Consider the following 72,089-nt stretch of genomic DNA (forward strand, 5'->3'; position numbering starts at 1 on the left):
ATTAATTTGCTTCCTTATGATTGACATGCATTACTGGCAACATAAACCAGCAGCTGGCTGTCAACTGGAGCTTGAAATCGGTTGGAAATTATGATAGCTGCTGTTATAAACTGGAAGGCCTGAGAGAGGAAATTCTGGTTTTGTTAACACGCAACAGCAGCACAGTCAATCCAAAAAGGGATTAGGAGCATGTCAAATCACTGGGGAGGGTTACGGTTTTTTTGAGAGATGGCAAAGAAGGAAAAGAGTTATGAGAATGCTGGGATACCCCATGAAAACCAACAGCCAAAACAAAAGATCCTCCCTCCAGCAGCAACAACCTCAAAGCTTCATATGTTCAGACTATATAGGTGGCAAGTTGGTAATTGAAACCCATGCCAAGTCCAGAGAACTTCCAGCCAAAACAGATGTGGGTTTATAGAGGCAAAGCAAGCCTTTAAAATGGGCCTAGGGAATTCCAGATTCAATAGTATGTCGATATAAACCCGAAGACATGAAAATGGGATCTGAGCTTTTAAAACGAAAGAACTAATGAAGTGGCGTTTTTATGCATCGGAGCCCACGTTTTGCTTTGCCAAAACACAGTGGTCCTCTCAAAACATTAACCCTGATTTTTTCACCTTTGCATCACAGGGATGTGGCCTGAGAAATCCCCGTGCAGAACAATTCGGCATTCTGACATCAGCAGCATCGTTACTATTCCCTCAAGGTATTCTTTTATGCTATAGTTGGACCACACAGGTTACACTTGCTTGTGAAAGCTGGGAATAGTATGTCAGGGACCAGATTTGCAGACTTTGGTATGTGCATGAAGTCAATGGAGCTAGGCCAGGCACACACAAAGCAAGATGAGACACACACGCGTGCAGACACCCACACTGCACATCTACACGCGCACACACCACATAGCTGTACACTCTCACAGCGGAATGGTTTGCCCAGTATAGCGGAGCTATCGGTTTGCCTACTGATGCTTAAACGTTTTCATCATTGTCCGCATGCCTCACCAAGAAAATCATGGTCTTTACAGCGTTTTGCACATCATAAAAATGTAATCCCTGCTACAAAGAGCCTACAGTCTGAGTGTAAAAACAAGGAGAATGCAGAGAGAACTCAGCGTTCATTTAAATTGGGAGAGAAAGATAGAAACCTTGTCCATCTTCCTTGCCTAGCGTTGATTCGTACACTATTTCAATACCTTAGTGAAGTACAGATTCACAGAACAGCCCAGGTTGGAAGGGACTTTGAAAGATCACCTGGCCCAGCCTTTTGTGGGAAAGGGAGCCTAGATGAGATTATCTAGGAACTTGCCCAATCGCATCTTGAAAACCTTCAGTGCTGGGGACTCTGCATTGTCTCTGGGGAGGCTGTTCCAGTAAATGATTGTTCTCGCTGTAAAAAGATTGTGAAAGTAAAAAGGTAGGTTCTGAAAGTCCACCACACCCATCCAGCTCTTCCTCAATGGCAATACCCATGCTCAGATGGTACGAAAAACCACTGTGAGAGACTTTCATCTAAGATCAGAGTTGTGGATTTGTTTGTGTTTGAGTAGAAATCAGAGTTTCTTTCCTCGTGAACCACCTCCATTTCCTTTCCCCTTCCTGTCCAGCTCTTGACTGTCTAGCCAGAAAGGATAAATATTCAATTTGCTGGCAAAAAGGGGCTGTGTTTATACTTCTGTGAAGCAACAGCCTCTACAGCAGCTTTCAGCATGGCCTGTCCCATACCTCACCTATCCACCATCCAAATGCTTCCCTCACAGCCTGCCCGGGAACAACTGGCTCTCGTAGGACACCAGGTAATACTGACAGCACGGTCCAGACATGCTTGGGCCTTCATTATGGAAATCTTGAAGTTGCCTCAGGACCACTCTTAATAGGTAGCATAGATCAGGTTAGGGTGTAAATGGTAGGACCAAGAGATGATCCTTCTCGTTGTTTAAATTCCAAGCAACAACAATACAATCTAAATCAAAAGATGATGTTTCCATGAAATAAGCAGAATTACTCTTGTTCTAATAATATTTAGTGACTTCAATCCATAAACAGTGTGTTCCAGAGGAGGTGACTAGCCACTCTTCCTCCTTTAGAGGTGGTAAATGGATGTGCAGAAAGGTAGACCACCAAAGATTATCCAAAAGGTTTGAGGCAGAGCTGTAAAAAGTCTACAACTCTCCTGAAACCTCAAGAAGTGCCTTGCTTGTTAGACTATGCTGCTGTTCACAATAAATACCACTGGCTGCATATTGGCAGTGACTGGGTAAATGTGGTATATGTAACGGCCTCGTGGTGGCTGCAGAACTTGCTCCACTGAGAGTAGACCCCAGAACAGAAGTAGAAGACCATAGCCCACTGGAAACCACGAGCAATCCTCAACAGATTTCCATAACAAGTCTGTAAACACTTCTCCAAATCACTGGAACAAGCCTGAGGCATGACACTGCAATGGAAACTAAATGAAAACTGCAGAAAACACTACATTTTGTTTTCTCATCCTTCCCTTCCAAGAATGAAACATTATAAAATACTATTAAGAACAACTTTTGAAATTAATTTTCACTCACAGATTATAAGACACCATCTCATTATCCCAAGAGTTGGTGTGTCTTGTGTAAAGATCTGCCAAAAAACCCCCTGTTCGAGTTCATTATTTACGCACTGGAGTCTTCATCAAACCCTGAATTATCTGATTAAATTTTTGGCAGCAGCAAGAACTTCTACAAAGTCATTGAGTTATCTGTCTGAAGGGTGTTCTGGGTTTAAACGTATCCCAAGACAGGCTGGGATGATAACTGCCTTGTCATCCCAAGCTGCAGAAATCGCACTTGGAAACCTCCAGAGCTAAAAGTGGTAGGTGCTATAGCAGCTGTTAAAAACCCCTGGTTCTGTTCACGAATGCAGGAACAGCTGTCCTGGGTCAGAGGAAAGGCCAGTTTAGCCCGGCATCCTGTCTATCAAAGTTGTAATGATCTTTTTCTTTTTTCTCAGCCTCTGGGAAAGGAGAATCTGTAATCTCAGTAGGTCAGGGGCGATGGAGACCAACACACATGAAGGTTGTGGTTAGTCCGTTGCCAATGATCGAGTCAGAAGACTCTGGGAAGTCTGAGAGGCTGCCACAAGGGATATATTCCCAGCACAGCGCAGATGCAATGTAAACCAAAGTAGTGCAAATCCTCTTCCTAGGTAGCTACCACTTCCCAGAGGATGAGGAGTGCTCACAGCTTCACAGAGAACACAACTTACCCCATCCCACCCTCAAACTGGTCAAGTTTATCAATCGTCTTCTGCTGCCCTGTGCAGCCTCTCAAAGCAGGGTACAAGTCACATCTTCCCCATTTTGTTGGTCTTTCTGCACAAGAGGGGACTTTATCAGTTTTCTTAGTCATTTGGAATGTGTATATTCTTTTTATCTGACAGCTGTAAAGGCTTTCTCATTGGAAAATGTGTACATAAAACAAATAACCAGCTCCTTCTTTAGATTTTAAATCCCGCTGACTTGGCAGGAGAGCACTTGAGATGATCCACTGAGCTAATAAAGTTTATGATTGTCCAATGAATGCCCTACTTTGCCAAGTTACGAGAAAGTATGTTCACAAACCTGTGATAGATTCTAAGCACAATTTTGATAGATCTGTTCATGTCCTGGGGGCTCTCCCATGAAGATCTTTAAAAACGGTCTACACATGCTTGCTGTGTCTGCCTGGCCTGCCCCAGCTCTGATCACAGAAAGGCAGATGCCGTGTCATTTGTTCACGCAGCACCAAGCACCACAACACCTCAGCACTGATGATCTATGAAGGACCCATTCCTGACTCCTCTGAGCCTCTGTGGAGGGAAAAGCAGGGCTTCAGTGGAGAAAGAAACAAATGAAAGCCTTTCAGCTTAAATTTGCTCTTCTTTGATCTTGCAGTCCTTATGGATTTTCCGCAGCCTCCAGCATAAACCAAAGTTGCTGGCGGGCTCTTCTGAAGTGTGGTGGTTGGATGCAAAACACCCCGAGCGGTTACTCCACTTTGGCGGGAACAGCGAAAGGGCAGCAGCGTTGAGGGCTGTGCAGAGACTCTCCGGCGCAGCTGAGCAGGCTGGAAGGGGATGATGGAGCAAATAGCATCCTGCATCACCCTGTGCAAGGCACGTGCAGCCACTCCTGTGCGTTTTTAAGCAAGCACCAAGAGTAAAGAAAAAAAAAGAATAGTCTACCAGCCTCGTGGCACGCACGCCATTTCCACACTCACAGCATTGCTTCCCCCATCCCTTCCCGTCCCTTTTCTCACCGCCCCCCCACCACCCCCCCCCACCCCGTTCTCACTTATAAATAGCCCTGGGCACGTCTGTGCTCCTGTTGGACTCCCAGCCGACATGCTGAAGTCAACACAGTGATTATGGGGGTCAGCTCTTTGCATAAACATTGCCTCCTCTTTGCAGGGCTGTTTCAGAGGCCTTTGCCCTGTCCCACCGTGAACTACAGCAGGAAATTCTCCTGAGCTATCTGAGGGCTAATTAAAGGAGCAGCCCAGAGACCCTATAACCTCCTGAGAGTCCCGCAGAACTGCTCTGGCCTCTGTCAGTGCACATGACAAGGTTACTGCTGGAGAAGGCGGTTGGGGCTTCTTCAGTCGGATACCACGGTTTTATAGAGCCTGGCCAAGATTCGTTAGCTGTAATAAATGTGCTTTTGTCATGACAAGCTAAAGCTCTCTCACTTAGGGGTCTCTGTGCTTCCTGGCAGCTCTTTCCTTAGGACTAATGACCACTTTCTGCTGTCACTTACATGCCCTGGGCAAAGCTGCTCTGGGGTTTGTGCAGTTTTAATTAAAAAAGAAGTGGTCTCGTCTCTTTGGTTTACATTAAGTGCCCTTTGCGTGGCTCTTCTCATTAAAGTAAGGGGTGCCTGCACTAAAGCCATGTGGAGGTTTTTTTCCTTTGGGTTTTTTGGTTGGGTTTTTTTTTTGTATGATGACGTGGCTGAAAGTGACAAGAAGCAATGCTGAGGTTTTAAATATTGGGAAACTATAAAGTAAAGGTGTTAACAATAGGCCCTCCAACTCCCTGCATTTTTAGGACAGGTTCAGGGCTGATGTGAATGAGAGGGGAGAACTATGGTGCTCGAGAGCTGCTTTCCTGTCACCTGATCAGTATTTGATGTAGCATGTAGGATTCTGTGAATGGTTACCATCCACTAGGAGCTTTCTTCTCATTTCCCTGCTAGATCTGCTTCTTGCTGCACTGCGATCGCCTCAGCAGTCTTTGCTCTAGATCATGAGGTCTAAGAACTTTCTTTTTTAAGGAAACAAAAATGAATTTCCCACTGTCATATGAATTCAAGGGCTGAACACCCGTTGAACTCATGAAAAATTGCAATTAAATCATAAAAATAAAACGCATGCAAAGATGTACCTCCAGAAACCAATGTATCTGCACACCATATAGAACAGTTGGCTGCAGGGCACCAAAGTAATCTCCCAGAATTTCTAGATGGTTTCAACTACTGGAGAGCATCCCTGGTCCTTCCTAGAGACATTGCAACAAAGCTAAGCCCTGAATCCAAGACTTCATAACTAATACCTGTCTCATCAGTTTTGCTAGATCTCTTCAGCAGTCAACTTACGTCCTTCCATAGATTAGATAGTAGGTCTGCAATTTCTACAATTTTTCTCACTCCAGAATGAACCCCCAGCAAAATGCAATCTGAAAAGAAAACCAAACCCCAACCCAACAGGTGAAACAAAACATCGTCTTGTCTCAGTTTACAGCTCTTCAACTTCATAAAAAATACCAGATGGGCATTTAGTGTTTCATTTGAACTGAAAATTCGCTTCTGGACGTGCAAAATTTTATTTTTGTACAGTCTGAGACATCTGACCTGCCTGTCATAGTCAAATGTGAATCATTCAGTTCTCTTTCACATCATCGGCTCCTTTATCGTTGCCTGGGAAGTAACATCTCCAGTTTTCCGGGCTACTTCCAGCTTTGCCCAGTAAGAGCTTGAGGTCATTCAGTCCAACACATCAGTCCATGCCTCTGCAGGGAGAGGAAGGCAGGGAGGGGGAAGACATGTAACATTCAGGAGTCCTTTATGGAAAAAATTGTGATAATTACCATTCTCGTAGAAAAGAGACAGTCTTAGGAATTGCAAAGCAGTGAGGAGGAAGACGAGGAAATCAGGCAGAAAAGAGTCTAAACTTACCTTGAAATTGCCATCGTAAACTCCAGAACATTGCTCCGTGTACTCATAAAAACATCTTGCAACAAACAGACCTGCTTTGCTGCGCTGCAAACAGTTTTGTCCTTTGCAATAGTTTTTTTTTTTAATCCCAGAGCAGTCTTGGATGGACGGTGCTAAGTTCTTCTTTTACTCAGCGTGCCATGTATTTTCAGTAATGCATTGTTGTTACATGCCTTTATTTGTCTTGTGAGTTCAAGTAGGCAGGGACAAAAAAATTGTTTCCCTTCCTAGCTAATGAAACCTGTCTGGCTAGGCAAAGTTTCATTATTAGAAGGTAAGTGAGTTCACTTCAGCAGTTAAATGTTAAGGCACGGGACTGATCTTATATCCCTGATACTGTGCTGAGATCCTAGATTTTTAAGTTTTCTGACAGACATTTTCTTTTTCGTGCTGGTGAATGCAGCTTTCTCCTTCTCCCAAAATTTTGCATTGGTGAGGAATTGTTTCCGAAAAAGTCCTGTAGATTGGTCATATTCTTTTTTTGGTGAAACATAACATGAGCAGGGACAAGCCACGCGTTTATTTAAGGCAACTGAATTGCACCTGTCAAACTAATCAGAAATTACAATAAACCCAAAGAGTAAATGTGAAATAGGAGTAAATAAGATCTCTTATTTCCACTTCTCTGTATGTAGATTAAAATATTTAATTTGGTGCTGATAAGTCATTAGAACACCACGGAAATGGATAGGTACCCGTGAAGCTCGTACTTTATTACCAAAATATTAAAAGCAAAGTGAAACAGCAAAATTTAATTTTCTTTCTACACGTTGGTGATCAGGCAGTGAACAGCTGTGGCACACATATACCCTAACTTTACATCCTTAAATGCCTACGTCCAAACTTAGTCGTCTTGGATTACTTTACAACAGTAGGAGAAATATACACCTTCCACAGGGATTTACCAGTACTCTCCAAGGCACCCGGAAATTCTGAGTCCAGGAGAGTCGTCATGTACTCCTAAGAGCTGAGGGAGGGACACCTAAAAAAGTTAATCACAGTGACTAACACTGAAGATTCTCTAGGGGTCCCCTCCACTAAAGGATGGGGCTAGGTTGGCTGAGAAGCTGGATTCCAGGAAAAGATCTCAGAGTTTCAACTGCCTCTGTCCACCAGCTCCCTCCCCACATTGGCCATTTGGATTATGAAGAAGTCCTTATGCAAGCATCACCTCGTTATCTGTCACGTGATACATGCCCCACAAGGGAGCTCTGCTGGAATTTCTTGTGAGCTGTAGTGACTCAGGAGCCACTATGTTGACACTTTCATTTATTGACTACTTCCAGTGAACAGTAACTAGCAAGATTTGTGTTTCTCCCTGCTGCAATAGAAAATGTATTTCACTTAATGAACAGTTCTTGGAAAGCTGACATGTATGTACCCAATAAAACTCTAGAAATTGTTTCTTTTTGATGGTGCAGATTTCCATGACATATGATTTTGTTCTTGGCCTACTGGTCAGAAAGTGAAGGCAGGGTATTAGTGAGTGAACATCTAGAGATCCAAATTCCAAATATTTTCACACCAGATTCAAAAAACATTCAAAAAAACAGTCGAGGCTTAAAAATAAAACACCCCACGAACAAACACATACATTTGATTTAGTCTATAGGAAAAGATACTGCAGGTTTCCAGTCCTTTCCTTTTTGTACTGAAGTGATCCCTTGGTCTTTGGCCAATCTACACCTTTTATGATGTCCGAGAACTGATTTGCTCAAAGTTCTGAATTTCCCTCATTAAACAGTACTAAAAAGGTGAGTCAAACCCACAAGACCACACACATTGGCATGCAGACATTAAATATACTGTGCACGGCTGGCATGATCACATAAATTAATGTCTGCTTCCATCTAGTGGGCGGAAGTAGAAATTGCATTTAGGTGGAATATTATGCAAATTTATTTTGCAGTGAGTTGTGGGTAATATAGAGAAATTTTTTCCCTTTTTTAAGCTGTCCGATTTTACACCTGATTTAGGCTTTTCACAACATATTCATTAAATATAGTGCAATGTTTTCATCTAGTCCACAAGCTACAACCTCGTCTCTGGGCCACTTTTGATTCACCATGGTTGTCACTCTTGGAAGAAGTCCAAACATGAAAGAAGGGTTGATTAACTTAATTATGTAACAGTTCTGTTACAGAGGGCTGCTATAGCAGATTACATGACTAAGCACACATACTAGCAGGAGGAATGCCTTCTGTGATGAAGGGGCCTTACGCAGATCTATGATCTTAGTGGAAGGGCAGTGTTATTTGACATTTGGACCACAAGAAGCAGAAGAATGAGATATGCCCTCTGTTTTGCTCTTGGATTTCCTGTTAGACTTCCCTGTGACACTGAGTAGTTTTAAATAGATCAGAAAATGGCGCTAAAGGAGTTCTCTGCATCTTCAAGAACAGTCTCCTTAGCCATAGAATAGAGAAGAGTCCTCAGTGGTCAAAAAGGCACCTGCTTCATACTATTCACTGATAACTGGCCACATGGCCCTATAATATTCTTTAGATGTAGGAGTGAACATCACAAACTCAAAGCAATAAGGTGCTTTGTGCAGAGAGGTGGGATGAGCAATGAGAACCAATTGTATTCCGAGTCTTAAAAGAATAACTTAAGCAGCATTCCTAGAGGATCCTGGGAAAGCTGCCATGACACACGAGGAAACATCTCTAGAAAAATGCAAAACGTGCTCAGACTTTGGAGGAAGGCCATGAAGATTGATTGATAAGCAGGCTGTGCGCTTGGGAACCAAAGAGTAGGTCAGAAGGAGCACCTGGATTGTCCTCTTCTGTGTACCCAGATATGAAGGTGATATTCAAACTATTCACTTTAGGTACCTGTCTGCATGGTAGCAGCCCTCAAATACAAGTACTTACCTCCCCAAACAAGGGTAGGAATGGGTATAAACCTCAGATAGTTATTTAGTGTGATCCAGCTCGTGAAAAAACAAACACCCACATTTCATGAGCTAAATTGTTCTTTCAACTTAGTTGATCCTACTGACTAGATCTGCAGCGATTATAATGCAGCCTGAGACTCCTTGCTTACATGAGCTGCTGTGATGCAATTTAGTTACCTAATCATGCATGTCTTACAACATTTGAGACACAAGGGGTTTTAAGAGGGCTACATGGGGCTTACAGATTGGACATAGGGCCTAGAAGAGATTTTGAACATTTAGGAGAATCAAATATAACACGTCAGGATGTGTCAAATGCCACTAAAAGCCTAGACAAGTGAATCTTCTCCCTACAAGCCAAACTTAGTTATTTTAAACTGCAAGTTAACTTCTATCTCAGGTTACAGATGAGTAATGTGGAACAGAGTCTTGGCCTGTCCCTCATCAGCCATGGCTTTGTCATGGCAACATCCATATGAATAAGGAGGCAACAAACATGAAAAATCCTTGAAGCTAAAAAAGGGAAGGCATCTGCTCCTGTCATAGCAGGGGTGCAGAATAAAAGAGACAGATTAAAATATTCCATTATTTGGGAAGAAACATCCTATGCCAAAGCAAAGAACAGAGAATAGATGTCGTGTTCTCAGAAATCAGGAAGATCTCATGCATTTTTCTTTTTTGAATGAAGTTGGATCTTTTTCCATTAAAAGAACAAAACCTTTTGAAGGGGAAATTTGCTACCATAAGCTACACATTTGATTCTTTCAGTTCCAGGTGGAGAAGGGTGATAAGAACTCAATAATCAAACCATTTGACATACAAAATGGAAACTGCCTTTCTGCATGAGTGTAGGTTTGCAGTACAGTACCTCTGCAATATAGTAGCTAATCCAAAGCACTGAACTGTGATTTAACAGATATGTAACATCATGACGTACCACAATTCTTAAGAAAAACTAAAGGAGGCAAAACAAACCAAAAAAACTTCGCAACTTACTCCTGCTTGATATGTTTTCAAACAACTTCAGAGCTGCAGAGATTGTCTATTTCATTTCTTGCTTGTTTTTTTTTTTTTTTTTTTTGTCAGGAGATATATTTAAATAACAATGATGTATTTTCTAAGCCAAATTCTGTGGAGAAGATCCTAACTAGTTCTTTAATGTGGTGAAAAGAAAGGCAAATTTATTGAAAGCTTTGAAGTGAGAGCTGGATTTATCCCTTGTAACTTTAACCACTAGAAATGTATGCCTGTGGTCCAAAGCAGTCATCTAGGTTTCCTTAATAGTCAATGAAGTGAGAGAGAAGCATCTCATTCCAGCTATTTTGGACACCTCTGCCAGGACAGGATGACTCATAACCTGGAAGTATCCCTCACTGTCTACTGATTGTAGAAGGAGACTTGATGATTTGCTCAGAGTAGATGCCTAACTCTGAGATGGTTAAAGTTAAGTGAGACGAAGTCCACCTCTTTTCTTCTCAGCCTTTTGGGGAGAACAGGAGTTTTGGGCATTATGCCACAGTCTTTTGCGGGAAGTCATGTGCTTTTTCTACCTGAAGTTCACACTGGAAAAGGGGCCAGCTCTCAAGTAAGTAGCACAAGATTGATATAAAGCCAAGTCCTTCTCACCAGGGGTTATTAACTTAAACACAACATCCTGGAAACCTCAGCAACATTGTTTTCAGATCAGAACGTAGATTTCTCCCAACTGCTTACAGAAGATATGGAGAGCTATGCTCCACTGTTGTTTGGCACCAATATCTGTAGGCTCCTTCTACAGTTGGAGACATTTGCTCCTCCTGAGGGTGACTTAGTGGGACTAATGTGCTAAGCATTAGTGCAGATCTTCATGTGAATTGTCATCTAGAACAATTTGTCTCACTGTTAACTTCAAAAATTCCGCAGTAACATTGCTTTCACTAGATTAAAATTAACTTCTATACCTTCCCATTATTAGCAAAGAAGGAGAAGATATAGTAGACTACAAAAGAAAATGGATAAGGTCAGATTTCAAAGCTCGTAATTTATTTTTTCGCATCATTTTGATTGTTTTTTGTTGGTTTTCTTGCTCAGCAACTGGAAACAGAAGACTTAAATGTTGGACCAAGAACAGTAATGGATCAAACTCATAATTCATGCCATTTTGATAGGTAGTCACTGGCAAATCTCATCAGCATGAAGTTAGATTTTGACCTTTTTTCTTCATTAATTTGTAATGCCTTTTTTCCTCTAGAAGCCAGAGAAAATGTTCTGCCCTGTAGTCCTAACGCATTGTAGCATCCTGAAACGAAGATTGCACAAGCATTGTGAAGGTGTTTGGGTTTCCTTTTCTTCCTTTCAATAAAGCATCAAACTTCACAAAGGCTAGAAGCAGACATAGCTTTGGCGTTGTATGCACTGGTGCTCACAGCCACACTGTTTACCTTGGTCTGGAAATTATTTTTCCCTTTGTCAGAATGATTTCAGCTTCCTCTCGTGTATGAGACATATTTTACCTGCTCGCATAACTGTGAATAATTTACATACTGGTTCCCTGTAACAGTCTGAACTTTCCTGTCCCTGCCGTGAAATGTGGCTCTGTTTGCTGAGCACTGAAAACTTTTAGTCCGACAAAACTCTATGGGCTTGTTAAAGGGTGACCAGGTGAAACCTGATGACCTGAGAGAGACAGAGTGATCTAATGCCACCTCTGGGACTTGAAATTAAGACCACCTACAGGTGTAAGCTGTTACAGCTTCCTCACATCCCAGGAATTTATTCACTCACTTGGAATTTGTTGATACTTGAATAACTGTTTTCTTGGGCCCTTTCCTGCAAAATCTTAATAAGTCTGCCTGTATTTCAGTCAGGTGAGCTTTTGCAGAGTTCCCTTAGTTAAAAGCCACTGTTCCCATCCCACAACTTCCTGTAATTGTAGAAAAATAATTAGAGGTGTCTAGTTTTATTTTAGCCAGTGTGGGGTATCTTGCCTGGTTTCCAGATGCCGCTCCAGAGAGGAGTGGGTCACATGTAGGTCGGGTGAATAGCTCTCCAGGCTCGATCACCTGCATCGGCTACAGATGTAATTTATTGCCTAAACACACATGCTTTATCTCATTTGAGGTAACCTGGCATATCCAAGGCATTTGCACAGCCCTGCCCCTAGTGCATGATTCACAGGAGACCCATGCCCTTATGAAGATGCAGCTGGTAGCCAGGAGGGTTATCTTAGAACATCTCAGATGGGATAAGGTGCAACTAACTCCCTAACCAATATAATCAGTGGAGTTTAGAAAGCATCTCTTCTCCCCTAAAGGAGAGTGATTTGGCCAGAACAATGACTTTTTGACTTTTTTACTCTAATCACTGTCTAGTGGTCTAACGCCTTATGAGAAACCTCAGAATATCACAGACTCCCACAAAAGTTGGCAGCTCTGACACAGGAAGTTCGGGATAGGAACGTCTTTCTCAAGGAGGAATCTAGACAGCAGGTAGAATACCTCACAGCACCTACAATTACATTAAATATCTCTGTGTAAGCAACTGTATCTTGCCAAAAATCTGCATTCACTATAGTGGGAATTTAGACCCACATATAGATACAGCTCACATAGAGACAGACATCTCAATGTGCCTTAATCTCAATTTGAATCACATGACAATGATGAAAAATTTACCCCCTCTTTCAGGGTTTTCTCTGTGGGCAAACCTCCCTTGAAAATGTGCAGTTTGTTTCCCGCTTGAACTTGTCTGGCTTCAGCTTCTACAAATGGTTTTCATTTTGTCTTTTTTCCATCTAGACTCTAGAACACATCATTAGCCAATACCATGTGCCTGAAAAGGTGCAGAGGAGTTATAATCAAGTCAGCTGTCAATCTCCTTTCATAGACTGAGTAGATTAGGCTCTAAGTGAATAAATTGTTTCCTGTAGTCCTCAGTTCTTTCTTCACAACTCTTGTAAAATGCAAGAACTGTAGGCAGGAATATAGTGCTTTGTTGAAATACAGGGCCTCTCCACTGTGTGATCAACAGAACAAACAGAGAGCTGAGCAGCAGAAGAAAACAAAAAAAGGCAAGAACTTATAGGAGAGAATCAGTTCAAGTACTGGAGCAGAAATCATCCAGAAGGATAAGGAAATCAATCATGGGTGAACAGGCAGATCATAAACAGGAATCCCAAGACAACTGCTACAATAGAGCCAAAATTCTCCCCTGTGTAATGTTTGGAAGAGAAGTGATTTCCATCCGTGGCCCAGGAAAAAAAAAAAACCTAAGATGTATAAAAAGTCTGATCTGTTCATCCTTCGTAACAAAAATGTCTGCAAATTTAGGAGCAAAGAAAAGATTGTTTTATTGTATGCCACTAATGCTCCTAAGAAGAATTTGCATCTGAGTTAGGGAAGTCTCAAGTGGTCTATATACCGGTTCTAAGAGTTTTGCTAGTTGTTCGTGTGCCAGAACTTATTAAAAACCCTTAGATGAAGCTTTTAGCACCAGACGTCCATAGGTCAGTCCTAGCTCTGCTGGCTGAGCTGTGGCTGTAATAACACCAGAGGCTTTATGCAGAGCATGCAGGAGCATCCCGTTGCAGAAGAACTGAGGTTGAGACTCTCTTTTTCTAGAAAGAAATAGTGAAAACACGCAGTGAAAGCCACTGTCACCTCCCATCATTCCGTTTTCTCTGCTTCTGCTTTGGATGACTGTACCCTGAAGGAGACAAAAAGGAAATCATCTTCCAAGAAGTGCGAGTGCAATGGCCAAGACAGACCCAGAAACTAAGAAAAATTATCTAAGGAAGGAGGCTGGGGCAGGAAGGAAAGCACAAGATGGGAATGATTATCCATGAGTCAAGAGAGACAACCAAAAAGCAAAAATATCTATTCAGAGCAGGAAGGGAAGGTTTTCAGATGTCCAGATAGTGGGTTTTTTTAAAAGAGCTCTAGTTTGAGGGAAGTTGGAGTGAGGAAGACAGCAGGAATGGAATGACGACACTCCACCACCAGCTCTGAGGAGCTCCACCTTGACATAATGTTTCATTGTTCTCTTTCAGTTGTTCTTAGAGCTTGGGTGAGGAGAATTTTGGTGCTATCTCCAAGCAGAATAGAGGGATACTCTACCTCTTAGAAGCTCTCCTGCCTCAAGGCATTTTTCTTCTTGCAGTTCTAACAAAGTCCTACCTGTTTACTGGCAGAAATGTCCGTTAATAAAAATACCTAAAGCACATGCTACACAATTAACAGAGACAAGTGGAATGCAAGATTCATCCTGAGAGCTAATCTAGGTATGGCTGACCATCCTTTCTTTTGTTCATTTTATTATCTGCTTTTTCCTCTCACTAACCTGAGCTGAAACACTTCAGCAGAAGCCTGGGAGCATGCTGGGCATCAGAGATAAAGCAATCAAAAATAGGTCTAGTTTATCCGTGTTTTAACTAAGATAGTAATAAGAACATTCAACTCTCTAGTTTCTTTTGTATAGAAATCTGCCAGGCCCACAAAAATAATCAACAGTGTTAAAAGAACAGATGGCAACCATAATCTATCCAGCAGCCCAGATGCAATGAATTCTGTAACATTCTTATTTCATTTTATAAGGCCACAAAAGCCCTCTATAAAATCAACCTTTATTTTTCCATGCTGAAGCCAAATAGTGTGTAAATAGCTTGAGATGTATCAAGAGACACGGGGAACACAGGGGTTTTTTTCTCTTTATGAAAAAAGTGCTGGTTTGTCCCATTATGGATGTTTAAATGGGTCCCAGTCAGAACCTGTGATAATGTCCTTCCATGACTCTGGGCTGGTTCTCACTGGCAGAAGTTTGCTGAATGTGGGAGTCGTGATATATCTTGTGGAGGCATCCAGGCACGGCATCCAGTAGAAACCGCACATGAATGGTTAGTCCTGATTAGATCATACTGCCCAGAAAGTCAATGGAGACAGGAACTTGGTTGCAGGTCACTGGGTCTTCTGCAGGTATAAATACCAGGTCATCATGATGGTTCCTGTCATGTCTCTGTTACTTTTATGCAAGCACACATGGGTAGGAAGCTTATTTACCTCTGGCATGGAAAAATACAAGCTGTTGAACATGAATATTAATGAGAAAACAAAATAGAAAGCTAAAATTAGAATAAAGTGTGTGCTAAAAAATCTAGAAAAAGGCATCCATATTATATAATGAAAAATAAGAATGGCCATTCTGAGTCTGACCAAATTCTTGTCATCTGTCATCCTGTTCCCATCAGTGACGTGCATCAAGTGGTTTAGGGATGGGTTTTGCTTCCATAAATATATCTGACAGAATTATATGATACTCTGCCCTGGTGAGGTCTCACTCACTGGAGTACTGTGTCCGGTTCTGGGCTCCCCCATTCAAGAAGGACAGGAGAGGGTACAGCAAGGAGCTCCAAAGAGGATTAGGGGACTAGAACATCTCTCTTACAAAGAAAGGCTGAGGGACTTGGGGGTTTTTTAACCTAGAGAAGAGAAGACTGAGGGGGGGATCTTACCAATGCTTGTAAATACTTAAAGGGTGGGTGTCAGGAGGATGGGGCCGGTCTTTTTTTCAGTGGTGACCAGTGACAGGACAAGAGGTGATGGGCACAAACTTAAATACAGAAGGTTCCATCTAAACATGAGGAGGAACATCTTTGCTTTGAGGGTGGCAGAGCATTGGAAGAGGCTGCCCAGAGAGGTTTGGAGTCTGGAGATATTCAAAACCCGCCTGGACACTGTCCTGTGCAACCTGCTCTAGTTAATCTCTGGCAGGGGGATGGACTAGATGATCTCCAGAGGTCCCTTCCAATCCCCACGATTCTGTGATTCTGTGGTTCTGTAATTTTGAATCCACAGATATTTTTGGATGTCGAAGTGTGTTGCAGCAATATACCCTTTTGTTTGTTTAAGGTTTTCTTCTTGATTAGGTGTCACGCAGCCTTTCTACTATGAGAATAACGACTAATTCCACAGTTGCCTTTTCTAAAATACTGATTCTGTGATGTCTGCAGTATGCCTGTCATTCACATCTGTTTTCTAGACAAAAGACAACTGATCTGTTTATTCTCTTCTTATATGGAAACTGTTCTATAACTTTGATTATCCTTGTGACCTCATAACATTTTTACATCCATTATACATTTCTGGGAGTGGAGGAAGAGACGTATTTAAGTATTCAAGACCCATAGACACTATCCATCCTTATAGGAGCGTAACTAAGCTGTTCTGTTTTGTTATCTAGTCTTTTCCTAACTACTCCTAAGAGTCTCATTGCCTTTTGTGACAGTCACTGACCTATGAGCAAATTTTGGTTGTAGATTTCTCCACAGGGGTTCGAAGACCAGTTTCCTGAATAGTAAAACCCACTAGAGTCCATCAACCTCTATGGATTTTTAAATGAGTTTAGGTTTTTGTTTCTTTTAGGGGTTTTGTGGGGTTTTGGTGGGGTTTTTGTTTGTTTGTTTGTTTATTCTTTGCAATCACTTTTTGTGTTTCCTATCTTGAAGAGGTTCTTCTATCACTGAAAAAGTCCATTGCCTTATTTCCTATCTCCTTCTCCAGATTATGTATTAATATACTGAACAGTACAGCTCAGAGATTGATCCTTTTGGCACTTCGCTGGTAAATCCTATCTTTTGTCCACAAATTACCCCTTTCACTCTGAATATTGCATTTTAAGGGTAGTGTTTTCCTCTTTGTTACTTGGTATAAACAAACAAACTGGAATTAGCTGACATTTCAGAGCAAAAACGTGGATTTGCCTCCTCTATTCAGTTATTTCAGAGATAGTGAGTTTTGGTAAATATCGATGCCTCCCATGGGATAGTTTTATCTTCTTTATTTAAAGGAAGATGCTTAAGAAGTATTTATTTGGGGAATTTTGTATCTTCTGTAACTGCAGACTTTGAACAGGGAACACGCAGTTTTGAACAGGGAACACGCAGTTTTGAACAGGCAACACGTAGTTTTCAACAGAAATGTGAGACCCTTGCACGAGACAGGGTGGTGATGATGAAGAATGGAGAGGTACAAGGTGAGACATTATCAGTGTCATGGCATTGCGGCTTCAGCAGTTGGTGGGAATCCTAACAGGTTTGGAAAAGTTGGACGAAGAAAAATTTTGGAGGAAAACACTATCTGTGTGTTATGAACAGTTAAATATTTGAATTAAGAGAATTAATGAGGCACCATTACTCACAGCTTGGACGGAGCCAGAGCCCTGTCGGTGACCTGTCACTTGTTTTTCACGTGCTATCTGGGCAGCTGACATGCAGCACAAGCTGTACAGATCTCCAGCTTTCACTGTTCTGGCCTTTCCAGAGCGTTATCGCAAAGCACATGTGAGCTCAGTAGCTGGTTTCCCGAAACGCATGGCAACGTGCCATGCACCTGAGAGGGGAATGGCCCTGAACATTTAATGAGAGTTTCAGTTACTAGAAGGCAGTGAAAAATATCTCTAGAAATCCCAATAACTGTTTTATCAGAGAAACAAGAGGCCAATGAAAGGGGAGTCGGGATGGGATTGGGAGCTCTAGAGAGAAAGAATAATAGGGAAAGAGGAAAAAAAAAGAAAAAGAGAAGGGAAGAAGGATTGAAGTAATAAAAATTCATCATCTTTCAGTTTGCACTTAATATCCAAGGCATTATGGTAAAGGATATATTAGGAAACTTGGAGCTGAAAGGAGAGAAAAAGCAGTATTTTAACCTGCCCTTTTCCTTCATGCATCACAAACGGAGTGCATGGAAAGACTGACCGATACAACGTATTTATAGTTTGTACTGATTTATTTTTGAGATTCTTGAGGTATTTATGAGCCCTGTTTATCAGAGCTCAGGACAACTTTACTGCCAAGACAAACTTTCCAGTCACTTTCTGAGTCCTGATAGGCTCCTCATCTCGACGTTCCTCTTTGACGATGAGTTTCCGAAGGCAGTGGTGGAAGATGAGCAAAGGCTTATTCTTGTATTGCTTTTGGTGCAGACCACACTCGGATTCAAAAACTTCATAGCAGCCTGGCAGAGGCTCCAGTGCTATCACTCACAGGCTTTCTGGCTCTTTGTTGGATTAGCGAGAGGATTATTGGTGACCAAGTCTTGGAACTTTGCTGGTTTAAAGTATGTTCAGGAAGTCTGGGGACTTGGAGACACGGGTACTTGGACATGTAGGCCTTCCAGGCACCTGGGATCTGTCTCCAGGGGGTATTTCAGCAACCTACCTCTGTTTAGGTATCTCAAATCTTGTTGATGTTTAATTTATTTCCCCATATTCTTTTTACTTGATGTTTTTGTGGTTTTTAATGTCATTCCATGCTGCTTACTTCTTTTTTAAATACATTAGTAGAAATGAAACAGCACAATTCCATGACTCAAGAAATTTTGGGGACACGGGGGGTCTTATATCAGGGTCCTCAATTTTGATCCAGGGCATTAATTATTGAACAAATGTGACCAAATGATGAATTTGTACAAACGAATGCACCAGATAGGTTGCCCTGAACTCAAGTTCCTTTCCACCAGTGAGTTTTCCCTTTGATCCATGAGGAAATGTGTAACAGGAAAAGAAAGAAATGGAAAGAAAATAAAGTGAGGACGGATAAGAACAGACTTTAATAAACAACAGCGAGGATAACGGGTGAGTCTCTGTTAGTAGGACACTTGGAGTTGTCCATGCCTAATCAGTTCTTCCTGTTAAGGAGTGGGAAGATTGAACAGCAACCAGAGACTACAGGAGACATGTTCTCTATATGCTCATGCTTCTAAAGATAATGGGTCAGACCTTCCATGGGTGAACACGAGCTGAAGTGGAATAAAGTTGGCAGGATCTGATTCAACTCCAGGGAGTGTCTCTTTTTGTGTTTACCTTTTTTTTTTTTTTTTTTCCCCTCAGACATAGTAGGCTTTTTCATGGCTTGTTTTCAACTGGGGAGTCACCCACACTCAAGAGAAGTGTCTTGCCAGCAGGCCTCAGGTGTGCTCCAGTGAAAGCAGGACCATAAAAGTGGTAGTGAGGGATGTGAAGACAGCTCCAAGCCTTAAATTTATATCTCCCAGGCTGCCACAGTGCATCTGTTTTCTATTTGGGCTTGCACGCGTGTGTTTTTTTAAGTTGACATTTTAGAAAAATTGGAACATTTTGTCATTTCCCTCCGTGCAGATGTACAGGCGGGAGAGGTCTGTTCGGCTGGGAACTTGTGCTCAGCTAGAAGGGGAGAGTTTTCTCCATATTAAAAGGGTCAGATTGAGGTAACCTGAACCTGTGCTTGGAGTCCTCGCTCCTAGATGCAGAGGGCAGGCTCGAATCTCAGCTGTGATTGAAGAGAAAGGGGGAAAACCCAGTTCTTCAGCGAACGGCTTGAAAAGCAAATCTCTTAACCACCAGAGTTTGCCGAGAGCCTTAATGGAGAGCAACTGGGGCTTCGAGTATTCCCTTTCCCCTGTGAAACTTTAGCTCTCAGGCAGAATATCCCAGGTTGGCTTAATCTGATTTTCTTTCTTATAATACAGAAAGCATCTCCACCAGTGTCTCCAGGTGGCCAAGAAGTGGTGGGAGGAATTTCAGCAGCTAAAACACAGGCTGCCAACACTTGAACTGTAGGACAAACATTATTAACTGATAGTTGTAACAAGCTGTAAAATTCAGGCACCCAAGAAGTTGCCCCATTTGCCCACTGAGCTCTCCTTTTCTTTCTTCCCTTGACTTGCTAACACACCAAGAGATGACTTTTCACAGGAGAAACAATAGTACTGAGAAAAAAAAGTTCTGCGTGAAAAAATAATACTTTTCATGTTAGCTTTAAGGAGTGGTGAAAAAGAAACGAAAGTCCACTTTCAGTAAAGATCAGTGAATTGTTTCCTGTCCTTTCTGTTCTTAACTCCAAGAAGATTTTTTAAAACATTATTTTCTCTGAAGCAGGTGGTTATTGGTTCCTTGTCTCCTACCTTCTCCTCTGGACCTTCAGACTGCTAATGACTAATGGCACCAACGGGTTTTTGCCTGCCCTCAGCAAACTGACATTTTCATCACAGCCAGGACCTTCAGGCTGTGATGAACACAGTAAAGGAAATTATAATAATAGGATAAGTTCCAATTTTTACTAGGTCAGTATTCAGCTCCTGGGATTGCCTTGTGACGCAGATTTCTGAAGCATCCTTAGATTCATAAGCACATCTCTCCTGAGATCTGTGCAGCTCTTCCCATGCCCGTATAAAGCGAATTGAACTCTATGCAACTTAGAGGCAAGAAAGTTTTTCATATGAGACTGGTGATACAAAATACAGGATTCGTTCATGATTATTTCCCACGTTGCATTGAGTTAGGTTAACATCACCGTTTCTGCAGCTGTCGTTCCTTGCACCATACCTTCTGCACCCCAGCAATGGCCAACTTGTGGTATTCCTGGGCCCTTAGAGATGGGTTGCAAGGTATTCCATTGTTATTCCATGCAAAGTTTTGGGGTTTTTTTTGCAGCCAGGCCTGACTAGATCACATATTTCAGTGACAGCCCTCTCCTTGCCAATGGATTCACAGTCTGCACTGATTAGTGTAGTATGTCCTTCATGCTAGCCATTTCAAACTGGATTAAATTGGGAAATAAACAAAATTTCAACTGGTCTGGACACTCTCCTGTGCAAGGGAAACGATCTTAAAAGAACCAATTAGGAATAACTGTTTCTCTACTAAATTTTCCAGACACGTTGCTCTCAGTTCTGAGGGGATGGTAACCTCCACGCCTAAAAAGCAGAGCTTTTTAGCTGGAGGAAAGCATCTTTCCTCATCAGGCAACACTGAAGCAGAATGAATTGCTTGCTGACACATATCAATAGCTTCTGCCAAATTATACATGATTTAAGGCAACTAATGCACTATGTGATGATAGCTGAAGGCAAGCATATCCCAAAAGATATATTGCTTACCACCTGCCTGGACAAGAAGTACAAATATTATTGCAAACAATTTGGGGCAGCTCTGCACTTCTAAAATTCTGACATATGAGTTTTGGTTGAGTTGTTAAGATATTTTCCATAAGATGCTGTTCTCATTTTGTCACACTGTTAAAAACAAAACTTAATTCAGAGATGCATTCAGAATTCTTATTTCTGTATGGAAGAGAAATGAATAAATAATAAGCTAATAGCAACAGCAAGAAGAATAGTACTACTAGCTTAATAAAAACTCTTGATTTTTTAAATGTTCTTTTAAAGTAAAACCGCCTAAAAAAGAAATATTTCTCCTTGCTTTGAATGACATCAACATTTTAATTAAAACTACAATGAGGATCTGTACAATAAAATAGAAGAAAATATCAAAAGTATACAGTATCTTTGAAACAATGGAAACTTTCACCTATATGTCATGTCATGGAAACATTTCAACCAGTTCCAAAAACACCCAGTCGGTTTGGGGAGGGTTAGAAGTGTCCTGAGGAGATAGCAGCCAGTCCTTCTGATAGAGGGGACATCTACTGAAATTAAATCAACCATGACAGATGTGTGGTGAAAATATTCTAAAAGACCTCCAGATTCTTGGTTCAGAGCTCCTCGGGCAAATGATAATTTGGCAGTGGAGCTGGAATGAGTGAAATATTTTGGCTCGCCTAGGATGAATATTTTTCACCCACCCCAACTAAATTAGACACAACAAGGAAGAGGAGGAGTGGAAAATCATTTTAGAGGAATATTCTACTGTGAGAAATTAGTGCATGGAGATTAAATTACTTGCTTAAGGTCAGATAGGAAATGTATGGCCAAGGCCTTTGGGAGGTCTAGATCAAAGCTTGGACTGATGTCTTATCCTTCCTTTCTTCTTGTGTTTACACAAGGACAGAAGATATTACCCAAAGGAAAGCAATCTTCACCATCAAGGAAAAAAAAAAAAAAAGTTTTTTTTTCTTTCTCCTTCTTAGCATAGAGCTAAAGATCCACTGAGAGCTGAACAGAGGTGTGGGAATCTGGACACAAGTTTTGCTCCTGAGCAGAAGATTTTACCCCACTGCCAATGACTGCAGGACAGGCCACCTCCTGCCCCTCATGTTCTCACTTCTCACTCCCATCTTCCTTTCTTGGGCAGAAGAGAAGCAATTGAAGGGTTGTTGGAGCAATGCCAGAAGGTAGTCTTGCAGATGGGCACCTCTCTATACTTATATTTATACATGTGTATGTCCTCACATTAAAGGAATCAAATCAGCCCAAAGTTTCAGGCTATTTACCTCTACCCAATAGTTCTCAGACGACATTGCGAAAAACCTGGACCTTGATGACTCCCAGAAAAAGGCATGAGCGCTAGAAATCACAAGAGATACAAATCTCCTTCTTGAAAGAAATGGCAAGATTTTTTGTCCAGACAATGATTTTGGAAAAATGTTCTTCACTGTGTCTCCCAACAAGCACCCGCAGAGCTGTCCTTGGGATCACCTCACTTGGGTGGATGAGCTGCAGCTACTTGACTGTCTGGGTTGGGGAGATGCTGAGGCCATAAATCCATCACCAGATGTTTTGATCCCTCCTTAACTCCTCCAGCACGCAAGCCCTCCTTGAAATAAGGCCAGCTGCTGGCAGGAGAGCTTCCTCCTTATGGACCATTCTGTCTTCCCCAGAATTTACAGTTTTTGCCAAGATGAGCAAAAAGGGGGAAAAAAAGAAGCAAGGAAGGAAAAAAAATCCTAATTTTTTCTCATACAAAACAGCTCGTGAACTCCAGAAACTCTTTAGATGTCTATTTGCAACTGAGAACAAAAAATAGTCTGGTTTCCTATAAAACACTAATTTCAACATGTACTAAGCAGGGTAAAAATTATTCACTAATCATTAGGGAAAAAAAAAAAAAAATAGAAAAGACAGGAAGAGAGAGATGAGAGGCTTATACAGGAACAGGTCCAATTTAATTTCTAACAGCCAATTTAGGAGACAAGTGGCAAGTATTGGGGATTCAGTTCTGTTTTGGTTGCAAATGCAGGTTATGTTGGCGTAGTCTTTTGAAAACAGGTGTGAGCAGCTCCATCCCACCTCCAGATCCTGTGTAGACAGACTGTGTAGACACTTCAACAGTGCTGAAGGTTTTATTAAGTATCCTCTGGCTTTTTAGCACAGATCCTGTGGATAGACCTGAGTCCACGGCCAATTGGTTTGGAACACGGGCGGAGGAATGGCATGTTTTGACTGGACAGGCATCCCCTTGGGGATTCGGGGTGGCTCCAAGCACAGTGTGGATGAGCCATAAAAATATGTAAAACACTGAAGGAAAACAAAACAAAACGAACAAAAAAACTCAACCACCACCCCCCCAAAAAAACAACAAAAAATCAGGACTCTTATATTCCATTGCTGCCCTTGCCAACGATTCATAATATGACCTCGGCCAACTCATTTAATCTTGTTATGCTGGCATAATTAACTGAGCATGAGTCCTTTCACAAATGTCTTGTCCCAGGAAGAAGAATTAGTCTTCAGGGTCCTGTGACTGTCAGGAAAGTCCCCTCCTGTCAAGAGCGATAGCCAATCCTGGTATTGAAACTGCAATAGCTCTTGAGTCACATTGGGACTGCACATAATTTACAGGATGGACCAGCTCAGATTCAGTACATCTGAGTTATGGCTGGAGAGAATAGCTCCTGCTGTAATCGAGGGATTGGAGAGCTTCTATTACCAAAGAAAACTTATGGGGTTTTGGCTTATTCAGCGTAGCAGAGTAAAAGCATCAAGGAGAAATGTTGTAGCTGAACTTCAAGGAACAAGATGAGCTACCCAAGTCATACAATAATTAATTCTGGCATGGAAAAAAAAGGAGTTGGAAAGGAGAAAGAGGCCATTGATAAGAAAAACAGGACAGAAGATCTAAGCACTTAGGTAACTGGACAATGGATCGTTCTAAGTTTGCAGGTGGGATCGTATGTGGAGGGCATCTTGGGGGAGCTTGGTGGTCAGGAAGTTACTCTCAAACCCTCACCTTCTCTGCAGATGTTGTATAATCCATGGGGCAAGGTTCATGCTTAACTACTCAATAGCTTTGACATCACTGGCATTCCACTAACTGAAGTATTACACCGACCTGTAAGGTGTGGTATGTAGGCAGAGACAGAGAGAAACAGGGCCATAAAATTAGGCACTAGTCTAACTCATTCTGGTGCCAGCGAAACCAGAAGAATAACTTCAGCACATCACAGAAATGCCAAAATGACGAACCAAGTCTCTTAAATATCAAAAGAACCCTGACAGAGAGTAAGGCATTAAATAATAATCACTCCTCCTTCAATGGATTCAAACTACAAAGTGGGAAACAGAGCTCAGGCTCTGAATTGTCCCCATGGATAGTTTGAACCAAAGCCCGAAATATCAGCATTGACTTTGGACAATGTCAGAGCTGAAACTGAGCTTAGCCCAGTCCTTTAGCCGAGAGGAACAAAATCTGCAGCTCCAGGGCTTGAACTGAAGCATGTGTACTGGGTGATGAGAACCTTGCTATGAGCAATACCGAGTTTTCAGATCCTGCAGGCTGGGAGGCAGTAGGTATCGAACACTCCCTACCCCAACCTCTCCTCCCCTCCCTTGTTTCTGCCCGTGGTCTCTGGCTTGTTTAGTCTAGACTATACAATCTCATTATGTTTCCTAATTCCTCATCTCTTGCTAAAATCAAACTGGATAAGATTACATGCCAGATAAGGCAGAAAATTCCACCAGAGCCCAATGACATGATCTTAGCAAATGATTACTTTAATTCCTATCTCTGCTAATTAGAGTAGCATGCCATGCGGAATCCAATGAAGGCAAATTCCATTCGTTTCTCCCCTGTCTCCTGATCTCCCACCTGTCTGCTATTAAGGATTTTCAGTGAAGGAGACGGTTAAGGACAAAACTAGCTTATTAAAGGGATCCATCCTCTTCTGCAAGGCCCTTTTTCCCTTCCTTCCTCATATCTCTGTGTGTGATAGAGGTGGCTTGGAACTCTTCCAGATGCTCAGCTTCTGAAGGAGGACACTACCTTCTTGGTTTCAGCTGCTGGCAAAGTACACTGAAAAAAAATAGATTTTCTAAGAATGAAATTTTTGCTCTGTGCTGAAATAAAGATGGCTTTAGGGTAGAGTATGGCAGGTGGTGTAAACTATGAGGTACAGTGCAGGGATGACATCAATAAACCATTTGCTACTCTTCCTCCTCCAGTGAGCCAAAGAAACATGACACACCACCTAGACAGACAAATATGTTCTCTTCCCTGTAACCCACGTAGCGAGAGCCAATTCCATCTATGATTAAACAGTGATCTGTTCAAGCACTCCTCACACAAACACCAAGGATGAACCAGGAGCGTGTTCAATCCCAGGGGAAAGGGGTTAGTTTATGTTGGGGCTGAAGGTGATAAACAAGCTCTTCTTTACTCCTCCAGCTGTGAATCAGCTTTAACTGTGCAGAAGTAAACACGTGTTTGAAGGGCAGAGGTGAGGAGCCAGCTGTCCTGGCTGCTGCTCAAGCTGGGAGCAAGGCAGGCTGCTAAGACTCAAGTGGTTGCTCGAGACCATTTGCTCCCAGAGGGCTGTGACAGATCAGAGAAGGACAGAGAGGAGAAAAGTGCTTGGAGATGTTTTAAACACTCAAATTCAAGAACTGTCAAGGCTCAGCATCTTCAGTGCTAAGTAAAAATACATGTTTTATTTGCCTGTTACCGATGACTAAGAAGGATTTTGTGTTGCAAAAAGAAAAGGTTCCTTGAGGGAGTTTTGTTTCTGCCTAACACTTATGGGTAACGACAGGTCTACCCAGGGGCTTAGGGAGAAGCATCTTCCTCTATTTGGAACCTAAAAGAGGCTCCCAATGGGATCAGTTTTTAACCCAATACTGTGTGCCCATCTTCTGAAACTTAGGGCCCTGGTGACCAGGTCTATGCTGATAAAAGAGTTAGAAAACAAGCTCAAACACCCACCTGGTGCTGTTTTGGTCTATAGAACTCTCCAAGACAAGGTCCAGACACAGCTCAGCTGAGGGCATCAAGCCCTGGGAACCACAAGCAAAATGAGCAAGACTACATCCTACAGTGCTCCAGTGCTAGCCTAGAAAGCTTTGCATCCTCAAATACCCTTTGTTCTCTTGTCACACCTCAAAGGAAGGTAAATACGTTGAGTTTTTTTCCTGTGATGATGCTGTGGTTGGACTTTAGGAAAGCCTTCATACTGTAACAGACGCTTTGAAGAAATAAAGCACTTGCAGAATAAAAAGGATGAGTTAAGTTCACAAGCAAAATGTGAACTGAAGGAGACCCATATCTAAGTGCTACGTAATGTAGACGTGGCCAGTTTGTACCTCCTGGTGTCCTGGCCAAACTTTTCTCCCCACTCTTATTTAAATAACAGAATAGACACAGCCGATGATGCAGTTAAAAATGTAGCCATGGAAAATCATTAATCACCATGGGACATTCAGGGGGTGGAAGAGTAGGTGAGTAAGTAGACCAACAGACAGGTAAATAAACACAGAGTATTATCATCAGAGTATCATTTCTCAGGTTGATAACATCTGTGCTCCTACCTACTCTGAATGTAGGGAGGTAAAGAAGTGCCAGGGTTGCTTGGCTACTTGGAAGTGGGGACAGGATGGAGATAGCACTAATTTACTTCTCATTCCCTGGCTGTTCTGTATAAAATAGAAATTCATCATCAACATCCTGCTGGTCCACAGGTTCCTTTCCTTCTACACAGTGTTTGCAGTCCCTTCTCAGTCAGGCATTTAAGGATAGGCATTGCAGTGAGAACCTCTGCAAAGACCTAAAAACAAGCAGCTCGTTTAACCTAGTAGAAGTCTGAGCAATGAAAAGCAAGATGCCTCACCTGAATAAACAGTCACCACAATCTTTGCAATAGCCTGGGCTGGCTTTCGTGCCAATTTAAAAATTGGAATAACCTGCAACTGATTTTACATTTGTTGCTGAGGAATACCTGTCGTGTCTACAGATAACTTGGAGAGAAGAAAGGAAGGAGCAAATTGAAGCAAAGCGGGATTTCTTTGAGGAGCTACCAAAGATAAGAAGGAAACAGCCAAAGCATTGACCTCTGGGCAAAAGCTTCCCTTGCTGTTAACTTACAATGCACTGGGCTCGCAGCTGTGCCCTCCAAGAGGCATGACTGAGCAATTTTGCCTGCTGCCAAATTTGCATTTTTTTTCGTGCCTTTGCATACTCCGAGGTCAAGTTAGCTTTGGCTTCCTTTCCCCACGCATCTCCTGGGCACTGTCAAGGAACTTGAGCCCTTTTCCTTTCCAACTGATGGAATTCGCTCTCGCACACTCCTCTCTGTGCAGCCGGGTACAACTCTGATAAGGGCCTTCCAGCTCCCTTCTAGGAATCAGAGCATCTCCATCTGACTAAGGATGGCAGAGGGTGCGGGTATAACTCTCTGTGGTTGCTTACTTCTATTAAGTATTACTACCATGATGTTTTCTGACCATTGAAGAGGCTGGAGCTGGAGCTGGGAGAGTCAGCAGAAGGGTATCTTTCGTTATTAGTCAGGACATGAGGATGTGTCTCTTCCAAGAGTAAATGGCGATGGACTTTCATCTGGTTATTGAAAAGCTAAGTTAAAAACTGCAAGACTGAGATCTGAAGACAAGTGATCCCTTTTCATTCTGGGAATTCATTTGATCCCCTGTGTACACCACAGAAGACTCTAGTTGAGTCACTCACGCCGGATTCCTCTTTATAGTCAGCGGAGAGAAACAGGCACGTCCAAGGCACATGTCTTCTGACCTTGTTTAAGCACCTGCCAGAAGGCCATGAACCTGCCCGAGACTGCATTTGCTGCATCCCCGTGAACTGGCAATGGGAGCTGAGGTGACTACTTCCAGCGGAGGCTGTGCCACCCCAGATATATGCATTAAGTCAGATGAACTCCACCCTCACTCCATCACGAACGTCTGTCTGTGCATGCAACCTCTTCAGCACCAGTCCCAGCAGCCCTGTGCCTTCCCTGTTGTCTGATGGACCGACATGATCTGGGTGTCGAATAGCATTTGAGTGCACTCAGGAATGCACCAGATCAGAGGAAAGGAGAGGAGTGCCTCATGTCCATCAATGCTCAGGACTGGAAGGATGCAAGGAACAGCTGAGCTCAGAATAGCTCTTCCCGGTGCTCCTTCCACTGACCGACCAATCCTCCAAACATTTATCCAATCTTTTCTTTCTAACTTAATTCCACTTCTAGTTTTAATAGTATTCTTGCTTTTCATGTCACAAAAGACAGCGGAGAAACTAAAACAAGGGCAGACACTCAGGGTTGTACACCACAGATCAGATATTTGTTGCAGCAATTCCTGGGACTCCACTACGCACAACACTGGACAAAGATTTAAGAAGATTGCGTGTAATCTGAGCAAATCTTGCTTGTAGCTGCTGTGAGAAAGCAGCCTCTATAATAGCAACAGCTTTGTACCAGACACGGAGCATAAAATGAGAACTGGACAAGCAGGAGAAATGAATGCACACCACAGGTTCTAAAAGGAGAGGGGTTGGGGTGTGGTGGTTTTAGTTAGCACTGATTTAAGAAAGGCTCATAGCATTTCTTCCGTCACGTGGCAGTCTTCAGAAAGGGTTGTGGCAGCGCTCTCTCCATGTGGGAGTCCCATTTGTCTGAAACTGTCGCACAAGAAGGTTTCCCTCCTTGGATAGGTGTGTGCCAGGCTGGTGGGAAGGAAGGAAGCACATCATAAATGAAGAGCAGAGCCTCGCTGCATCCTTAAACTTATTCAGAAACAGGAGCTCCCGTCCTAACTCTCAGGATCTCCCTTCTCTACTTGTCCTGCGTTTTTGCGAAGAGTTTTGAATGTCAAGTTCAGTGGAGATGGGGCAAAATAGATTCACCGACACAAAACAGCTACTTTGCACTGCTCTGACATGCCATATGCAAAAATCAAACTCATTATAAATATATATATATGGTTTTAGTCACTCAATTTGTGATACTAGTTTCTTTTTGGAACTGTTTAATATCCCTTTACGGAACTATTCTTAAGAAAGAACAAATCCAAATGGAGTGTTAATGGCCACAGAAATATTCTTTTTTTTTTTTTTTTTAATTGACTCTGAAAGCACACAGAGCAGGGAGAGTGAACCTACTGCTGGGTGTGAGCACTTTGTAACATTCCTGAAGGCAGAAATCTCAGGAAAGAAAAGGTTTTGAAGACCAATTCTAAACAGGTTAAAGAGCCCTTATGTTTCACAGAGTGGATACTTAAGGCTAATGTACACAAAGGGTACTTCAGTGGAATTTTTTTTTTTTTTAATGTGTCAGGTTGATTGGAGAAAATGAATCATTTTTATCTGAATTTTGGTTTTAAAAAACTTAAGATTTCACCTCCCCAATGAGAAATGAATGTACTTTGAAATCGTGTTCATGAGGGAAGTAAGAGACTGGAAATACGGTAGATCTTGAAATTAATTCTGAGCAGGAATTCTCTTATTTCTGATAAGAACACAGAGTTTTCTTACATCTTGCTTTGGTTTAGGACGAGAGGCGATGGGCACAAACTGAAACACAGGAAATCCCATTTAAACATAGAAAATCCCATTTAAACATAGAAAAATATTTTACCGTCAGCGTGGTCAAACGCTGGAGCAGACGGTGGTTATGAAGTCCCTGTCCTTGGAGACATTCAGTTGTTGACGGGACAAGAACTCGAATAACCTGCTCCAGCTCACTCTGTTTGAGCAAGGGGTTGAACTAAACGATCTCCAGAGGCCCCCTCCAACCTCAGCATCTTGGTGATATGTGAGCTCAGAACAAGCTCCCTGCTTCAAAAATCACCTGCTGACCTCATGATTCCGCTGGTGGTTATTTGGCAGCCTTATGACACAGGGTGGTGTTACGTCCGTTCTCACACAGGAGGGAAACTGAGGCACTGTGCTGCACAAGTAACGTTCTCAAGTTCTCCTGCGGGGTCAGTGGCAGAACTCCCTCTTGCCAAGCTTCCCTGATCCTCCTCCCCTCCAAATGCCCCTGGATAAGGCATAAAAATGACGAATAGCTGGGCAGACCTGGAGAGTCCTGGTCCTGAAAAAGGGCATTTCTTCTCCTTAGAAGCAGCTGTGCTGTGGATGGGTTAGGAAAAGCCAGCGCTAATTCTGAAATTCAGGCGATTTCAGCAGGAGGGGAAGGGTAGCAGCAGGGGAAGAAAGCCAGCAGAGATACACCTTGGATAAGCGTGTAGAGAAGGGGAAAAAGGGAGGACAGAAATGGCAAGGGATTGGAAGATGGTAGGGGAATAAATACCGAGAAGACAACTGCTGAGCTCATGCAGCAGATGGGGAATCAGGTGAGTTTGGTGCTGATTGTTGGCTTGATACTGATCTTCACTGTGGCCTTGGGTGTGTCATTGCACCTTGCTTTGTTCCTCTCTAAAACTGGGGTAAGCACTGGCTCAGAACAGATTGCCCTTACCAGTCGAGGGTGGGGTCTCACTTTGTGATGGGTGGAGAGACTCTGAACCCAAATGTATTGTTCGGGTACCCAAAACCCCATCTTGTGCAGGGCTGCAGGGATCTCACCAGTAACGGTACGTCAAACCAGGGGAATGACCTGTTCCTGGAGCTGCCACCTGCTCCCACGAAGTCGGAGGGAGCTTAGACAGGGGCTGGCCGTGCGGCTGAAGCTGCCTTTTATTGCCTACAGAAAGAATGTGGCTGATTTCCCTTCGGTTTCTGAGAACACACTATCTGGCTCACCTGCGGCTCCTGCGGTTTGGGCCTCGGGGGCTTGGTTGGGTTTTGTTCTCCCCCCTGCCTCCCCATCCCCTGGCCTCCAATGGGAAGCTGTACAAGTTCGAAGGGAGCCCGTAAAAACGCCTCCTCTCCGCAAACAAATCCTGAGATCAAAGGGAGGCGTGAAGGGGAGCCAAAATCTCGGAAATCAAAGGCACTGACTCATTTCTGCTGCACCCTCTGCATTGCCAGGAGGGCCACAAGCCACTGTGGCCCCCCGAGGTGAGATGTGCATCCACCCTCCCGCTCACCCCCGGGGAACCCTTGGCTCAACCCCATCACAGCAGCAACCTTTTTCCATACAGCACCTCTTCTCATCTGCTGCTGGAAGAGAAGCAATCAAGGTCCAGGTCTCCTCTGTGTTTGTCCTCATCCTGTTCTGCGGCTCAGACATGCACCAACACACGATGACCAGGGAGGCACTTCAAAGCCAAGGCTTTTTTAATGACCGAAGTGAGGGACAACCTCTGACCTCCCCATAGGGGAAACAATAATTGTTGACAGGGCTGGAAAAAATGTTCTCATTGTGAACATAAACAGGCTGGAAGGAGCTCGCAGTGCCAGATGTGGCTGAGAAGTGTTTAGGAGCCGAGACAACATATGAAATTTCCATCACACTTTTATTAATCAGAAAAAGGGTCTGGGTGGTGGCTTTTCCCCACCCCCCCCACCCCCCCCCCGGTCAATACCAAACTGGAAAACAGACGTCAGCAACATTCCTCTTTTTTTTTTTTTTTACCTTTCTTCCTTTCCCTCTCCCCCTTCTCCAATTTTAATTGGAATGTAAAGTAAATTGGGGATTGTCTTGGGAATGCTTTCTTTGAAATAATCTGCCTTGCCCATGTTCTGATGTTTTTCTTCCCCTTTCTCCAGGCTGAGCATCCCTTGTGTTTTAAAGCAGTTTTTACCCCCTTGATGCATGAAGAGGTCCCCAAGGAAATAAATGCCCAATTGAGCTCTCCCTTTGCAATGTTTACCCTGCACACATGCATACCTCTGATTCTGGGATGCAATAAGAGGGATCAAGAAAAGCAGTGGGAATGGGAGAAGGACTTAGTTGTACTGTGAACCAGTCTTCTGTGTAGGTTTCGGTTTCTGAGCTCAAGATCCCTGGAGAGTTTGAGCCTGTAGGGTCCTTGTTACACACAGGAAAACTTTGGAACTGCAGAGATTTTCCTGGTGCTGCCCTCCAGGAACGCATCCTGACTCTATAGTTTGGAAACTCTTGGACTGGGAGAGCTATGGAGGCCAAGTGATACACCATGGTGTCTAAAGGAATGATCCCCCACACTTGCTGTTTTTTGGTCCACAATACTGAGGAAACCATGCGTTGTCATCAAAATAATAATTCGTTTTCGCTGTGAGACATTGGGTCCAAACAGTGACAGACATTGGGTCCAAAGAGGGACTCTTGATTAATGTGGTGTCCTCAGGGGACACAGACCATTGCTCTCCAGGACCATTTAACACACTTATGTGGGAGCCGGGTGCCCAGTCCCTGTCTGGGTTGGAGAAGGACACTACTGAGCAGCTGAGCCTGCCTGAGAGATGTTAACTTCCCGACATCGTCTAGGGAACCTTCTCGGTGTTCTTCTCATGCGGCAAGGTATTTGACTTGCTGCTGGAATAAGGACAGATTAAGGTTGTCAGGGCTGAGGACATACAGTAAGGACAAGAGTAAGGATGTACGTGGAAAAAATGAGCGAGTATTGTTTCTCACATGGTGGAAATTGTACGATCTTTGCAGTGGGTTGGGAATTTCCCATGGATTATGTGTGTTGATTCCTCCCTGCCAGCTTTAGGAGCGTTGGTAGAACTGACAAAGAAGCTGAAATACCCTTCAGCTTGGCCTAGATGCCATTTCTAATTCTAGGCTCCAATATAATAAGTTTTTATAAGCCTCCTTCATTCTTTCAGGCACAAACTCTTCCCCATCAGGTCTTCTGGGTCAACGCACTTCAAGGGTTGAAGGCCAGGTTTCCCTCCACTTCTTTCAGAGTCAACGAGCTCTGAAAATCCCCCTGCATCCACGTGTCTAATGAGAGAACTCTCACTGCTCTGCTCTGTCCATCAGGCCTTGGTTTGGAGCTCAACCACTCCCAAATTAAAAAAAGTGTTCTCAACGTATTGTGAAAAAGCTACTGTCCACTCCCAGCTGAGCACTGTTCCATGAACTTTAAATTTTATAATCATGTGAAGTGAATTATGTTGTCAAACTCTATAGGAACCTGGAAGAAGAGACTAAATGGTTGGCACTTCATTTTTTACACTGTTATACAAGAAATTATGTGAATCTTTTTAACAATAGACTTTCATCATAAAGCAGAAAGAAAAAAAAAAAGGAAAATATATTCTGTGTTTTATATTCTGGACATCATCTTTAAATTAGCCTTCTTTTTTTTTTCAACTATATCCTGGAGACGTGTGTTGTGTAGTATCAGTTATAAGACAGTGAGATCTGCTGATGTAAGATCCTTGTTGGGTAATTCCAAAAAAACTCCCACTACAACCCCAGTGAGAACCCAGCATGGTGACTGCATCTATGTTACATCAGAGGAAGAGCCCGGTTCTTTTTAACCCAGCCTTCTTCACGCAATCTGGAAATAGAAATCACCAGCAAAAGTGGAAGGGTTGTGCCGGGGACATGCAGGAGACCGTCACTGAGCTGGAGCTTGCTTGTAGACTCACAGGTCAGGCTTCTGCTCAACAGAACAGCCTCAAATATGACCTATTTTAAGCTCCTACATACCATGTTTAGTGGAATTCTTACTGTGCATCACCTACGAGGACAGGCACTAGAAATGAGTGATGTCTCATGTTTTCAGTCCTCTGGAGCAACTCTTCAGCTGGATAGATGCATGTAGCTTCATGAATAGCTGCCAAGCTCTCTTGGTTGTATTTGTAATGGTTTTGCTTCTTATTTGGTTTAGTGGCACATACTTCAGTTTCAGTTTGTGTCTGCAAAGCCTAGTAAGCTGAATTAGACCTTCAATATAAATCTCTTTGCAGTCCAACCAGTGATTCTCAGTCTAGACCAGCAAAAGTCATCCTAGATTTGCCTTTGCACCACATACCTGTCCTCCTACAATGACCCTTTATTCATATACCCCCAGGCCTCTTAGTAAAATCCACAATACTTGGTAAATAAATTAATGCTCTGTGAAGAAGCTAGGGAGATGCTGTTCTAAATCCTGAAGTTTGTTTCTGGCTGGCATTAGCCAATGTTCCTGCTGGTGCAGCACCCAGGGAAGTCAGGGAGGATGAGCCAGGTCAGGTTAATTTTACCTGCTACAGAAATATATCCCTTTTGAGTGATAAAGTACAGCACTCTGAGGCCATGATTCTGCACAACAGCTAAATATTTTCTTACATGACCATTGTATCTGGGAGGCTTTTGTACCCTGCTTGTGGCTTCAGCGGGTTTTCAGCTCTGGTCCCCTGCAATCACACAAGACAGTGGCACAGTTTAATCCAGGATATACAGATTATCCAGTGTGAACAGCCCCAAACACTACAGTTTCTTGCACCCTTCCAAAAACATGTAACTTAGGACAAAAGATGAGCTATAAAACTGTGATTTCCCAGAAAATCGCAAAGAAGATAATATGACTTAAGTTAAAGATGAGAGCTTTCTCTGAATCGATAGTGTGAATCAATCATGGAATAGAAATTATATATGGACTTAAATGTCTTAAGGTTAAGTGCCTTAACTCATGTCTCCTAACCTTAGACTTGGAACAGAGAAAATGAGGGTATGAAACCGCACTCTACAGGCTCCTATAGTCAATGAAGATCTCAGACTGACATTGCCGTCTGGAGTTCTTTTTTGCCTTTTTCCTGTTTCTAGGGAGAGAGCATTAACTGCCTTAAGAGTCTTAAGTTAGGCGAGTAGAATATGACCTTAAATATTCTGTCCTAGCAGTTGCTCGGGGTGAAATTACTCAGGGTTTTATATATACCACCCTGCTGAGATGACACAGCAGGAGACTTGCACGGCGATAGTCGGGTTACACTGACATCAGATGTACATTTTGGGATGTGGATTGGACAAGGCCTTGGCCTCCCTTCTTGAATCTGAAACCTGGTTGGATAGGAAATGTCCTCGTGTCTCTGTTGCTATCTGCTCCGTAGCTCCAACCTCCCTCCTCCTGGCCAGCTGGACCAATCCAGCTCTGACTCAGAGGGAAATTTGCCATTTCTTGCATCGCCAGAACAGTTTTCTCCGGCAGATAGGTGCTCCTTGGAGGTCTCCAATGAAACTCCTCGTTCAGATTGGCCTTGCTTAGCTTCGGCCAGACAAAAAATGGGGTTGAGGCGAGACATCCTGCAGCCAGCCAGGAAAGAGTTGGCCCGGGAAAAAGGGAAATCAGAGGGCAGCCCACATATATCAGCCAGTTGCTTGCCAGATCCCATACCTCCTGAGTATTCCCCTGTTTGGAAAGCAACTCGCGGGCGTTCCCTCCTTGCCCGGGGGTGCTACCATGTCTGTTCCATTAAGCAAATTTCACAATCCCATAACCTGGGATGTTTGCTTTGTCACTCAATTCCCTGACTTACGTAGATTCAGAGAGCCAGCGAGGTCTGCAGGCTTCTTTGGAGATTCCCTCTCTCCCTTTCAGCTCATAACCACTCTTTGCCATTTTGGAATTTGACGCAAAACACTCGAATGTCAGCAGGTCCCGGTGGAATCTTTTGCCGGAGGTTTTCAAAGGTTTCTTCAAACAAGAATGAGTTCAGCCTAATAATAATGCCAATAATGCACATAACAGTAAAAAGAAAAATATATATATTGTATTATTTCTTCAGATCCCCAGTCATGAACCGCTCAGGGTGCCGTACAGACAAAACAAGAAACTAGCACTGTCCAAAAAAGGCTCAAAGTCCACAGCTGAGATCCAGAACTCTGTTTAAGGTAATATTATTCAGCTTCCCAGTTTCCAAAATGAGAATAATAGGTAATACAAAGTTAAAATCCAAAATATTCTAGACCAGGTTTACTAGGGGTTTTTTACGTCTTCTGGACATTTACTAATTATTACAACTTGTTGGCTGTCCCTTTTTGGAGTTTTCTAAATTAATGGTTGGGATTGGTGACTTTCAGGCTTGGCCTACTGATTGGTTGGGTTTAGCTTCTTTGGGGACTGAAGGCCAGGCATGATCCGCTTCGGGCAGAATTTCATCAGACCATTTGCTCCAGTTTTTCTAATTTCACTGTTTTTCCCTTCAGATTTTGGCAAAGTCGGACTACACAAACTTTTCAAATGCTTATCTAGCCACCAGGCATGGTCATATCTTTCATTCATAGGTAAGAGGTTTTATAACACTCCTAGTAGGTGTGATAACTTCCACTGCAGAAGCGGCTACATCTCAGGGAGAGATGAACAATCACCGGTCTTTACTACCACGTTAAGCTTAAATAAAAAACTTGCTGTGTCCTAGGGGAAAAGGTACCCCATGAATTTAATTTACTCAAGTTCAAGTCACAGAGGGCTCCTGAAATTTCTCTCTGGCATACATCACAGATGAAGTATGTGCTCCTTGGGGGATTTTAATTCTCACAGCATTGTAATGACCAATCTAGAGGAACATGTTTTGGCCATGTTATACCTTCAGCTTCTACTTCAGCATCATAAAACTAAAGCTGGAGCAGCTGAGCCCTTGTAAAGGCAGATTTGCAACGCACCCCTACGCCAAGTCCAAATATTTGTTTAAAGGATGCTAGAATAGGATCTTAGCAAGGACAAATTCTGGCTCTTTTTCTCCCTTTATGCAAGTGGCTTTCTACCATGTAGTAGGAAGCAGAGTAGGAAATTCATGCTTGTAGAGAACTAGGGAGATGGGGAACATTCTTATCTTTAGTGATTTTATTATTTTAATAGCTCTGTTTCTCTTACCATTTTAAAGACACGGAGTCCTCCCCTGTAGGCAGCCTGCATACATCAAACGAAACAAAGAAAGTATACATCACTTTGAACAGACTGAATGGTATTTGGCAAAACCATCACATTTTTAAATGATCCAGCAGAACACCTAGAGAAATAGGGTTCTAGACTGGCAGGATGCTCAGAAGCTCTCTGATTCTATGAATAGAAAGAACAATGACAGCTGGGCACACAGCAAAAATACTGATTTAGCAGGGAATTGAAAAACGAAATCTCAAAATTCTTCATTTTCCATAGTCCACTGTATTTCTTTTTTTTTCTTTTCATAATTTGTGAATTTTGCTACAATGCCATTATTATTTTTTTAAAATACCAGGATTTCATTATAATAATATGTCCTAACTTTGAGCTGAAAATTGTAGTAACAATTTTTCCAGTTAAATAAATGGGACACATATTTCCAAGACTTTATTTAATTTGCAAGAGGGAAGAAAAGTCTTTCTATCCTCTCTGATAATTCTTCCTGTTTAAGCCGTTTAAAAAAGACAGAATCTAAAAGATGAGAAAAGAGTCTAAAGCCATCCCATAATCTCCAGCTGTCAGGATGATTACTTAACTCATTTTAGCTAACAGAAACCAGTAAGCAGGCTCTTCTTTCAGTCTGGGTGGACTGCATAGTGACTATGGAATAACAGACATACCACCCAGCACCAGAGCACGTAAAACTCACTGCAAAGGGAGTGGGATTTTTGCACAGAGTTGATTACAGGTGGAAATTCAGAACCTGCGGTTTTACTCATGGTTTCTCTCACATCATTTTTCTCATACTTGCAGAAACTGTGTATAATCTCCTATTTCACATCAGCTTCCCTCTGATTTCTGCAGGTCCTCGGTCACCTTTAGCAGTGGTTCTCCCTGATATGAACCTCTTGAGTTTATGTTGGATGTTCTAGCTAACAAACTGCTGCTTACTACAGGACCCTCAGACACAGGCAAGGCTTTCAGTCTCTTCTCTGGACACACCACACTGGATTTTAGCTCCTGCAGGTCCTGGGTGTTGGCAGCACTCCTTACATTTAGGATGTGGGAAAATGTGCGAGATGTTCTTCAGTCTCTGATGGAACAGGCATGAAGAATTTGACTTGAAGGTCTACATGCCACTCCATGCACTCTATGCTATGAAGCCCAGTGCTCCATATGGGACATTTGCTAAGGATGCAGCCCACTTCACATTCTCAGAGGGTGCTGGTCTCAATCCACTTTCACTCTTTTATTTTTAGGTAACCTTCTCTCTTTCCATCTATAACTGACAGGTTATGGTGACCTGAGCACCCGAGCAGATGATCTATGTTTTCCACGAGTACACATGCCCTCTTTAGTAACAGCAACCCAACGGGTCTCAAAGTTGCTCCTGCTCTGGGAAGGGAGCAGAAAGCTGAAACGCCAGCATCTGGTGGAGCTCATTCAGTGCTGCTAGAGCAGCAGATGCCCTTCTGATAGCCTAGAGCTCCTTCTGCTGGGCAAACCGCATCATGCCTGGGTGCTGGCCTCCAGCTCTGAAATTCAAGATTTCTGGTTTCTCACAAACTACCAGAAAGCCTGGTTGGGGGTATTTATCTCCCTCCTCCTTCTCCCGTATAAAAATAATCATAATATCATAGTTACACTGCAATATCTGTTACTTAGAATTATGGCGTTTAGTCATAATCTTTCATCCTCAGAATATTTAGAAGAAAATGAGGATGTTCCCTTTAACCATTTCAAATATACAGCCAAGTCCAGGCAGCAATAGGGCAGCTGTTCAACATCTATACCCAGTACAGGTAGGAGATGTAGAACATCATGGCCAACTCATACCATGAGGAAGCTCTTCTTCTAGGTGCCGAAAGCTCAGTGCATCTCTTATTCATTCGGGAGGCCTTAGTGGAATCCCTTGATTAAGGGGATTGCATGCTAACACTAGCACTGGCATTATTATTTACTATAGTCCTTATTACAAAGATGTCCTAGTGTGCCAAGACGTATGAAAGCATTGTCCCCAGAAGCAACTGCCTAAAAGGCAAGGAGAGAAAGGAAAGCAAACCCAGAGGGGCTGACACTCAGCTTCTCTCAGCCCTCCTGGCTCACGCTGTCGCTGTTTTACACCACCGGTAAGTTATGTGCTACTGACAGATTCATTGCCAGCCGAGATTAACACCACCTAAAAGCTCAGCCTGCCTCTAAGGGTAGGAGGGTGCACAGTTTCTTTCCCACTCTCCTGGAGCAAATGCAAGCTCTCTAACTGAGCCTCAAACCAGACATAATAGGTAAGATGTGTTTGTTACGGTCAAATCCCCATCCAACACAAATGGGAGGTGAGCAATTGATTTCAGCTACAGTGCACTGTTACACAGCCCAGAAGAAGTGCTAAGAAAATTGGTTTTCTCCTGATAGATCTCCTTTCTTCCTTTTTTTGCTCCCTGAATAGCTGTCAGTGGCATCTCAAAATCAGGATTTGTGTTCCCAGTAGTGCTCACTGCATTCATCTGATGGCTGGGGACGTGTAGCCAGCCTAGGTCTGCTACAGCCTTCTGTCTGATTTATGAATTGCAGCTGCCAAAGCTAATTCTGAAAGGAAAGTCAGTGGAAGGCTTGCTGAAAGGCCAGGGAAGCCTCTGCTTTCTGGTCAAGTGTGTGTAAGTGGGCTCGCTTGCCTTTTACTTTGACTTCTCAAAGTACTTCCTCTTGAGACGATGCTCATCCGCTTCTCAGAAGAGGGAAGAAAATGACAGAAGGGACAGAGTGAGGAAAAAGAGCATGAGAAAAGTGGAGAGAATGGCACAAGGCTAACCTTTTACTGACGTATCCATAGCTGCACAACCTGACCTCTCCAGGAGATCCAGGTAGCCGCTACCGGGACTGCCACCATGTGACCATGGGCAGGTCCTTTTACTTTGTCTTTGGAAGGAAAGCTCATTGCTGGGTGCTGTACCCATGGCGTGAAGGAGAACACAATTTCCATTCCAAGAGGGCACAATCAGTATTTGTCTGATTTATCTTCTTGTGCTAGTTTATAACGTCTGCACAGTCCTTCCCATCCCTGCAGCAGCCATGATAGAAAGAAATTGTTGTCCAATCTTTGGTTTAGTACATCAACTTCCAAGACTTAGGGTAGCAAAGGGACTATGACCAATGTGTTTTGTCCTCCCTCCCTAAAGCCAGAAACCTCTGAATTCTCACAGGATTTTTCAGAGCACTGCTCTCAGTGTTGAGCTTCTTCAATATTTGATTGTCATTCTCTTGAAAGTAACTTGAGGTGTAGGATGGCAGTTATCCATTGTGGGGGTTCACGAGCCATTTCCCTACAGTTGGATGTGGCAGAACATACAATTCTCTGATACACCTGAGTGAGGTTATACCAGTCAATTGGGTTGGAGACAAGGTGCTGCGTTGCCAGAGGAAACAGAGGGAGAAATAGATGCAGGCAGATGAACTCCAGGTTCCTCACAAAAATTGTCTCCATTCATTGCTAAAATCATCTATCTGAGCATCTCCTACAATTTGCATTAACAGCTGCAAAAAATTCCTGTTTGAAACATGTCAGCTTATAAATGAACCTGTCTCCCACTGCGTGCTGTGGGCTGCAGGTGAGCTAGACTAAATTAACTGACAGGCTGAAGATCTTGCTCCAAGGCCCAGAGCCTGTTGGGGGTTCAGGACATAAAAACAGCCAAATGGGTCAGACCAAACATCCACCTAACGCAATATCCTATTTCATAATGTTGCAAATACCAAATGAGTGTAAGAATGCAGTAAGCGTATGGCAATGCTTCCATCAAATACTCTCACAGTCTATAACAATTTCTGCCTTTGGGACTTCCTAAGCTGGTCATGATTTCTGTGCATTTTGTACCTTTTAATAGTTTTCTCTTCCACTGATTTGTTTAGCTTCCTCATGAACTCGTGAAAGCTTTCTGTGCTTAAATACCCAGTTTCAGGGAGTTAGACACACTCACTACCCATATAGAGAACCCATATTCATACCCACCTGTGAGAAACCACATTATTCTGTTGGTTTTGAACTTGCTACCTTTAAATTTCTGCATTTTGCAGTCAAGTGAGTGTTTCCCTTTGCTTTAGATGGAACTGAAAGGAGAAAAAAAAAGTTCCCCTGAATTACAGCCCACTGGATCTTTTTTTTTTTTTCACAGACCATTCTCCAATGTACCAAGGTCATTTGAATTGTAATCCTGTTTTGGAACATACCTTGCAGTCCAGAACAGCTTGGTGTCATCTGTAAATATAATAAGATCCTTCTCTCTTCCACCACCCCTGTTCTGAATGAAAGTGCGAATACCGCTAGAGCCAGCACAGATGCCAACATTATTGCATCCTTCCATTCTGACAGCAAACCTTTAGTAGCTACCTTCAAGTACAATTTTACCTCTGTTCCTGCTTCCTAGCGTTATCTGGTTCCCATTTTCCTTTCTTACTTGTACAACATGTAAAACAGTGTCTAGAGCCTTCTTAAAATTAATAGTCCCTCCTTCTCTGTCCTGCTCAAGGCTCTTACACTCTATTTACACTGAACTAAGAGTTCTGAGAGCTTCTGTCTACCACACATCTAGGCATAAGCTTGTGACCACCCTGTGGCCCAGAAACCACCTGGTGTGGAACAACTTGTGTCCCAAAACAGGGTGGCCGCATATTAACTACCTCCTACAAATGGTCCTTGAGTCACACTGTCTCCCCACAGTCTGCCTGGGACGTTTTTTTGTACCACGGGACGGTACTGCTTTCAGTGTTGAGTTTCCTCAATATCTGATTTGTCTTTGCTTGAGAAGAACTTGAGATGTAGGACGGCAAGTATCCTCTGTGGGGGTTTATGTGCTATTTCCCCACAGTTTGATATGGAAGAACATGGTTAAGTTAATGTGTTTAGGTGCAGTTTCCAAATATACTACATTTAGATCCACCGTTCCCAGGTGTTTGGAAAAAAAAAAAAAAAAAAAAAAAAAGGTAGGAAAAAGGTCTCATTAACCTATGAGTTTGTAAGAATGTTTTTTTCCCAATTCAAGGGTCAGTTTATATCCCTTTACCATGAATGTCAACTGTCCCAGCCTCACTTGACAGGACTTAGAAGGCTTTCCCTACAGCTCATTGTTCAGTGACACTGCTCCGGACTATGTGTCTCCCTGTGCTTCTCTGCTGGGCTGACAAGAGGAGACTCGCCAGGCACATCCCTATCTTTTCCCACGGGATGGAGAAACGCATGAAAAGTTGCATTTCGGGTGATGCAAAGAGGGAGGACCCACAACTGTCCATCCGATGGGGCAGTCGCACCGTTGGGAGGCTGGAGATTGTGTCAAGTCATGGGGCTGTACTGGGAATGAAGTCCCCAAGAAGCTCCTCCTACTTGTTATTAAGACAGCATAGTGCTCTCACCCTTCCCCAACTGTCCGGGTTGTGGTCAGTCTGTGGGTCAAGATTAGGGGTCACCTGGTTGCACCAGAAAGGTGGCTGCCCTCTAATTGTAGGAGGTGCAGAAGGCAGTTATGGAGACTCTCACACAAAACCTGTGAGACTTTACACATCTGAAGGGAGCTCCTAGTTTTTGCTGTCTGGTGACTCTGGCTTAGCTGAATCTGCTTTTACAAAGTACAGCCTATGAGTAACTGTTGATCTTGCTGTAGCCCTGGACACCACTTGTTTATTTAAACTTCCCTCGGATGAGGTGACCTTCTTGCATATCAGCAGCAAAGTTGACAAGTTTATCTCTTGCCACTGATTCAGCCCTCCATTTTCCTCACAGGCAAAATCCTGTCACGCGCTGTGGGAATCTGTTTAACACGACAGTTTGTCCTCCTGCATATTCATCATCGTCGGCAGTGAAAGCAGGCTGGAGGAGCAGGCAGAAGACAAATGCCTTTCCAGGCAAGCGAGCTTGGCGTGGCCTTCCTTCTCAGTTTGGCCTCACCATGCACCAACGCCTGATCACTTATCAATTTGGTTTCTGCTTTGCTCATCAGCTTGCTCTGGACTCAAAGAGCAGAGGAAGAGAGGATCAGGAGCCTCAGCTTTCCTATTAGCTGTCTTCATTACCTGCAGGAGGTCAGGCAGACTTGCAAACTTCAGGCACCCTACTTAAAAAAAGGCTCGATCCTAATTTAACTCTTACACTGGAGCATAAGTCAAGATTAGACCTCAGAGCTTTTAGCCATGAGCAAGGCACTGTACTCTTACACATTGAGATGAACTCTTTCTCCCTCCCTTCTTCTGAGGCACTCGTGAACCCAACAAGCAATACAAATAGAGGCATCAGTGGCACAGAGATATTGTGGGTGTTGCTGAAGTGGGAAGCAAACCTTGTAGATAAGCTCTTAGAGAGTTCCCAGCAGCCAGCCTAATCCACTGTCCCTTCCTCTGTCAGAGATCCACATTCAGGTAGCTGGATGCCCTTATCCAGGCCAATAAATTACCCCCAACATAAAGGTTAAAAACTGGGAGAGAAGTCCTGGAATTAGCCTGCAGATGTATGGCAGAGACCTCAGTTGTGCGTGGTGTGACCTGTGTGCACTCCGTGCATACTCTGTGGCAGACCTCTTTCTCCCTCACCTCCAGCATGAGAACCGTTATTTCACACAGAATCACACACAATCACAAAATGGCAGGAGTTGGAAGGGACCTCTGGAGATCATCCAGTCCAACCTCCCTGCCAGAGCAGGTTCACCTAGAGCAGGTCACACAGGACCGTGTCCAGGTGGGTCTTGAATATCTCCAGAGAAGGAGACTCCACAACCTCCCTGGGCAGCCTGTTCCAGTGCTTTGTCACCCTTAATGTAAAGAAGTTTTTCCTCGTGTTGAGGCGGAACTTTCTGTGCTCCAGTTCGCGCCTGTTGCTGGGCACCGCTGAAAAGAGCCTGGCTCCATCCTCTTGACACCCACCCTTTCAGTACCTCCTTGACCAGCATGAAGCTTTTGTGTTGTTGGCACCTTGAAGAGAGACATCAATTGGGTGCCAAAACTATTTTTGCCTTCAGGGACCTGTAGTGTGGGTCAAACCTGCAAGAGTTTCTCAGGACAGGGCCGAGGCACTCAAAGCCATGGAGTTCAATAGCAGGAGCTTGCTGCAACTTCTGCCTCTTTTAGAAAGGACATGATTATATTATCCTTGCCTTCCAGGAGGGAATATCAGAGCACGCACGTCCTTCCATAGCTCCCGGTTTGCTGCTGGTTAGTCACACCTCAGGGAGTACAGACCCGGCTTCCTGAGCCCCGGCATGTTGCACCATCCTGTGGCCATACCGCCCCTCCAAGACAAGTTTTCTACCAACACTCTGGAGCCCACTTGGGTTGAAGGCTCTTCATGTTTGAAAGGCTCTGAAGGGAGTGTTAGCACGCCAAACTGAACTGGCTCCCATGCCTTGTGGTCATTTTTAATTCCCCAGGCATGGTCTCTGATGGCAGCATTTCTAACATCCATGTGAACAACTTCTCACTTTCCCCACTCTGGTTTTCCTGCTTGCAACTGAATTCCAGGCAGTTTTTTTCCTCAAAGCCTACTTTTCCAGAACAACCACCATAGGCAAACAGAGAAGAACCAAAAAACAAAGAAAAACTTCTCCACACTCAAATCATCTTTTTGGCAGCCTTTCACCACCATTGCGAAACCCAAATATCTTTCAGCATTACCAGCCAGAGACTTTCTTAGAGAGCAGTGCTATTCCACCACATGGATATTTTGTACAGAGACAGCTCATGTAATAGGTTACAAAAGCCTACCCCCAGCACCAGGGAACATGGGGTGTGAGGGGATCTTCCAGGGTAACAGGTACTGCACACCAGTTTTGTGGTTAGGAACTGAAGTGTTCAACGACGGCTGCTTCCTAGCATCAGCACGCACTGTCTCCACCCAACAGCGTGCTGAGGGGGTGTAATACACCCAGAGCTGCAGCCACCTCCCCTCACTCTGTAAATCCATAGTTTAGTGCAGACATGTCCGTATGAGCCGATCGTCAGGTGTCCCACGAGGGTCAGTGTGTGGACAGTGACTCTTCATCCCAGAGTAGAAGTCCAAAATAAGGAGGGATGGTTTGTGTCTTTAGGTGTCTATTTCTCTCTTTTCACTGTAGAGGAAGATAAGACATTGAATTTGTATGTAGACACTCTTACTGGAAATGCTTCTTATTGGGTAAGATAAAGCCAGTGCCTCGGGAAAGGGTTTTTGTGAAACCAGCCAGTACAGGAATGGAGCCTACAGAGAGATACAGCTGAGCCAGTGGCCATCTGCTGTAGGGTGAGGTAAATCACACTCTCAACTCCACCAACTGATTACATCTCCGTCAGGTGTATTGGGAGCTAGAAACCTCGGCTATACATAGACACTGATATTTTTGACAGGGTGTAATTCAGCTTGCATTTAAGACATACTAGGTGGGATTCAGTTGTAAACGTAAGCTCTATTGAAAATTGAGATACCCTAAAGTATTTGTGGCAACCAGACAGGGCTGGCAGGGGGGACACAGGATCAAGAGGAGGCTTGTGCCCTTCTGGATCGAGAGGTGTGAACTAAGTGGGATACAATAAAGTACCTGAAAGCATGATAGAAGCTGAACTTTACACTGAATTAGGTGCCTTAATGTGTTAAATTCCTGAAGTTGGGAAAGATATCTCTGTATTATAGCAGGCAAGGTGGTCTTTCTGGTAGAGAAACACAGATAACCCCCCTGCAAACCCAAGGCTCGTATCCAAGCTAAGAAGCAGCCTCGTAGCTTGAGCCCTAACCTTGCAGTTGGCAGGGCTATGTGAATCTGTCAGTTCAAACCAACGGCAATGTTACTAACATCACCTGATGAAGGGCTCTTAGCCAGTGGACACTGGTACCATAATCCAACCTCCAGTATTAACTATGTTAACTGTAAACGTGAATCTTAGCTGCTACTGATTAGCATTCTTAGCACATCATCAAGCAAAATCAGGGTTATGTTCTGCTAAAATAACAGACAATAGTAGTCTGAAAACTTAATTCCAAAAAAATCAGGTAAAAGGCAAAAGAAAAGAATATTAGATGATGAATCCTTAGATGTATAAGGTGGGCCTCAGGGTTTCTGAAGGAAAACCTGGAGTGCAAGTAGTATCATCCTAAAGCAGACATCTAAAATAAAAGTCTTATGCGTCACTCAGAGTTCCTGTTCCTCTTGGGTTACTAGAGAGAATGAGCCATGTGTGTGTCTCGCTCAGACTGAGACACCTAATTCTCTGATATTTCTATTAACTCATCTAGAAGATACCCTGTAACTTCATCCAAATAGACCTACTTTGTGCCCAAAGAGAGTTTTAAAACCGTACTATTACAGATATGTTACCCTTTGGTTTTAAATATTATTTGGTCACAGCACAAATAACGTATAAGTGAAAGAAAGGAATAAAGCCCAGGAGCAAACTTGAGTAGTTCTCAAGACACTGTTGGGCATTGATATGCAGCACTGTATCTGTCTCTGTCCACTGTAATCCCGAAAAGCTAATGGTCCAGCTAACATGACCTAAAGAAATAGCCTAGGAGAAAAAGAATGATGACAATAGACTGCAACGGTGGGGGTTGCTCCTATGGAAAGAGGAGGGACAAATTTCTGTGTTTGTTAAGGACAGGAGCAGTCACCGGCTTGGAAGGCACCTCTGAAAACTCAGGTGAGGTGCAAGGCTTGTTATCTTAGTGGCAGAGCAAGAGAAGAATTGAACTTGACTGGCAGCGGGGAAGGGAAGAGTATTTATTGTTGGCAGTGGGAGAAGGCTCAAACAAAAACCGCATCAGGAACGCTTAATGCAGCCTTAAACTAGATGACTTCTTGAGTTTCTTCCCAGTCCTCCTTTTCTGGGATTCTTTGAAATGTCTTCCAGATTGCTGGTCTGACTTGATTTTATGTTTTTTTTGCTGACTCTCCTGATATTGTTATTTTTTCTGTTTAGTCTAATACATCCCAAAGGTGTCTTTTAACTAAAAACGCATATCCACAATCTTAAGGACATCCAAGCCTTGAAAACAGTCACTTCTTTTCCACTTCATTGAAATTTCTGGCTCCTGATAACTACTTCCTAAACACAGCAAGTATGAATGTAGCATTTTGTATGGAGGTTTTGTAAGGAAAGTGGAAAAAGAAAAGATGTGGTCATTATCAGGCTTTCTTAAAGAGGTATTTAAAATACTAGTTATTAAAGTTATGGCAGACGATGTCTTAAATGATTATGTTTGGGATAGAGGGATTTTAAGCATATGTATGAATTCTGGGTGTGTCTAATAGATGTGTCATTTTAATAAAGGTTTAGTTCTGAGTTCTCTAAGAGACACGGATGTCTGAAGCAGAGATCAGTTGTGTGTAGCTCTCCTCCCTGTCTAAGAAACTATCTTTAGAGGACTTACTAAGATAAAAGTTGACACTAAAAAATGCAGTCCATATGGTGGTTTAAGAGTGGATCTTTCATTTTTATTTTTAAATTATTTTCTTATGTGTAAAACAACTCTCACAGAAAACTTTCAAGAACCACTAATTAGGACAAACAAACAACAAAAAAAAAGGAGCTGGACAAAAGCCTAAAGCCTTCTTCTGAATGGAACTGGGTAAAAAGCCTTCATAGGAATCAGATTTTAAGGGAAGATCTCACCCAATGAGTGAATGAGGTGCTGAAACATAGCCAAGGGTGCTGGAGTTTCCTTTAATTTTGGTTTTTTTTCTTGCTTTTTTGTGCCTTAAAACTGAGGTACAGCAAAGCTGTCTGGCTGATAAGGAAGACAATGGCATCATGGCTCTGTTCACCATGACAGTCAGGGTCAACAACATCGTCTTCTTCAGGACTAGACTATCGAGGAACTAACTTCTCTACTCAGCCCCTTTAAGGCTCTGGGCAGCTGCCCATATCGGTAGAAATGAAAGGAATTGGGCCCCTGGGAGCCCAGAGGCTTGGAAGTGATGCTTGTTGGCATAATGGGATGTGGGAAACAATTTGCATTTGACACAGGGGAAAGCATCTGGTTTTCGTTAATTGGGTAACAAGGCAGGAAAGCTATCGGATGCGCTAATTTGTTGGTCTGGCATGTGTTGAGACGGGGTACTGAGGATGTTCTGGCACCGTGTGATGAGGAAAACTTCCTAAGCAATTTCTGAGCCAAGGCCGTTTGACGAGGAGAATTTTGATAGATTTTAAGGTCACAGTGACCTAAACAGTGATGTTAATGGGGAAGTCATATAAATACACACGAGTTGGTGTTCGCCTAATGAAAATGGGTTTTGTGAGATAGATGTCTCTTATCTGCTGTCAATGAATACATAAATCCAGTAGTTTAGGTATTACAAGGATATAGTTTGTTGAACTTTACTCTTGTGACATTTTGACCGTGTTACTTACCTTCTTTTTCAGGTCAAGAGGGTGGAAAGTCTGAAAGGGATGGCAAACTCCTAGCAAGGTTTTGCCTTGTGTAAGTGCTTCTTTCCTCTGATTAAGGAAGAATACTGACTTTGATCCTTGATTTTTATTTCAATAATAGTGTCATTTTTTGTAATAATCTGAACAGGGCTAACGGTAAACATACCTGTCAAAAATAGCAACTATTTAACCAATCATCATTACCAGTGTAGAACAAAAACCTTCTACATTCAGCAACACTCCAGACCAGGTTTTAATTTTCCCTATTACGGGGGCTGTTTTAGGTAGAGATTCATCTGACCTGATGCAGGTATTTGTGTTAGGAAGAAGTGAACTTTTATTGCATCAACAGTACTGACCATAGTGACTCATACCTTTCACATATCTAGAGAGTCTGCTATGACTGACTTATTAGCAGGTATTTGCATGCACTTAAAAATTGTAACCACGTTATCCCTTTATTTTCTCCTGAGAAACGAGATGCACTAAACTCTGCATTAAAGTATCTTGATTTATCAACATTTTTCTCGAAAATGGACAATATCTTGGAAAGCAAAAATGCAGTAATAATTGTGACTTAGCCTGAGTAGGCAATATAACATTGTACTGTACCTCTCCTAGGATTTCGCTGGTGGTTTTGTGCATGGCAGCTCTAAATCGACTTAACTGGCTGAAAAAGAAACTCTGTTCCCAAGCTATTTTTTCTTTGATGATATCCATCAGAATGGTGTCATTTTGCAAGATAACAAATAAACATAGTGACCACTAAATTTTTGGATTAAAATGGAAACCTAAGAACCTTTGTGGAAGTCATTCAGCAGATATGCTTGACTGAGCTGATAGCTGAGATTTCACAATAAACCGCAGATCTAGATTCTAGTCTCAGTTTTAATAACATTTTCTGGCATGACAAATCGTATTTGGTGGGGGATCTTGCGTGTCTACTATGTCCACCTCTGTCAGGGCCCTGAGTGCACTAACAGACCTGAATTGCACCAGCCAGCCTCACCTGGGACCTCCACCCTCTGCTCACTGGTCCAGGAGCTCTGTTTAAGCTCAGCGAGAGCATGGCCCAAGCCTGGGCTGTGGTTTTTCTCCCCCAGCTCCTGGCTTGTTCTGCCCTCCTGGAGAAGCCCTGATTTGCTGCTCCCTGATGTCTTCATTCGTGATGGTCATCTCAAGCTCTGTGTGGTCAACGGGGACAAACGGGGCATAATTCATCTGTTCTTGAATGGACATCTTAAAACAGTTCAGACAGATGTAGCTTTGTCACCTGCGATCATTTTTCCTCAACAGACCATTCAGATACAGCCGTAACTTTTGAGAGGTGGAAGTAAATGAAATGTTTTCCACATTTTGAAAACAGACAGAGGATCATATCAGCTACTGAATTCAGCGAGGCTGGTGGAACAGGTTGCCCAGAGAGGTGGTGGAAGCCCCATCCCTGGAGACATTCAAGGTCAGGCTTGATGGGGCTTTGAGCAACCTGACCTAGTTAGAGATGTCCGTGCTTGTTGTAGGACCAGGTGACCTTTAGAGGTCCCTTCCAACCCAATACATTCTATGGTTCTATGATTTTCATCCAGTGAGCCACAGTAACAGCCCAGTACTGCATTTTCAGTCCAATGGTGGCCTCCAGCGTGATGCAGCTAGCAGGAGCCACCACCAGAGAGAGGCTAAGAAAACACTCAAAGGCTGTTTCTGTGACACTGGCAGTCTTTAAACTGTGAGATGACACCATTGAACAACTTCCATCTTAGCTTCACTCAATAACTGCGAAAACACATCCTTAGCCTGTTTGAATACGGAGTTTTTCAGCGCTGGACTCTTTCTCGACGTGTGTCCTGTAGTGCCCTGATTCTCAGCTGAGATTGCTTTACATATAAGGGCGTGATCGTCTTCTGGTCAGAAGCAGAGCTGAGCAATGAGTGGAATCTGGGCAAGAGTCTAGCCTGACTACAGACAGCCACGAAGAGCAGTAGACGTGCAGGGTATCCCTCAGAGAGGAAGGAGAAGAGGTCAGAAACAATTAAATGATTCCTCGAAATTGTGCTTCACGTGGCTAATAAATGTCACCGTGCTATGAAGCGTCATGAGACACGGAAAAGGAAATGGACAAGATACTGAATACTTGGAAAAACAACAAAAAACCAAGGCAAGCTGTTTACAAAGTATTTGAAAGAGAGATCTGTTGACATGCAATGGATACTGTGGCACGTTGCCTTTTATGTGCCACTTCCATGACAAATGCCTCCAGCCTTCAGACAGTTCCCAGCAAACACTCTGGTAGGAGGGGAAGAGAGAATGCGTGATGCTAAAAGACTAAACAATTGGAGGAAATGCCTTTGAGATAGCTCCTGGGGAGCTTGGCTATCTTCTTACCTAATAAAATCAGTTTCCCTGGCCTACGCATGTTCACTGAGACTGCTTTTCTCCTGGCACTTTTCCACGCTTTGCAACCAGTGTCTCAATGGTGCTGACACAAATGGTTTCCCAAAGAAAGCTCGAGACTGCCTTCTGTGTTTCCTCAAATAATAATTTCCTATTAAGTCAATGAGAATCCAAATCTGAAGTCGTTTCCAAAAGTAGATGACGCAGGAAGCTGCTGTCAGGAATATACGCCAGCCTCTGCAGCCACTCGTAAACGAAGGAGCCCTATGGCTACAAGTCATGTCAGACAACACCAGTTCCTTTGGTTGAATGACTAGGTCTTCAGATACATCTGGGTCATGTGAACGCAGCATTTTGGTAGGACCCAGGAAAAAGATTTGAATTCACCATATAGTCAAACATGACCTACTCACTGGGAGTACTTCTGTGATTTGTTAAGCACAGAAGTCCATTGGGGAAAGTGCCTTTCCTTTAATGAGACATCCAGAATCTGGAATGAACTTCCACTAAAACGGTATTTTCATTCATTGGCCGTTAGTTTTGTGTGTCAGTGCAACCTGTATTGAATACACATGGCCCGAATGTATGTCACAAACCTTTCTCGAAGCCATCTAATGAAGACTGTTTCCAGCTTATGTTGAAGCAGTTTGTAAACAATAGTATCTGTGTCCTTCTCCTGCTGCCACCTTGAAATTATGAGCCATAGACTGACATCCAAGATATTCTTGGAAAAGTCAAAACTTGTTACAGGAGTTTAACAAAAGATTACTTAAATCCAGATTTGAAATACCATTGAAATGTTACCTAGCTCTGTCCATTTGAGTTGGCAGAGACATGAGCACACACAATGCATGCATCATAAAACCTGAGGCATGTAGAAAGGCTTATTCTTTACCAATGTCTTGACTGGGGAGTATTTCTAGTTTTGCTTCCCTCTCTGTATTTGTCATTTTCCCCAGAAAGTAATGGTTTACATTAGATTTTGTGTAAATTTTATTTGCTTATCAGTTGAGATATGCAGCTAACACATAGCTTAAACCATTGGGTCACTGTGCCCATGAAGAGCATGGAAAGATTCAAAGAGGAATATGAAGTACTAACGTCTTTCACATTTTCATAGATTATGTTGCAGAAAGTCAGTTCCTCCAGGATGTGGGAATGAGAAGTGACTGTAATGGCTGGGTACAAGGCTAGGATGTGTTCTGTCTAAGTTCAGCTGGCTAGGATGTAGAGAACTACGAATGAGCTAGACACCTTCGGTGTACTTCATAGTCCACAGAGATGAGTAGGGCACAAAGTACCACATTTACTCTATTTGGATAAAATAAACTGATCCTCAAACTCTCTACCTATTGATTATTTCTCTATGGAATACAATCTCTGTTTCAAATGTGTCTACCTTGTATGTTGAACATAAATGTTGTTTGGTGTTCCTTGATCACGGCTGTAATTACAAAGAGCAGCTCAGTTCTTTCTGCCCAGTGAGAGAAATGTTTGTAATTGCTAACCCCAACTGTTAATGCTGTACTGCTCCGTTGCAGAACAAACTGAGCTGCCTCTGAGGCAGAGCAAGGTGACGGGAGAGTCAGATAGACTATCTGAACTGAGAATTTGAGGCATATGGACTGTGTAACACAAGCTGTTTGCAGGATGTAAAGCAATTCATTCTAAACAGAAGTGACTGCTGAACCACAGCCAATTTTTAAAGCGAAATCTGCCTTATTTGGGTTTAAACATGGAAGAAGAGCATTTAGGGATAAGTGTACAAAGACAGATGAGCTTTAGGAACTGTATATAAATGATATCTCCATCCCAGCTCTGCAAGTTCTCATATCTAAACAGTAAAATCATTAATAAGAATATATAGGGTAACTAAATACCTACTCCTTCTGCCTCATCCCCCAGTGTGCAGGGAGGAGCAGGAGCTCCCTGATCTCTCAGTCAGTGCACAAGGGGATAACTGCAAGGCAGCTGTGCCAATCTGCAGCAGCCGAGCATCCGCCTCGGACAAACACATCTAGGAATCCTTGAGGTCCATCTCACACGCACACACACATCCAACTTGCTTCGCTGAAAAGTCTAAACTCCATTTTTATCGGTGTACGGGTCTGTCAGGAAAAACCTCACAGCAGAACTTGCAGGGCTGATAAGGGACTTTCAGCAGAGGAGTTGGTGAAGCCTTAGGGAGGTAGTTTGGGGGTTCTCTGATGGCTGATGATGACTGAGCTCACTCTGTAGCCTTTCCTTAAGTGGCAGAAGATACCCCAAGCCCTACTCTTATCATATTCCATTATTCTGGGATTATTCAAGTTATGCTCTCACACTCCTCACCCACCATTCTCACTCTCAAAGGAGAGGTGTGATCCCCTTGATTTGGCAAAAATCCAACATTTGGAAGCAATATTCACGTGTGAAGCTGATAACTGGAGGAAAAAAAAAAAAATCAAACAAACAAACAAATAAGCCCCACAAGTTAACAGTTCCACTTTGTACTCATCTTAATACTTTTGAACTTGCTTAATGTTAAACTCACTCCCTTTACAGGCTCTGAGTTTATCAGGGACTTAATTATTAAAGCAGCAGCCTGTCGTTTCTATCCGTAAGCCCATCTGCTGCTAGTAGCCAGGGACATAAGAATGGCTGCACGGGTTCCAACCACGGACCCATCCAGCCCAGTGTCTTGTTTCCATAAACGGCCAAGACAATTTCCAAACGCAGATGCCTCGGAAAGAGTGTAAGGAGAGACAAGGCACGTACTGATAATTCTCCAAATATTCTCCCAGCCTCCAAGAATTTACAGCTCAAGTACTTCCTGAAACACAGAGGCTGTCTTTCTCCTTAGTAACTCTCCGTGGATGCTACTTCTATGAACTCATCCACTCCAACCCTCAGCTCATGTCAACTCTGAGTATTCAAAATATCCCATGGTGAGGAGCTGACATCTTAATTTTACATTCCCTGCTTTCTGCAGGACTTAACTGTTCTTCCTCTCTATTCAGATAGTTAACCACCGACTTTAATTCCTCAGGGATTTTGATGTTATGAGAAGACTTCAGAGACTGCTTGCAGGATTTGAAATCCTAATTACAGGAAAAATCAGCTACAATATGGATGTTATTCATGTCAGCAGATACAACCGTCTCCATTGCAGACATCCCTGCCTGAGGTGATCACTGACAAGAGAGGCAGCAGAGTCTAGGACCTGTCCTCATCTCCTCCTAAAGAAGGGGAGACAATTCTTCCTTAAAATGCCTTCTTCCATCTTCTAATGATGAAGGCAATCCAGGGTAATTGGCTCAGGTTAAGATGTTTAAACATGAAGTAAATCCCACCACGAATATTTCCAGGCAATGAGATTTCCTTGCTGTCACATGATGACAAAAGACCCCACAAATAAACCAAAAGAGCAAATCACAGAGTGTTGTAGGAAAGCAGTCATGTTTGACTGAAGTCCTGGAGTTCATGCAAATAAATAAAATATTTTTCAATTCTGTGTCTACTCTTTGACTTTCTCTACTGGACAAAAGTAGGGGATTAAGCTAAATATCTTCCTGAACGGTATAAATTCAGCTGGTACTTGTGGTCTTTCCATTCCTGCCATAGATGTCTGTATGAGACTCGTCTGTCAGATCCCAGCAGTCTCTGGGCTTCAGCAATTGGACTGTTAGACAAGCAGGAAGGAACATGTGGCTTTAAGCAAAAAGGGTAGCTAAACAGGAGTTGAGGAGATTTATACATGCTAATTCTTGGATAAACATCCTCATCTGGACTCCAGTCTATCAGTTACAGGCTGGAAACCCTGCCCTGCCTGTAGTTCAGGGCAAAGTTTCCCGCTTATGCTGGCTCCTCCTAAGAGGAGTTGTCTCCACCATCCTCATGCTTTCCCAGTGCAAGAATCAGCATTAACCCAATTTTATTAGAAAGGAAAATGGGCCATAGAACATTTACCCCTGCAGTCCATCAGCAGTAGTGCTCGCTGAGCCCGGATTAGTGCTCTAAGACTGGGCTGCATGAGTGGTCTTGAAACACTGGTCCAGTTTAGCACATTTAGCAGAGATCATCCCCTTGTGTTTCCACACTGCCAGACTCCAGGTGTCCGTGTTCATGCACAGCTACGAACTGTCAGTCATCCCACTTGGGTTCGTGGGGTCAGAGAACAAATATCAAGCTGCAGCGGCCTTGCACCTTCCTCAGTGTATGCATCTGTACACACACATATGCATGTTTATATACATACAGTATATACATATGTATATACACACACATATAAACGCACCTACACATGTTGACATTAACTCTTACGCTTTTTCTAATAGCGAAATATCAGCCACAAATGTTCTTTGAAGCAATAATCTGGCTATGACTAAACTTTTTATCCAGCAAGGAAGGGAAAAAAGAATGGTCCTATTCTGTCAAAAAATAAATAAACCAAACTCACCAAAACTTATGGAGGAAAAGTCACCATGAGGGAGGAAGAGGATTTGGAACTTAGCCTGCCCACATGACATGGAGTAATGGATATCTTTGGTGGACTGGAGTGTACAGCACCAAAGTGACCCCTCTGCTCTTGCAACGCTCGCCGCAAGCCAGCGATGCTCAGATGCATCCTCTGTGCAGGCCAGTGAAGATGATTTTGGACACTGGCCCCCTCTACGTTGCATTAAGCAGCACAAGGAGTCTCTATAGGCTGCTGCCCACAGCAAGGCTCCCCGGCTGGTTCCTCCCCACCTGCTCCTGCAATGGATGCAACAGCACAGGGTCTGCCAGGCAGCAAAGCTTATTTCACTCTCCTGCAGCCGTGCTTCCCCCTGCTTTTCCTATGCCTTCCTGATGAAGGTCATGGGGAGATGATAATAGTTGTATTGCAGGAAACACGGCCACGCTTTGCCTTTTCCTCCCTTCTTGGGATCTCGGGGCGGGGTGGGGTGAGACCATCAGTGAAATGATAAATAGGCACACCAAGCAGCCTCCTGCTTCGATTTGGATCCTGTGGAGAGGCTGGGGGGAGAGTCAGGAACATGGCAAAACGCTTTACCTTCTCTGAGAGGAGGGACACGAAGGTGGGAGGGGAAGGGCATGATCAAAAATACACCCCACCACAGTTTTCTGTTCTCATCACCGGTGCAAACCTTGAATGCCCGTAGCTCAGGGCCCTGCTCAGGCATGAAGGACGTGCTGCTTCTCCCCTTCCGGAGGCTGTAGACGTCCCTCAGCCCAAGGATGTAGGATTTACAAGGCTGACTGATGGCGAGCTGAGTTTCACGGCAGGCCCAAGGTGATGTTGGAGTTGATGTCATTCCTCCCTCTGCATGCAGCTTGCCTTGCCAGAGGTTAGCAGCAGAGGGGGAGATGTGAAACACGCGCAAGACAGCCAAGTCATGGGGCAAAGGGCAGGCTGGTGTGGTGCCAGCAAGAACCCAGAGGTGCTGCCTCCCTCTGTGTGAGGCACTGAAGAGCTGATCTGAAACAACATTGTGTTCTTCCTCCTTGTAGAGAGACTGATGTCTCCCAGAAGGATCCTGGCACCTCACAGAGAAGATGCCAGTACTATCACTGAAAAGCTGTCCTTCTGGCACCCTCTTTCTGGTCTCTGAGAAATGCAGAGCACCTCAGGCACTGGACATTTGTTCCAAATGATTGAGAAACGGATTCAGAGGAATCATCACAAGCCAGAAGGGTTTGAGTAAACAAGGCGTCAGGAGACACCAGTTTTTCCAGCTGTGACCACTCTTTGCTGACAACCCACAGCCATGTCACCTCAGGGAATGGTGTCCAGACACATCCTCCATGCCCAGGAATAACAAACACCTCCGAAGCGGTCTCTTCTCAAGCCTTACGAGGGCAATTCCTCGTGTGAGTGTGTGTTTCCCTGCTTGACTCATTTCCTGTTTTGCTGCCAAGGGAAGAGAGGCACCTGGTGACCGGCAAGTGCCAAAAGTTGCATCTTTGGGGTTCAAGGGGAGGGTTACTGGGTTCCCTGGACTACCAGACCTCTCCGCTTGCCAGGAAAAACACCACCCGATCTACTGGCAAGTGGGGCAGCTGCTCGGAGGTTTGCAGCTCTTTGCAACCTGCTGGCACGTGTCCTAACCTCTGCGCTTCCTGGAAGCCTGATACCCAAGGTTCATGCTCCAGCTTGTGCGATAGGATGACATCTGTCTCACCACAGGGAGGGATGGCACTTTGGATCCCCCTCCTCAGCCCATATGGTGATGGGAGGAGGCAACTGGGAAACCCTCCAGCCAGAGGTGCATTATCATCCCCAGCGCTGGGACACCCCTCTGCCAGCCCTCCGGCAATTGCGCTCGACATCCCAGAGCAGAAGAGAATTGCATCATGATGTGAATACCCAAACCGAGGATCTTGGTGAGGAGCATACGGTGGCAGATAACAGGATGAGTTTTCTGCCCAGCGTGGGGGGCATCACGGACCTCCTGCTGCAGCAGGGGCAGGCAGGAGGGAGGCAGTTGCTTCTCCTTTCCTTCTGCAGTGGCAGGTGTTCCAGTCACATCTCGCATTGTCCCTGACCCTTTGCAGACACACCGGAGGAGGAACAATCTCCAGAGAAAAGAGAGTCACAAAATAGCTTCTTCTTTTCCGTCTGTTATAAAAATAACCCCCAGCAGTACCGGTGGACTCAGCTTGGATATCCATACGAGGAGCCAGGGGAAAGGCAGAATTAGACAGGATGGCTGTTATTAAAAGGCTGTCCCACCATGTGACTCCGAGCAAATATTCTCCAAGCCTTCTGAATAACGAGAGGCTGTTAGTGCCAGCTAATTAGCAACAAGCTAATGGGTCGGTTGCTGGAGCCCCTGGCTGCAAGTAAATTAAGTAAGAACAAAGGAAATGAAATCTACTGAACAGAAAAGTTACTGGGGGTGGTAGCACAGGACAGTTCCAGGAATAAACTTAATAGGCTTAGTAGTATTTAGGTGTAACTAACAGGAGCAGAGGTTCACATGCTGCTTGCTAATTTATTCCATCCTCTTGACTGAAGGCAAAGCTAAGGGACAGAAAACAAAGAAATCCATGGAGTGAAAGAAAAGCAAACATCAAAACATCTCCAAAGGGAAGACAAGCTATTTCAAGCATCCGTTAGGTATTTCCCTCCAAATAGGTCTTCAGGGAAAAGTGAAGCAAGATTGAAAGGGAAGCAGGTTATCAACTTGGGCACAGCTTGAGGAGCCAAAAGGTATGGAGTCAGCCTTTGGGTTTGCTGTCCTCCTCTGCAAACCTTAGGCAAGTCACCTAATCTGGCTTATGCCTCTGCCACCTTCTCCTCCTGTCCAGCCTCCTTGCAGAGACCTCTTCCAGTTATTTCAGCAGAGACTCTGACCATTGCAGCTGCCTGCTTGGGGAAAGTTTTCCTGTAATCTCATTTAGTTTGAACCTGGCATTTTCAGGTGGATTTCTTTCCTCCTTCTTAGCACATGTGTGTTTCTAAATTACAATAAAAAGAGATATTCTTGCACCTGACAACAGATTTTTTTCCTATTCATTGTCAATCCTTTTTATTCACTATTAATAAACAAACTTCTTGAGACCATTAGCCCTTATGAAGCACTGTCACAGGACAGAAGGGAGATCAAGGTCCAAATTTTTTAAGGCAACATCTTGGTTTTCTTCAGTCTAGCATCGATAGGATGAGTTTCAGTTACTAATGAAACTAGTTTAAGGAAATCTGCTTGACTTTACACTCACATAACCCATTAGGTTGGCACTGTAAGGGATATATTGGTTAAAATCATTACAGCTGGCTCCACAGCTCACCTAAACCTTCAGGACACAACACATTTCTCTGCTTTCAGAGAGGGTAGGAACTTCAGGTCTTTAAAGCAGACTCTTCTCCCTGGATTCTTGATGATGGATTGGGTAAAGGTATTGGCAGGGGATAGAAGGCCTTTTATTTGTTTCATTTTTGTTGCTGTGAGAGTTTAATAGATGTAAAACCAAAATCAACATCACGTATCTATCACTTATCAATCCAACAGTCACTGAAGATCCCCAGGATCTCCACAAAGACAGATCACTCTGTTCTGACATCTACACGTGGATTTGTGCAGTTCTCCTTAGTAATCCAAGCTGGAAAGCATTGCCCTGCCTACTTAATTTCTCAAAGAAATGTGTTTCTTTTAAAAGATCTCTCATTCTGTCCTGATTTGTGCTGGTTTAATTCTGGGAAGAACCCCTAGAGTCAGTTCTCTGTCCATGGTTAAGGCTATTAATCGCTCTGTGACACAACTCCGTTGCGGCCAAGGGCTAAGACCAAGACACTTGCAAACAGATGAAAAAATAATGACACAGAAGTCATGGAAAGCTCTCCCAGAACAGTGCAAGACTGGAGGGATTCATGTCAGGTACCTATGAGCCACGTTGGTTGAGCAGGGAGAACATTGCAATGAAAAAGATGCCAATTCAGGGTGGGCTATGAAGTTTGAAGACAGCTTCCCCACAGGCTCTTGTATAGATAAAGCAATACTCCATGCTATTATACAAGTTTCAGCGTGCCCTGCTCATGTGTGATAATTACTTTACTGATTTAAGACATAGAATTTCTCTCTGTCCTGACCCGTGCCCCAAAAAGGGACAGCAGTATGGGTGTCCGAGAAGACAAAATTACACAACAGGTTGTTCCCCTGCACTGTAACACATATTCCACATCACATTTCTCCTTCCCCACTGCTCCCAGGTGACAAAGGCTCTCCCTTTGCAAGCTGCAAAGCAGCCCCTGTTCAGGAATGTCATTACTAGAGGGGCTTTAAAATAAAGCAGGGCACACAAAAATGTGATGACTTGTCAAAAATGCAGGCTGCAAGGTGTTTAAGGCATGAATTTCCTCTTAATGAAGCCTCGCTGAGGGAATATTGCGTTCAGCCTAGAGCGCAAGTGATGATGTATCACAAATTTATGGCTGTCCCCTAGTGTTTCCCAGAGCGAGGAAGGGGGCATGAAAATAGCCACACAAGGAAGAGCTTGTAAAATCACCACCGTTCAAGCCGTTGCTTGGCCCCAAGCCATATCTGTCAGGGGTTTTCAGAGCACTGGGGCTCAGCACAGCTCAGCAGGACCGCAGATTAGATGCAAAACCTGCGTGGCTTTCCCCTTTGGGTGGGCAGTCCATGGCTCTTTTGGGTGGGTAGGACACTGTAGAGGGTTAAACATCATCGTGGGCTGCCTTGAAAAGGAGCATGAAGGAATGCACTGAAACAGGCTGTCTGTCAGAAAGTTGCCTCCCCCAATCCCAATAGTCATATTCACCTCTTCTAGCCCAAAATAAATGGCCTGTTTTTTTTCCACCTGAAACAGAGTAGAGGTTATGGCTTCAGCAATGGGGGATGTGAAACCTTCTGCAGATGGGCAATGCAATGGTCTGCTTGAGTAGGAAGAGTAAGTCAGCCACCATCTTTCACTGGGGCTACTGCAAGCATCTATCGGGCATCCTGCAAGGTCCATCACCCAAGTGGCCTTGACTTGAGAGCGGGGTAAGACCCCTTTCTACCTTGTTCCTTTTAGCATCCCTCCACCAGGGATATCGTTCATCATCCCTGGACAGGTAAGGGAAAATCCAAAATTCAAGTGTAAGGTTAACACTGATGTCTACAGAATTTCCTTAACCTATAGTGGGTACAAGGTGGGGGTTTCTATTGCTTAAGTGAGCAGCACTTAATTCATATATGGCCGTGTCAGCCTAGAGAGGCAAAGCCTGGCAGTGGTCAAGCTTAGATCAGATGTACTATCGATTCCCACAGTCTCTGCAACTAGAGACCAGCCTCAGGTAGGGCTGTGACCTCTCTTCTGCTCCACGCTCCATATGTCACTCGCAGATACTCACTTATCTTGACAATTGGTCTTTTTGCATGTGGAAGGATTCACAGAGCAGGAGGAAGGCTGCATTTGTGGGAGGAGAAGGGGAGAAGCGTCTGATCTGACAGCCCTGAACACAGAAGATTTGCTCCAGAAGATACCTGCCGCTTTGCCGCCATCGTGCAATGAGATAATTTCCACGCATCCCTTCTGGAATAACCCTTGAGAGCAAGACAGGACGCAGGATGGTACAGAAAAAGAGGTCAAATTTTGCAGGATTCAAAAAGCTGGTGTCCTTCCCACAGCCTCACCAGTGACTTCCAAAACTGTGTGAGGTCAGAGCTGGGACTAGCACTGATAAGGATGTGAGTGAACTCGTCGGGGCAGGTGGAGCGCAGAGATTGATTTTCTTTGGGCTGCATTTTCTAACTGGCTGCGTTTCACCGCTGACGTCCCTCAGGAAGCGGAGTGTACACATTGGACTACGTTCAGCACCATTTGGCGTCAGCAAAGTTGCAATAGGGACAATTTTGGCCCTGTAACACTAACAGTGGCTCAGCAGCCTGTTTCTTTGACTACTAAATAATCTTTCTTTCCATGTCATTCTTTCTTAAGGGAGGAAAGCTGCCTTGTGGTGCCTGGAAGTGTGAGATCATCACAGGAGATACAGGTCATGGCAGAAAGGAGCGTTGTATCTTTACTTTACCTAGAGGCACGCTGAGGTACAAAGAGGTGAAGTAGGTCACACAGCAGGTCAGCGGGATTAGAATTCATGTCTCTTGACTCCCAGCCCAAAGCTTAATTTGGAGTCAAATTTGACTTGACAGTATCCTTTTAAGCCTGGAATTTTACAGGCTATAAAAGTAAAATGATCAGTTCTGACTAGAGCACCTTACTGACTTTAACAAAAGAAAAAAAGGAAGAAAAAAAAATATAGCGTAAATATATTCAGTTAATGGGTTGATCTCAATCCAAAGAGAGAAAAAGGGTGGAAAAAAACCCAAACCTACAGAACATTTTCAATCAAAACTCAGACTTTTATCTTTCATGATTCCCAATCATTTGAGATCTTTTGCAGGTAATTTGAAACAGCTGACATTTTCCCTACATGAAAGAATAAACATTTAATTTGCACTGCCGATTCAGGAGGAAGAATTCTAATCCTATTTGCTCAGCCTCAGCAGAAGCATAGCTGAATGCAAGATCTTCTGTAATTACTGCCTCAGTGCTACACACAGCTCAAGTAATTCAATTAGGAATCCCAATGGGGAGGATCACGCAAAAACAATACAAACCCAATATTTAGCAAATGGGTTTTAAGTCCCATCCACTCTTCTGGGTCAGTGGTTCCAAGGTGATAAAGGCCAACAGTGTGAGAAGGTCGGTTCCTGGATGTGTCTATAAGGACAAGCTGGTGGTCCCTCCTAGAGGGATGTCTGTCATGTCCAAACCACTACTGCTCGTTTGGACCTACTAGTCATCTCTTTGGCAGCCTCTGTGGAAAAGTCAAGGGTTAAATGTGTTTCTGAGGAAAGCAAAATCTTTCTTATCTGAAGGTGGCCCATATGGAAAAGACCAACAGGCAAGATTTAGGTCAAATCTACAAAATTCATGGTTATGTGGCCTTGTTATTAGATTATATGTCCTTCTTCTGTCTCTCTAACCCACCTTTTTGGGTAATTTTTGTCATTTTTGTTTCTAACATGGTTTTGAGATCAGTTGGTAATGGGGTGTAGCAAAAATTATCACTTGTAATATGGCAGAAGGATGTGTCACTGTGGAGAAGGCATGGAGCCTTTGTTATTAGAGATTTAAATACAAGTTACATAAATATTTGCTGGGGTAAAATTTCTGCATTTGATGCTGCCCTGGGGTGAGGTATGGATGACGATCTTTGAGAGGTCTTTCAGGTGGTTTTGTGAACAATCTTCCTGCGGGGGAGGATAGGGGCTCTGCCAAAGAGGCAGGTTCAGAGGTACTCCTTCACAGTTGGCAGGAATCACAGAGCTATGAGCAGAGCTGCTGTTTAACATCTAACAGAGCAGAGACCAGGGCTTACTGCCGCAGTCCTTTTGTGGGATCTTAGATGAGATTCAGTTGTTCACACATAGGGCCATTTGAGACGCCCTTGGGTATCCCACCTGGCCAGCAGCTCCTGAAGGTCTCCCGCTGGTCCTGTGTCAGGTTTGTCAGTGATTTTTGTATGTCAAAGACACTTGAAGGAACTCAACTGGCTGCTGCTATCCACGCTCTGACAGCCGAAATAAGCTCTAAAGATTCTTCTACAACCAAGGAGAGATGGTATTTCCAGTGAGCATTGCTCTCCACGTACTCAGTCACCTGCTGAATCTGTCTCTTGCTCTTCCTGGACTGTTGGTTTAAGAAAAAATTATCTTACCCTGCGGCTGAGTTGGCAGACATGCAGAAAACACACAAACCCAAATATTTCCTTTCTATGTGAAATGGGATATTTCTTCTACAATGCACAATTTCTGTTCAGTTCAGAACACGCATGGAAAATCAAACAGGATCTGTGTTTCAGAGAAGTGTGTCTGACCCCCATTGCTTTTTCATCACCTGAAATTTTTCATCTGCCGGACATCCTCATGATGTCACCGTGTCCATAGCAGCAAATTGACATCACTGTGGGAGGATTATGGCTGAAGTCAGGTTTGAGATTTGTGGGTTCGTGTAGGTGATAGCTTTGAAAAAAACAATCAAACAGAAAAGAGGAGTGAAAATCAAATAATACTAACGAGCAGTTCAATTCATAATTCATGTAAATGAAAGTCCCAACTGAAGAGGCATCATGCATGTTATGTAAAAATTATTTGAAGTGTGGAAGAAGAGAACTGAAATCAGCATATCCTTTTTCCAGACAGGAGGCTGAACCACATCACAGCCTCCAGAGTAGAGGCAAGAGTTGGTTACGGGCCTTTAGAAACTCAGCTTGGTGCAATAGTATCTTTCCTTCTACCCTTAAATACCAAGTAAAGTTCATAACTCCAAAACACAATGCCCCAGGCAAAATTCAGTGTATTCACCTCATTGTGGTTCCTGCTTTCCACTCTAGAGTTCCCTGGTTACCTTTTGTGTTGTTGAAGGGATTTCCAAGCTCCTGTTTGCCTCCATACCAGGTTCCCTGATCACAAGAATCTCAGTTTTGCTTATATATCACCAGTGATCTTGGAGTTGCAACTGAGATTCAGTCTGATATGGATGCCTTGTTTGATCTTTGCTCCCTAATTTCTGATGGTTTTTACTCCTCTAGTTATCTGTGGGCTGGTTTTGAGCTCTTCCAAAGGCAGTGACACCCAGCACATCGACATACAGACACAGACTGGATCACAACCCCCAGGTACCAGCACACCCATCAGCCACCTGCTACTAAAGGTTGGCTCCATCCATGCTGCAGTCTGCCTCTGTGCTCAGATTTGCTGCTGAGAAAGGAGCCTGACTTTGTGATTGCACCAGAAAGAAAGGTTTATTCTCAACTAAATCTGTGCAAAATTATTTATTTCTTTTTTGTTCTGTTCCATTCAGGAAAGACAAGGGGGGGTGGCAGTGGTAGACTTTTTTCAAGTACAAAGCAAAGCTTATGGAACTGGAGTGAGAGGGTGCAGGGCAAAGGAAGTGCAATAAAGGGTGCGATGCTATTTAAAGCTGACTTAAAAATGAGTTGTTCATTTCTTTTTTCTTGTTGAAAAAATGAAAAGCACTACGCTAAAAATTATTCTTGGGCTGAAAACGAAGGAATTGATTTTATTCCATATCTAAGCCAGCTGGTGGAGTTTTGCTTTTAACTAGGTGTCAAAGTATTATTTAAAACAAAAATTTTAAATGCTTGATATCTAAAACACCCCCAAAATTATTTCAGATTTTCCCTTTCATTCATGTAAGTGTACATACAGAGATACTTTCTGTTAAGTCATGGGAGGAGAGATGTGTGGCTCCTCTCCGGAGCCACAGCAGGTGAGGAAATGCCTTGCCATAGCTCCAGACACAGCAGGGACATCCCAGCCACAAACACTCGTTCTCTCCAAAGACACCCTGGACACGACAGCCACAAAAAGGAGTTTCAGTCTCTTCTCCCACACCCTACTTTGCTCTCTTCGCCTGATGCTGGTGCTATTTCTGGCCTCACGGTGCTAATGGGGAGAAAGGTTAACAGGAGGAACAAGAGATGGAGGAGAACTGACATCACCTTTGGGCTTTCTTTCCTACAGCCCCCTTTGTAAATCTGCACCCTCACCAGGGACAGTTCTGTCCTGACTTGTTAACGAGGGGCTGCTCCTAAACTACATGTTCATTCTGCTTGCTTTGTCTCATTGAAAGCGTTTAATAATTTCATTTCCTTTCTGGAGTAGGAGATATTTAAATAGCTTTGTTCCACTGACTGAACATATTTTAGTGAGAACAGCTTATTTTGGTCAACTTTTCAGAGTACTATGACACTTAAATAGTAAATCACTGTAGACAGTGTAAGGTTTCCATATTCTCCTGTACTACAGTACTGGGTTATCTGTCCAGGCTAATGGTCATCCCTTCTTTAATTCCTTTCCAGGCCCAGACAATGATCTTCCTCCACTGACTTCTTTTCTGAGATAATCCATCTTCCTGAAGAAAATGCTGGAGCACCTACAGCTACTTCAATGCTGAATGGAGAATGCAAGTCACCTCTATTTTTTGTTGTATTTATCACAAGCCCTTTTCAAGGTTTGGAAATGCTAATAGAGCACTAAAGCGTGTAAATGTAGGATTCACCTCATCTACTTTTGTCAGTGCCATTTAGCTTGTAAATTTAGACAACTAGATGTAGGTCCCTCTGTGTTGCTATGTTCCCCACGTAGCTGTTGAAGAGTCAGTCAAAAGTCAATATAGACCAAATGTAGGCATGTACATCCTGAACCGTTGTTTGGGATACATTGGCTGTACCGGTTAGAGGTTTAATTCAGTTGTCCAAATAGAAGCACTTAGCATGGAAAAAACCTGTCAACACATTGACATGGAGCTGGCAGAAATGACAAAGGAGCCATGACCATGTGGATCAGCAGCTGGAAGCCAGAACATCTCAAATGCAATTGGCCATACATACGTGGACAGCTCTAGTTCACATGGAGACACTGACTGGTGTGGTCTTCACACAGTAAAAGGGAAGATTCAGGTGCCCATATAACCATTTAGTACCGTTTCTAAGCCACAGTGTCAACATGACCTCCAGCTACTGCTCCAGAGGGCTGGGTTCCCTGTAAGTCTTGTCGTATCTGCCAGACCCACATCAAACTCTTATGCTTTTTGGCACCTCCAGTGAGCTTTGGCCATGGGTTGGCAGCTGATGCATGCCCATTTTAGTCTCTAACAGAAAGCAGATGATTCACATTGTCAGTTGCTCGATCAAGTCGCTCAGGAAGGCATCAAAAGAAGCTAGGAACTGAATTTTGGTTCCAAACTACTGATCTATCCTGCTTCTAGATCTTCTGGGTCACATCTAAACACGTATGCTGGGCCTGCCCGCTCCCCTCAAAGCCCAAGGCTTTTACATCCCATGCAGGGTACTTTGAACTAATTCCAATCGCTTCAGAAAGAGACAGTGTTTCCTGTTTCTACAACCCAGCCGACTTCTTAATCCTTTTATCCAGCTACTATTGTGCCAACTTGTCCTTGTGTTCCTGTTTGACCTCATCTTGATTCTTTCATCCACAGGCTCCCTTCCCACCCCCTGCACAAGGCATGCACTTTAAACTAGCACTCAGTGCAACGGAGTTATGTACTTTATAGGGAAAGAAACTCTTGAGCAAGCGTGAATTAACACACATAAACACACACACACCAGGTCAGCCCCTGCCTGTTGCTTCAGGTCTTCTATTCCCCACATGCCAGTGGCACCGAACAAGTCATTTAACCTCTCGCTGTCTGAGTTTACCCAGCCGTAAAATGGGGATAAAAATACTTCACCTACCTCAGACAGGACATGTGGTTTAATTCCTTCATGTTTTCAAAGTGCTTTGAGTTCCTGAGCTGGACAAGAATTGGCTTAAATTTTCTCAGGTGACTACAGTTTGTTGTGCCCAATTGGACATACGTTAAAATGGTTTTGCTTGTGCTCGCTTGGTTGCTTCAATACCAGGACTAGCCAGAGAACATGGAGCAAGTTGTTTGTGCTTTTTCTTTGAATAAGGAAAAGGATCTTTGCCACAGAGGGCATGGATCTCAAAAAATATGAATCATTGCATATCAGGCATTTCTTGCAGTTCAGGGCAACCGATGTGCTCTGTGTGTGTGTGTTTGTAAGATATCAGGCTCCGAGAGGAACAGATTGCTTGCACCAGGACAAAATCCATTTTCATTGATTTGCCCAGAGATTTTTTTTTTTTTTTGAATGAAGTAAGCCTCTTTTTCAGACAAATTGTTGCTGAGAACTGTAAATACCATTCTTTCCATTTCAGACAAGTTAGGAGGGACGCGGTTGCTGAGATTTTGCCCGGCGTTGGTGTTGTCCAACCACAGGCAGATGCTGTAGTTTACCAGGAGGAGACAAACAAGATCCAATGACACAGAGCTGAAGTTCAGGGTATTCAGGTTCGTCTAAATCCCTGATTTTTAGAGTCTGGGGTATTAACCAGTAAAACAGTTTCCCCAGGGGAAATGGGTTTTGCATCACCCAATGCACTTCCTAAAATGATGACCCAGCCCAGACAGAAGATTTTAGAGGCATTGAGCAGGTGTTGAGGGAAAAATCTCTGGTCTTATTGCCTTATTAGCAAATGTAATGGCTACTGCTGCTCTGTAGTAGCTCCCCTCCCACTTCCCACCTCTTTTCCAGGCTGAAAGGTTAGAGATCGCGTGAGTCAATATGACATTTTTATTATGGTGGCTCCTGATAAGGTGTGCAGCGAGTGTCCAAGCTAGATAGCATCTGAGAGGTACCAGGTAAAAGGGAACTTTTCCCTCCTGAACACAAAAGAAAGCGATTCTCTACCATTTACTGTAAAATAAGACAGGACCTGGCCGAAATCCTTGTTTTTCATTCATCCTTCCCATTTTTCCTCAACAGCTGCATGGTCTTTGGAGGCTATGCAGGTACATCTCGGGGTTTTTTTTTTTTCCCCTTTCACTTTTCTTTAGCATATGTTCTTGCTTCATAACTTCTCTCGCCTCTTCATTCCCCCTCCTCACTTTTGCCATTCACTTTCGTGTTACTGTGCCCTAACAGCAAATTAGTCACCCGGTGCCAAAGGCAACATACATCACCCCGTGACGGCTCCTTCTGCTTCCACCCGTGACCTTTAGAAACAAAATAGCCAAACGCAAACAAGAAGAGATAAGGGCTCATTCTGAACACAGCATTTTTATTTGCTTCAGGTGTGATTTATAAAGCTGTCACTGAGTTCTGTTGGCAGCTGCGGATGCAGTAGGAAAAGTTGTTGCTGTATCCCACTCAGTGATGGGAAGTGATTTAACTCTTTGGCTGCACCAGGAGGTGTGCAAGTGGCAATACTCTGGGGTTCTCGAAAGAGCACAAGAGAAGGCTTCACATCCAGAAGCTGATAGCTGGGGAAGACCTGAAGTAAATCTGATCCTGGGGTATGTGGGGGGGTACAATTCATGATGACTCCCCAGAGCTTTGGCCTTCTTCCTTTACAACACAGCTTTCTAATCTGCATTAGAAAGCAGATGATAATGTGGGATTTAAGCCCTCAGCTCCATCTGACAGGGATGCAGGAGAAAACAGTCTTTTCTCCTGTCTTTGCTAGCAGCTTGCTAAATCAGGCTGGACAACTCATGTCGTCTCTCTGTTCCATAGTTTCTCCATCACTGTTGTGAAGATAAGACTCATTTCTCCACTATAAAGCTCTGAAGGATTTACTGAAGGAGAGGGCTACGGAACAACTGGCCAATGTTATTGTCACCCTGCCCCAGAGCACAGTCTTGAACCTCCTGAGAAGTCCTTCAGCATTGGGTGCCTCTGAAGCAAGGTCAAAATGAGACTGTACTGTTGCGGAGCCATAAGGCCAACGTGCAGCAGGACCCAGGCGTCATGAGCACAGGACAGTGGTGGTGCACAGACCATCCAGCATGGAGACCCCCCTGCAAGTGAGCCCTCTCGTTCTCTGTCGATGGGAAAACAAGGGATGTGGGAAATACCCACACCCACTGCAGGGCTAAGCCCTTCCACTGCTTCTGAGACCCCCAGTAGGCTTGGCCTTGGCATGAGCCCTGTATGGGGAAGATCCTGCTGCAGTCTGACCTCTCCTGCAAGGCCAGAGGTAGAGGGGGAAGGGGGAAGGAGAGTGGCTGTAGTAACTCATGCACCTCATGGATGAGGCACAGAAGGGTGTGCAGCACAACCTCACTGGTGTGTTATGTGTGCTGCGAACCAAGGCACCCTCCAAGGTACAACAGCACTGGTGACTCCAGAAAATAAAGTAAAAATCCCTCACGTTAGCACTTCAATACATGAGACGCTCACTCTTTTACTATGGTCTAACGATGTGCTCTTCAACCTCCCAGCTTCCCTGTTTCAAGTCTTGCCCTTAAAGCAGTTGCTTAAACATGAAAGTATGCAAGTTCAAAGCATGACTCTGCCATAAATGTCCCCAAAGACTCTGGAAATTAAGTAAATCCCTCACTCTGCTCTCTGTAGGTGTCATCCCTTTCCTCCTATATTAAGCCTTCCTACACATGAAGACACTGGTCCCTCTTCCTCTCATTTGGTGTGGCATCTAGTACCATGAAGTCACAATGACATTAGAGAGTTCTACAGGCTCTTACAACCAATATGAAGCACCTCCATGAAACAGGGAGTGGAGATTTCCATCCCAAAGCATGTGGACCCTCATACGCTGGCACAAAGTCACAGTGGGACTCAAATATTTTGAGGTGTTCATTAAGACATTTAGACACTTACCTTTCTCTCCTACAGAGCTAATGCAAACAAACAGCCAGACAGAGGAGAGAAGGGTCGTCAGCAATCTAGAAAATCAACAGGTCTCAAGAATCTGGGAAAATGAGTTTGTAACACCAGTCCAAGGGATGTTTCCTCTGTCTCTTTGCATAACTTGCTCATTTGTGCTTGGGGTAACTACACTCTAGTTTGACTTCTGGCTGGCCCTATCTACAAGTACAAACCAAGATCGTGTTCCCTGTAGTATCCATGCTTTTCCAGGCATGGAGAGTGAGGCTATTGGTAAGTGGCAGGGGGCAGCAGGGGAACAGCAAAATGGTTCTGCTCCACTGCCTCCTTCACCTCTGTGCAAGCCCTCAGAGGCAGTCTGGTTGCTGCTGCGATGGATGGAGCATGGATTGTGGGCATGACTCTCCAGGGACCTCCCTCTGCAGGAGCAGAAAGGCTGGGATGCTTGGGCTCTCCTGCCAGCTCTGTCCAGCATCCATTCTCAAATTCTCCTTTCCCATGTCAGCAGCTGCCTGGTCCTCTCCCCTCACCCCAGCATATGAAAGCTCAGTGTTGCCTGAGCTGCTGAGAAGTCACAAATGACTTTGGTGGATGTTCTGGACCAGACAGACACATCCAATTTCTAGGCAGAGCACATCACTCAGGGGATCCATCAGGTACCAAGCATCCTGGAGCCCCAAACCTCACAACAGCAACCAAGCACACAGCTTCTCCCCTCCCCTTAATAATCTGCATGGAATTTTTCCATCAATTCCTCTTAACTTCTTTTGCCCCAGCATTTTCTCAAGTGCATACCGTTCTCCTAGTCTCACCGGTCTTTGTGAGTGATGCCAAAGGCTCTGAGCCCTGTGACACTATCCCAGAGGGCAGGCTTATTATTTCTCACTCCCCCACCCCCTCCTTGCCATTCATTTGAGGACTGAGGAGTGGCTGTAGGTACAAAGTGGCCTTTGGGTTGTTTTTACAGACATTATTATACTGTCAAGGCAAGGTGTAAGGCAAGGCTGTTGAAGAAAGGGATTTGACAAGTGCATTTATTTTAACAGGCAACACAATTCAGTCCATTTAAAAACAAGGCAGGTTTGTAAATGCTTCTGGGAATCGGCTCTGCAAATACTGGTGTCCATAGGCTCTCTAAAGTATAATTAAGGCAGGAGTTGATTGACTGAAGAAAAATAGAACGTCAGCAACGAAGGCAATTATAAAAAACAGCAGCTCCTTTGCATTACTCTTCTGTTTTGCATTCTAGCTTGGAAACTTCCTCAAGAAGGAGAGATCCTATGGCTAACCGCTCTAAAACCAACAGTAAAATCCCTCATTGGCTGTAGCACTGCCCTGATCTAAGCCCCAAAATAAAGTCAATGCCAGGGAAGGCTCTGATGGCACTGTTTTTCAAAGGTTTCCCTTGGATGACTCTCCTCTAGATCACAGTGGCAGACCATAAATTGGAGCAGCCTTAAAATGATCTGAACTGGGATAATCCAAATGTGATAATCCCAGGAGAGTCATCCTCGCCTACATCAGCTCCCCAGTTCAAGCTCCCCTAGTTGAGTTTGCACCGTGTGCTCTCGTACCGTGCTCCGTCTTCTCTCGCTCTTCAGGATGCCACCCACCGCACTTGGCAAGCACGTTCACAAAAATGGACATTGGACACAGTTGCCCTCACAGAGGAGTCGTCTTCTTCACAGATGGCATGCCTCATCTCTGCATCCTCAGAGCATGGCCATTCCTTAGCACGTAATGTCTTGTGCCAGCCTCTCCCCCATCATTTGACCCGTGTTGTGCTCTCCTAACTAAGAGAACATAGTATCTGGGTTTACACACCTTGTACAGAATAGATCTTCCATCTTACACAAAGCTCCCAGAGAAAGCTTTAGAGATCTGGCGTGCCCACGCTCAACCCCAGCTGCAGCCTCTAGCTGGTTTGCTTCGAAACTTCCCTGAAAAAATAAATAAGAGGTTCTTTCCAAATTCATTAAGAGAGAAGTACCTCAAATGTGTTTATTGACAGTGGCTTTTTTCCCTTCCAGATAAGGTTGGAAGGAACTTCTGCCTCTGGAACCTGACCAGCATCTGAGATACAACATTAGAAACACAGCTGAGCAACTCCAAATATCTTCTCTTGGAGCTCTCTCTTTTTCTTTTTTCTTTCCCTTCTTTCCACTCTGAAAAGCACTACACAGACCATATTGTTTTCCACGCTTTGGTGTAGGCACATTAAAGGAAAAGCATGCAGTTATGTTTGGAGATGGGAGAGAATCACAGCAGTTGCCCATGGTCTGATGTATTGAACTATATTGTAAATACTCCTCTAAACACTGGGAAGGAAATTGTCATCATTACCCTTAATTTATAGATGGTGAGACAGAGGCCTAGGGATGCAGAATGAGTCACTGAAGACCATTCAGCAGGTTCATGGCAGAGACAGACATCTCCTGAGAGCTATCCAACAGTCACAAGACCTCACATTAGTTGTTTTGCAGTTTATAGAAATTATCTGTTTTGAGCCTAGGAAAAAAATACCCTCATAAATCCTGCTGTGACCTCAGAAGATATTTCTTCCCACCATTTCTTTCCTAATTGCTACCACAGTGTCCTGTAGATCTTCACAAGGAGGAGACTTGCAGAAGCACCCGTACCATCCTTCACCAAAAAAAGCTTCTGGGAAGAGCTTCAGGGATCCACCGGCCTGCAAGACACGATGAATGCCATGTGATGTGGTTGGCAGATTTCAGAAGCAGATGCACACGTGCTGACAGGAATTTCTGGTTTCCACTTCAATTAAGGGGCAAAGGAGAAAAATAACCACAAGGAGACGGTAAACCAAATTGCTAACAACCTTCAGCCATCAGGGCTATGGACAGCTTCTGCAAAC

The sequence above is a fragment of the Leptosomus discolor genome, chromosome 6 (assembly GCF_034619465.1).
Source record: "Leptosomus discolor isolate bLepDis1 chromosome 6, bLepDis1.hap2, whole genome shotgun sequence".
Lineage (NCBI taxonomy): Eukaryota > Metazoa > Chordata > Aves > Leptosomiformes > Leptosomidae > Leptosomus > Leptosomus discolor.